Consider the following 71535-nt stretch of genomic DNA (forward strand, 5'->3'; position numbering starts at 1 on the left):
TTTCCAGAAATCGACCAGCCTCAGCGAGGCGGAACGGGCTCTTTTTTAGCAAAGGAAGAGCCTCCCACAGAGCTAACTTCAGACCCGAACAGCTCAAAGTAAAACATGGATAAACACCTGGCAGCCGTATGCATGTCCTTTCTTGAGATGGGAGGAATTTACCGGGCAGGACAGAGGGACAGTTTATTCCTTAAATTAAGAAATAAGCCTTTTGCAGAAGCAATGCGAAGTTCTCTGTTGTGACAGGTGTAAGCAACTACCCTTTCTCCTCAATTAACTCATGTTTCTATTTTTTTCTTATTAGGTGTGAATATCTGTCTCCACCATTCTTCTTCTAAATTCATCCTTCACAGGAGAGAAGCATCTTCTAATTCTTAAAACTAATTCCTCAGCGCAGCGGTCTCTTTTAAGGGGATCATTCATTTAAAGGGCGCAGATCACCAAAGTCATTCACTTTAGAAGCGCAATTAGGAATCCTGTTACAGTTAAGAGAAAGTAAAGAGCAGGTCACATAGACCAGCATTCTCCAACCTGGTGCCCTCCAGACCTGCAGTTCCTAGCATCTCCCAGCCACCACTCCTCCCCTAGACACACCTTTCTTACAAGGCCCCTTCCCTTCCCTTCCCTCCAAATACAGAACCCTACCAACCTAGTGGAGTCTAGAAATGTCTTTCTTTCTCCCTCCCTCCCTCGAGTCGAAACAATCCAGGAAAATGTATTCTTGCACATTTGTGTTGGTAGTGAGAATAAGCCAGGAACAAATATTGGGAAATAAATATTCTTGGAAAGTATTATAAAGCCACGATCCTATGCCAGCTTACCTGGGAGTAGGCCCCACTGAACGCAGCGGGGCTTACCTATGCAATCCTGACATGTCTTTTCAGAACTTCTGAGTAGACACGTACAAGATTGCACTGCACGTGTATTAAATTTCCAGTTGCTACTGAACGGGGGTGGGGTGGGGTGGGGTGGGGTGGGGTCGGGGAGTGATCTTCGAACTCCAGAGTCTCAAATGTCTTTTTGGAGGGACACACTGACCTGAACAAAAACAGCATTTGCAACTTTCATTTTTTAAACACACACACGCTGTATACAAACTCGACGTTAATTCCTTCAGAACAATGTGATTCTGTTAATTGAGCTGTAAGTGCCTGCTTGTTTTATGTATTATCCCTTACAAAATTTCTAAAAGAAAGAAAGAATAATGAACAATGAAGATAATCCTCTCTTACACCTCAATTCTACGTGCACATCTCCCTCCCTCCCCCATCACACCCACACCAGCGAGTAAATCCATAGATTTGAAGTGGAAGCACGTGTGTGCCCCGGATTGCAGCCTAATCCTATTTGGCAGGAAGTCCCATTGAACGCTGAGGAAATGCACTTCGAAAGGGGCGCAGAAGCCGCTTGTGCTTAAAATCCGCGTGTGAGCAAGAGGTAGGAAGAAACCAGGAGAAGCGAAGGGGCGCAGAAGCCGGCGGGAAGTTTTCCTGCCCATGCCCCTCGGCGGGAAGTGCCTCCTTTCACTGGCAGGTCACCCATCCATGCGCTTTGATTTGGACCCCGCCTTTTCACCAAACAAATCGGCGCTCAAGGCGGCTCACAGTAATGGAAGCTGAGATTAAAACAAGCTTGGTGAAGCGAATCATAAAAACAAATAGATTGAAAACACAACGAAAAGCACACCACAATGAAAGAAAGCAAAAAAGCATCTGACCCAACAGAACCGCGCCGCAGCAGCAGACGTGCCCAAGGCCCGTCGGGACGCTGTGGCTTGCTCGGGAGAACTGCTGGCTGCGCCGCGGGGAGCGCGGGATGCGCACTCTCCTCGTCCCCCCCCCCGAGAGGGAGCCGTCACAGCTGTGCGCGGCTGTGCGTGCAGCGCAGTGGGTCCAGCTGATGAAAGCACGGTAACAGAAAGAGCGCAGCAGCGCGCGGCCTCATCGCTGTCTCTTTGTGACCCCCGAACAAGACACCGATTCGACAGAGTGTGATTTTAGGGGTGGGGGTGGGGGTGGGGGTGGTGATAGGCTCTACCGCGCAAGCCCCATCGCAATGAATGCTTGCGCAGGAGAACTTCCCGCCGGATTGTGCCCAACAACTACAGCAACCACATTACAGAATAGATTATTGTCTGGCTGGCGTGCGGGGGGCGGCAGCGGAGAGATGCGAAAAGCAAACATGGCATTCAGGAAGTCCAAGCAATCCCCGCTCTCTTTGCTTGAGTTCAAAAACGAGGGGTGTGGGGCTACAGCCACCCTCCAAGAGAAGAATTAAAAAAAAAACACCAAAAACCTGAGGACCAATCGAACATGCACGACATGGCCAGCCAGCTTTCGAGATCCCCAGGTCTCTTCATCAGGCAAGAGAGACGTTACAAAAGGCAGGCTGGGTGCGGGGAGGCTGGCTGATGCAGAAGTCAGGAAGTCATATTCGGGGTGCAATCCTGCGCATGTTTAGGCAGAAAAAGCCCTGTCCCACTCTTCTCCCGAATGGCCGAGGACGACGACGCGTGACCTGTGACAATGGCGATTGCGTGACCAGAAGGACGGCGCTCCGCCTCCCTGCACGCCCACCCTCGGCTCCCGCCTTCTTCCGCAAAGGCCCCCCCCCCCCCGCGCCGTGTTTCAGAGCGCAGCCTTGGCCTTGGCTGAGAAGCCCTGGGGTGAACGCGAGGGGCTGACCCTCAGCGCTCAGGATGCCACACTTCATCGTTTCATAAAACAACGAGCAAAGCGATGACGCTAGGATATTCTGTTGTTGATGTACGACAGAATGGATGCAGTTTGGGTGGGGAACTGCAGAAATCCCAGAAATTCATGGGCTCCACACAGGTGCTCTGGATGGCTGCTCTGGAATCCACTTTCCCAGACTCACCCGAGCAAAGGCAGGGTTAAAGAGATTTAAAAAACAGATCTTGCATGTGGTCCAGCCTAGGAGTTGGGCTTGTGAAGGGCTGTGGTGCTGCTAGTTAATAGGGACAAAGAAGATGAACCTTTGTCCCTATTAACTAGTTATGACTAAGTCTAAGGCCTCCTCATCTCTTCCTAATAGCCTTTCAGTTTGGCTGCTAGTCTTAAATGTCTGGGACTGAACAGTTAAAAGCTTTCTTCTCCTTCTCCTTCTTGAAGTCCAGTTTTGAAAGAGAGGTGGCAGGGGTGGGGTGGAGTGGGGTAGGGGTAGATTTCTTTATTAGAGGCCTGACCTAGCCAAAGTTAAGCCCCTTTGATTTCTATTGATATGCTTATTTCTCCAGTGGAATCCAGTGGGGCTCAGAAGAGCTTCAGCTTGGATGGATAGTATCCTCGATTTTTGACTGCACCCTCCTCCTTCAGTCCAGAGGTCCAAAGTTCATTCTCTATCTATCTATCTATCTATCTATCATCAACACCACCATCATCATCTATCTATCAAAGCTATCACATGATGAGACTGGACCAAAATCAACAACTAACAACTAGCCTGCTGAAACATAGACTGGCTCCAAGCCAACAGATCAGAGAGAGGATGGGGTGTAGTGCCACCATCCCAGTTTGCAAGCCAGTTAAGCTGGAAGGCTTGGATTTAAAACAGCCTCACTGACGTCAGGGAGTCCAACCTGGCCACATTCCATCCAGGACTCTAGTCTTTTAACTGTTCTCATTAACAGTGTTTTGGGAAGGAGAGAAGTGTTGTTGTTTTGAGAATTTATGAATGTTTGTTTAGGTTTGTTTATTTGATTAAAACATTTCTATACCAGCCTCTATCCTGTTTGGATTTCAGGGTGATGTGCAATCAAAATTTATATCATATTATAAAATAGAAGAATAAAACAGCCAGCATACTATTTAAAAGCAGAGATTAAAATGACCACAATTTAAAATGCCTGGGTAAATAAAAAGGCGTTTGCCTGGCCTGAAAGGATTGCCATACAGACACTAGCTGAGTGTCTTCAGGGAGGGCAAGCAGTGACGGGTCTGGTGGAAAGGCCCCTCTCCCGGGTTTGAATAGTGCACCTCCCACAAAGGAGGGACTGCCAGAAGGGCCTCAGCAGGTCTTAATGCAAGGGGCAGGTTGTGATGCAACTGCACTGGTGGACCACGCAGCAAGCATAGCGACAGAGGCAGCAGCCATACAGGCAGGCTGTGCTTGTCCCAAGACAGCATCAGTCCCAAGGCAAGTAAACACACCTGAAGCATCAAGATGGCTTCTGATGGTCATCCCCCCCCCCCGCCCCCTCTGCCCAACATAGAACTATTTATTTCTCTTTCTCTGACCAAATTCCGTTCAGGCCCCACCCAGGGAGCAGGGCAAGTGTTGCACACTCCAGGAGCTTGGAACAGCCTTTGCCCAGCTGAGCACATTAAGCAGCCCCCCTCCCCCGGGTTCCGCATGAGGAGCAAGAGAGAGGGAGGGCTGGGGCTGGGTGAAAGACATTGTGCTGAACAGAATAGCATGGCTGTCCTGATAGCATGCAATGCTAGTTCAACAAATTGATAGATTGATAATGAGCTACAGGTGTATCAAAACTCATGTTTTTGCTTCTTTTACAACAAGCAATGTTGTAGTCGTGAAACCTAAGACTGGTAACGGATATGCTTCCAAGTCCTCCTAAAACCCTTTAAGGTAGATCTCCAGATGTTTTGGATTTCAAACCCCAGAAGCCCCTGCCAGCATGGTCAACGGTCAGGAAAGGTGAAGTCTAAAACATCTGGAGATCTACTTTCTGCCCACTCCTGCCTTAGGATGCTACAAGACTCTCTGCTGTTGTTTTTTCAATGATCATGTATTAGATGGTTAATTACTGGATACCAGTGCATTCTGTGCATGATAAATATCTGCCCCACCCTTGTTTAAAAGATATGGTGTCTGTAAGTCTTACTTAGCACAGAACCACAAGATACTGATTAGGTGCGGCTTAGTCCGAGTAAATCTAGATTTATTGAAAGGTAAGGACATTTCAAGATCCGATATTGAGTGAGAAGAGAATAGGACAAGTGGTCAAGTCTCCGAAATGTTTCCTTTTATTATACAGGGATCTTATTGTCCCTACATAATCATCAACCTTCAAACAGCTTTTTGCTCTCTCTGTCTCCAGACGACAGGCATGGCAGTTTAGTCTTGATAGTAATACTCCATAGGAAGAATGGTTGTACCTTTGTGGTTTGAGAGAAGTGGAAGACATCGCCCATTCTGTACTCCACTGCTCCTTGTATAGATCCCTTGCTGAGAGAGAATACATACTTTTTTGATTATTGTTCAGGCCAAAATGGCTCAGCCAGCCTGCAAAGTAGAGTGCAATCCTATGCATGTTTAGGCAGAAAAACAGTCCTACAACTCCCAGCATTCCCCAGCCAGCAATGCTGGCTGGGCAGTACTGGGAGCTGTAGGACTTTTTTCTGCCTAAACATGCATAGGATTGTGCCCTTAATCACTTTTCTCAAGAGAGTAATAAGCAGGAGGCCCTTGGGTTGGATCCCAATTTAGACACCTGTAACCAGATGGTGGAAGGGGACATCCCCTTCTCCTCCCCCACTACAGGAGCCCCTCCAGCCCTCTGAAAGTGCTACACAAGAGTTGGGGGACCCTGCTGAATGGGGTGAGCTGGGGTGAGGGTGGGTGGGTGGGTAGGGGGATCCCAGCAAACAGGGTGAAGGCACCTATTGTGAGCAGAGCCCTTCCAGCCACAGAAGGCAGATTGTGGATCCTGCCCCTTGTTTCCCATGGATGTGGCCAAGATTCGTCTGAGCAATACAGTGGAAGGCTACAGAGGTGGGGAAAATATCCAGCATAATAGTTTTAGATGTGCTGTTGATCCATGGTATAAAATTCTTAAGGATTATTATTAATTCCATTTATATCTCACTTTTCCTCCAAGGAGCCTGAGGCAGAACACATTTTATTCTATTCTCCTTTTTACCCTCACAACAACCTGTGTGGTAGGTTAAGCTAGGCCTAGAGAGAGCGACTGGCTCAAGGTCACCCAGGGAGCGTCATGACTCAGTGGGGATTTGAGTCCATGCCTTCCCAGTTTGACATGCTGTCCAACACACCACACTGGTTCCATTGTCCATGGTACACATTGTAAAGCAGCTGTCCCCAACCGGGGTCCCTCCAGATGTTTTGGACTACAACTCCCATCAGCCCCAGCCAGTACAGCCAATGGTCAGGGATGGTGGGAATGGTGGACTAAAACCCATTTGGAGTCACCCAGGTTGGGGAAAGCTCTTGTAAGGTAATATTTTTGCTATGCAATACCGTTTGATTTGATTTAAGTATCCTAAATGCAGAAATTTCAGATTGCTGGGGCATACTGTAAAGTAAGTTAGAAAGGGAGGCCTTCTGCTATTATAACATGAAAAGGTGTCCATTTAGAATGCATAGAAATGTGACATACCTGCTCCTTGATCAGAGGGAGGCCAGAGCTGAGATCAGTTCCTCGTCATCATGCAGAGATGCAACAGGAAGCCTCCTCTTTGGACAGGCAGTTCTGCCCCAGCGGTGCCTGCATCTCAGGTGCTTGAAGGATTCAGTCACACCAGGTACAATGACACGAAGCAGAACCCCTGCCCCGTGTGCACGGGCAGAGCAATCCCTCACGTAGACGAAGAGCAGCCTTCCCCAGCCTGGTGCCCTCCAGATGTGTGGGGCTGCCACTTCCATAATGGCCAACCAGCATGGCCACTGACTAGGAATGATGGGAGTTGCAGTCCAACACATCTGAAGGGCACCAAGTTGGGGAAGGCTGACGTAGAGACTTACAGAAGCCTTGCTCATCTATGGGGTGGGGGTAATAGAACTGGGGATGACAGCAGCTTCTAACTATTGAATGGAGTTATTTCTTGCTGCACACCAGTTGCTCTCTCAAGGCATGCTGGTAGGTACAGTTTGGGCATTTCTGCTGAGACGAAGAGATGGGGAAGAGAGGAAAAGCAGGGAAAACAGGGAGCTAATGACAGAGTTCTTATGCCCATGTTTTTGGCGGATGAAGCAAGATGGCAAGATAAGCCATTGTCCTTCCTGGGAAGCACACAGCCAGGTTTCATGGGAAAAGAGAGGAGTTAAAGAAGGGAGGAGCCTTTTCCCAGCCCCACCCACCAAGCCTACTGCCAGCATGAGCTCTGTTACAAGCAGGGTTCCTCCTCACCCACCAAGCCTACGCAGCTCATCCAAGCTGGAGTAGTCCCTTGCTTACCACCACCACTACTCCAATTCATTGGTAAAATAACAAGTACCTCTTAGGGCCAAAGCTTAATGGTTGCAACTCTCTCCAGAAATCACATAGCTGATGGTAGTTATCTATCGGCTCGTTACTTCATTCAAAGAACAGTCAAAAGCTAATAATTATAACTGTGTCAGAGATCAATACAACTTGATTTCCCAGGTGCAATCTCTACAGTTCTGAATACAGGGCAAGAGGCTTGAATGATTTCTAGCGTAAACCATCCCTGGCAATCAAAGGCAAGTGTTCTAGAAAAAGACCTAGCTATAACCATGCACACAGAGATTTAGTCCAGCCTTGAATTCTTCATTGGTTCCTCCAGGCTACATGGGTCCAGGCCTATGAAATCCAAGAGTCAAAATATCGGTTCAAGAGTAAGTCCAAAGTAAACCCACACACGTGGAAATTTAGATGGCCATAGCTTCTACTTTGGTATCTCCACGCTGCATGGATCAAGGCAAAGGGAAATCCAAGAGTCATGCTCAGTCCAAGCCAGCAGGCACTCTGGGCTATCAAAGACGAAGATACACAGTCCATAGCAAACAAGATTTCGGGGCCTATAAAAAGGATGACTATATATTCCATGGAAGGTTCTTAATGATTCACAGTTCAGACAGATAGGGTTCTAGGGTTCACAGACAATTCAGGTGAAACAGACTTAAGTCCAGGTGGGAAGTGTTTCTAGCAGCTCAGGCAGGGGGAAATCCCAAACATGGTTACAGGCAGTAAACGAGGGACAGCAACCATGGCCAATTAAAGATGGACAGTGAAGATGATGTTCCCAGCAAAGGCTCCCAGCCTGGGCATCTGCTTAAAAGCAAGGGTGGGGCTGCTGTAACACACCTCCTGACGATCTAACCGGCAGGGGATTTTAGCTCATGAATGAACCCTATGCCAAATAGGGCATCTTGATTTGATATATCAACCTGTCTGACACCTCTAACACCCCTGCCCCTTCTGCTAGTTTCTCATGGAGGGGCTGTTAGCTTTCTTAATGATAGGCAGGACATTCAAGGTTGAAAATCCAGCTAGTAGCTGGATGGGAGTGAGTCATCCCCCCCTGCTGTCCTCTGAGGAAATCGACAGAGATAAGCTCACATTTATTCCGACATTCCACAGGCTGATTAGGCCCAAACTGGCCCCCTCCCTCTTGCCATCACATGTAAAATGAGTATTAGCCAAACTCTTAGGCTCTGGACTTCTCACTACTGAACTGGGTTTCAAATCCTTTTGAACCACTTCTGATCAGATTCTGACTGTAAACGTGCTGCGCTGGGGCCCTGACACTGAATCCCTTACCCTCTTCTTCCCACCTCAGTCAGCCCTGCCCTTTCCCAGGGTGTTGTGGCTAGACGTTTCCTTTTCCTTTAAAAAAAAAGGATATTTATTTATTGTTTTCTGAGAAAGGGTCTCTGCCATGAACGCCTCTACAGAGACATTCTTTATAAAACAGCAGTGCTGAACCTTGTTTAGCTTGAAGGCCACATTTAATTTTGGAGAAGCTCTCAGAGGCTGTATTCCAGTGGCGGTGAGGCCAGAATACCAAAAATACCAGCACATTTTAGCTTCAACCTCTTCCTGCAGTAACTCAGCCTTAGGAGAGGCATTTCAACCCTTTAGAATGTGGGGAAAAAGGCCCAAACACTGGGGAGCTACAAAATGTCCAGTGGTCAGGGAATGGGCGGGGCTATCTGGAAAACCCAGGGGACTGGATTTGGCCCCCTGGGCAGAAGGTTCTGCACCCCGGCTGCAGGCAAAGCAACTCCAGTGGAGAGGAGGCCCTGCTGTAGGCACAGCATAAGATGCATCTTTTAAAAGTCTGCAGCTGTGTGATCCTGAGGCCCACAAGCAAAAGCTCCGGGGCATGTGTCTGTCTTCCTCAGCAACAGCCTGGCTAAGTCAGCTGCTGGTTTGCACAGGTGAGATGAGCGGGGGGGATGAGAAGCAGCTTGATGGCTGGTCGATGGCTTCTGCAATTGAGCCAAAGTAGGAACTCCTGATAAATAAAGTTAGGAGGAAAAGAAGACTCCCAAGAATGTCTGCGCACTCATGAGTCCTGGCTGCGATATTATGGCCCTCATTTTTAATCTGCTAATGAATTAGCCTGTTAAGCACAATATTAAGCACAATATTAATTAGTTAACCTGAGGAGTGCCCACCCCAAAGAGGTATGACTGGCACCAACATGACAGTCTTTCTGGCACCGGGTTAAAGCTTTTCTGTTTGCCCTGGCATTTTAAAGGGTTCTGCGGTCTCAGGCTGCTTGCAGTTTTAAAATGTATCATCTTTTGCTGTCTTTTGGTCTATAATTAGTATGAAGGCTATTGTCTTGTTGCATTTTGATTTTGTGTAAAAAAAAAATCTATTGTACATTGCTCTGGAATCCATTGGAGGGAGGGCAGTTTAGAAATATTTTAAACAAATAACGTGATAGATGGTTAGATAGATGATAGATAGACAGACAGACAGATATTGGTAGCCAAATGTATGGACATATTTATACAAATTATATTTCTATCCTGTTTTTCATCTGAGATTACTTCTCAAAATAGCTTACAATTAAAAACCACTAGAAGATACAATATAAAGTGAATGTATGGCGGGGGGGGGGGGAGAGAAAAAGGAGGAGGAGAAGGGTGATGTTTGCATCTCACCATTTCAGCTGTGTGTTTTTCTTCCCTGGATTTTGAGTTGCTCTTGCCACAGCCGACTTGGGCAGCTTGTTCCTTCTGTGCATTTTTAACTAAGGCCAATTGCTAGATCTTCAAAGGAAGCAGAAACCTCTACCCAGTTCTGGCTCCAGGTTTTGGAGGCCCTTGGGAAAGACACCCTCTATGGGAGCTCCTCCCTCCGTGAGTCCACCTTCTCACCACCGCAGCTGCTATTGCTCCTCCGCCTCTTTCTCATCATTTCTACTACTTGCTTGCTTGACAGACAGTGAGCAAGCAGGCTGTGGCATCTCCTCCTCCTCCTCCCCACCCTTGTCTGGGCCAAAGCAAGCAGCAGGAGAACAAGCAGGTTGCAGGGGTGAAGAGGAGGAGCAAGTCCAGGGGGCTCTTGTCAGTGGCCCCTGCTGGGGTGTGGGCCCTTGGCAGGTGCCCGACCATGCTTGCCCTTGACCCCAGCCCTGCCTCCACCAGCGTTCTGATGACTGCCAAGAGATTTAATACTCTGTTATTTTTACCGGATGATGGAAACTTTACCAAATACTGCTGCATCCATCTATTGGGGCCTGATGGAATGCGGGGGAGCTGCTGTCCATTGCTGGAAATGATGGCAACAATAAATGACAATGGAATCGATCAATATGCTCTATACTGAAGCTGAAATGAATATATGCAAAAAAATTCTGCAACATTCCGGCTGTGAAATGTCCCCCCGGAGAATATGAATGCTTTAGATGTGTCGGCATCAGTTGGCTGCTTTGATTTTGCCACTTGTCAATTATGTAATCTCATAAACTTGTAACTATTCAGTATTGTCAAATATAACTTACATTGCCTCTCAGCTTTCAAATACTGTCAAATGAAAATCTCAATTATGGCATGTCAGCTATCAAATAATGCCAGATATCAATGCACAAAATGTCCAACATTAAAATAAAGTAATATTGATTATAAAATAGTGATATCAAACATTTGGTGACTATTCAAAGCACATCTGGCTTTACTGGACATACTCACTATGAAGAGCACCATAAAAGGACTACGCTGAAAATGCACAACAGCATGATAGCAGGCTTTATCACAGACCAGGAACAGCCAACTTCTGTATTTATGGGATGGGGAACTGCATTTCCAGATGCTAACCTGAAGGGAGACAGGGTGGAATGATCCAATCACCTCACAGATGATGAGGCCTTATAATTAAGTTGGCATCACAGAACAGCAGGCTGTTCATGCAGCTATGGGCTCAATATGTTTGGATGTTATGAGATCACCACTTGGTGGGGAGGGTGTCTGAGGAATAACTATGTTTCCACAGGAGATTGGCTAAGGTTCTTTGCCATTCCAGAATGTGCCTGACACAGCTGTCAGATACAAGGGTGGTTGGTTGGTCTGCTTGTGATAAGGAGTAGCCCAGCCCGAGGAGCCAGTCCAGAGACGGGAATACATAGGGCTAGTGAAATTATTTCCCTGGAAAAGATGCTGATGCTAGGGAAAGTGGAAGGCAAAAGGAAGAGGGGCCGACCAAGGGCAAGATGGATGGATGATATTCTGGGGGCGACAGGCTCAACCTTGGGGGAGCTGGGGGTGGCGATGGCTGACAGGAAGCTCTGGCGTGGGCTGGTCCACGAAGTCACAAAGAGTCGGAAGTGACTGAGCGAATAAACAACAGTGAAATTATTTGCCTCATAGCTCACCTGATCCTACTGGGTCTGAAGGCCGCGGTACTCCCTCTGGCCATTTGCAGAGGTGGCACTGCAGAGCAGCAGGAATCAGGCTGGCAATTCCCCAGGCCTACTGCTGCCGTGATGGTGTAGGGAATAAGGTGTGAGAGGTCCCCAGTGTGCTGTAGAGCAATAACCTCCCTATGAAATGCACACGGTTTCTCCTTGCTTCTTTTGCTGGCAGCTGCAGAAGCTCATGTTGCACAACTGCTGCAATCCTATCCATCCTGCTCTTGAATGGCTTTCAGAGACCTAAGGGCACGCATAGTCCTTGGGAGTTCATGAGGCGAGGTCCCCACCACATGCTACAAGGAACCTGATTCAAGCCCCACAGGCCCTGACAGGAGAGACCTGAAGACCACGAAGGCATGCCTCTTTCCCTGACATCAGCCTGCACAATCCAGACTGCAATGCTTCACAAGAAAAGAGGGGGTGCCCCAATGCACCTTGCAATCATGATGCTTAATTTGAAAAGAGAGAGAGAGAGAGAGAGAGAGACTTTTGAGTGCCAACATGATACTGTGTAGAAATCAGATGTTCGCTAGTTCACACTTCTGCAAACACAGATGAAGGATCAGCACCCTGATGCAAGCATCCAAAAGTTCCATCAATCAGACAGTTTCACTGTGGACAGAGTGTCTAGATCTTCATAGGCAAAATGTCTAAATCTTTGCTCCAACACTGTCACACACACGATCTACCAGGATGCACACATATGTAGATATTCCAAATTTCAGTTTGCTGTTGCATAGTGTATGTGTGTGTGTGTTTTGTAGGGATTACTGTGGAACTTGACACCAGGGAAACAGATGTTCTGGTCAGTTTCAGCAGCCACCTGGTCTTCTGTAGAGGCCAGGTGAGCGGCTGGTAAAAGGAGTGGCTCTCCGTCTTCTATGCAGGACAGATGTGATGTGTGGAACTCTTCTGGACAACTGCCCCCCGTCTGTGCCTCATGTAAGCTTTTAAAAAATGACAGCAGCAAGAAAAAAGATGCATGATTTCAGAACCCAGCTCCTTGTTCAAAAAAGTCAGAATTTGTAATGTGAACTGCTGCAGGCAGGTTTCACAGTTGGGAATCAAGATGAAATGTTTTGTCCCGCTGACTTTGCTCTAGTTTGAGCCAGAATTCCAGGATATCTAGAAAATTATGTCAGAAATCAATGATGCATTTCTATCCTTCAGGGCCCAAATACTTCCTTCAGCAATTGTTTCCTCTCCAGATTAAGGAAGGAAGAGGAAAAGAGCATGAAGAGATTGGAGAGGGTTACGCAGGTTCTATATTCAGTCCATGTGGCTGATAAGCTGTGAAGAGATCCATCCACTAATTTTGCATGTTGTATTTATATCCTGCCATTTAGGGTTAAACCCTCACAAGTTGGTTTATCACAACTAATAAATACAGCAAACAATAAAATCTGAAAATCAAAACCAATAAAAGGACAATTAAAACAGCAGCAACAAAATTTTAGGGTTATGGGCATTTCTGAAAGGATTGCTGCTGGAAAGAGTTAACTCGCTCCCCTACAACACTCCAAAACAAAAGACCACCAGTAGCATATCCATTTTATAAATCTATTTATTTATTTATTTTTATTTATTTATTTCTATACCGCCCAATAGCCGAAGCTCTCTGGGCGGTTCACAAAAACTAAAACCAAACAACACACAATAAAACAATTTAAAATATATAGAACATTAAAACCACAATATAACAATACAACCACAATAAAACCTAGCAGCAGTACAGGAGTTTAAAATACAGATTTAAAACAGCAAAGATAAAAATTTAGAAAGCTAAAATGCCTGGGAAAATAAAAAGGTCTTCACCTGGCGCCGAAAGGAGTACAATGTAGGCGCCAGGCGAACCTCACTAGGGAGCTCATTCCAGAGCCGGGGTGCCACAACAGAAAAAGCCCTCCTCCTAGTAGCCACCCGCCTCACTTCCTTTGGCAGGGGCTCACGGAGAAGGGCTGCTGCTGATGATCTTAAGGTCCGGGCAGGCACATATGGGAGGAGGCGATCCTTCAGGTAACCTGGCCCCAAGCCGTTAAGGGCTTTGAATGTTAACACCAGCACTTTGAATCGGGCCCGGAAATGGACCGGCAGCCAGTGCAGCTGGAAAAGTACTGGCGTAATATGAGCTCGCAGGCCAGTCCCTGTTAACAATCTTGCTGCCCTGTTTTGGACCAGCTGAAGTTTCCGGACCGTTTTCAAAGGCAGCCCCACGTATAACGCATTGCAGTAATCCAGACGAGAAGTTATCAGAGCATGGATAACTGTAGCTAGGCTATCTCTGTCCAGATAAGGGCGTAGTTGGTATACCAGCCTAAGCTGATAAAAAGTGCTCCGTGCCACTGAGTTCACCTGTGCCTCAAGTGACAGTTCTGGATCCAAGAGCACCCCCAAACTACGAACCTGATCCTTTAGGGGGAGTGCAACCCCCTCCAGAACAGGTTGATTATCACCTAGCCGGGCTTTAAAACTATAAATTTATCACCAAATTTATAGTTTTAAAAATGTGTGTGTGTGTGTGTGTGTGTGTGTATCAACCAGATTTTAAAATGTGAAACATTTAGGTATAAAACATCAGCTTCAGCCATAAATAAGAGTATGCTACAATACCACTTATAAGCTGAACCAGAACCAGTCAGGAACAAGCCAAACCTCAGTGAGGGAGCATGGATTAACAATTGACTATCAGGGCAAAAAAGGTCCCCCAGCCCTGAACTAAAATATGAAGCCAAATAAAGCCATCAATCAAAAGCTGAGTAGAATAAAACTTCTTAGAAACCCACTTAAGTTACCATAGAGGGGACCATGCTAATCTCCTGGGGGAGGAAATACCAAAGAAGAGGGGGCCACTGCTAAAAGGCCCTGTCCATGGTACCTCTTAATATGATGGTTTTTAGTGGTGGGTTAGTGAGCAGAGAATAGTCAACCAATGCAACTGGTGCAGAATTGGTGCCATGTGGTCCTAATGCCTGCCCCCCAGGACCATCCTGGTGGCTGTGTTCTGTACCAGGCCAAATAGGGCCCCCTACACATGTTACAATTAAAATTTAAAACAATTTTAAAACTTTAAAAGATAGGATAAGGCTGTCAAAGGCTACAGGTCATGATGACTATAGATTACTTCCATTTTCACAGGCAGTATGCCTCTATATACCAGTTGCTGGGGAACACAAGTGGGAGGGTGCTGTTGCACTCATCTCCTACTTGTGGGCTTCCCATAGGGTCATCTGGTTAGACCCTGTGCAAACAGAATGCTGGGCTAGAGAGCGCAGCAATTCTTAGGCCTTGGAAATCATTACTGCCTCTATTAGGGCTGCCATTTTCAGCTCGAGACTGCGCCCAGAAGGTTACAAATTTGGAGGCATTGAAAAAGGAAAGGATGCAATCACTGTACCTCCAGCCTCATTCCTCCACCTGTCCCTTCGCCCACCCATCTCCCCTGCCCACGCTGGAGTAAAACAGGAGTCCTGCTCCCTATAGCTGTAGAGAGTGGGTGGCTGGGGGTAGGGGTAGGGACAGAACTCCCACAGCCCAACACTTTTATTATGTTACCTTTATGGGCTGTAGGCAGCTTTGATGGCCATGTATATTATGGGAAAGAGGCATATTAGTACAGACAGACAGACTGCTCATCAACTGTCTCTTGGTTGGCCTTCTGACCCCATGTCAGCCACTGTTGAAGGACACAGGAGCTGCCTCATGCCGAGTCAGCAGCCCACCCATCCCTCTAGGACAGTTTCTCCTACACCTACACCGACATGCAGGGCTTCATAGACCTACCTCAAGATGCTGGGGGCAGAACCTGGGACCTTTTGCATGCATAGCATGGGCCCCATCGCTGAGCTTGGCCCTTCTTCTTGTGTCTGAAGCATACTAGGCTCATATCCGCAGCGGAGAGGTGAAACACTAACATGCCCTCTTCAAACTTTTCAAGACATCAGAGTGTCTTGGCTACATAGGTACCAAGCCTCGTTTTTCTGTCTGATCTGGAAGTACCTTATAAATTCTGATATATTCTGACCAAGTTGCTGAAACTCGGGTACACATGTGGTGGTATTATCATGAAAGCATTCTGGGTTCAACTGGGTTGATCTTTAAGATCACAGTGGAAAATAGGGAGGAGGCAGGTAATACGCTGGGGTATTAGTGGTGCCCAGAAACTAATGCAAACAATGGAACAGTGGTGGTGTCACACACCCTGTCGCCCTCAAGAGACGGGCCACCCTATTTCGAACTTCCAGGAATATGCTGAATAAAATTACAGTGATTTGGGAGCAGATGGATCCAATGGGCATCCACACTGCAAAACTAGGATGTATTGTGGAAGTTCATGGAATGAGACTATGACGCATCTCCCCCGGGACATGCATACCGCGTGTGCAAGAACGGACCAGTGTTCCAACCTGCATGGCCAGGGCCTCACTTAGAACCACAGGTGGCGTAGTGTAGCCCTGTGAACTGGCTGTTTCTCCCAAAGCAGGAACTGGATGGCAATGGCAAGACTTGAGCCGGACCAGTTTCATCGTGCCAACTCCATTTCGGATCCTTAGCCCCCCATAACATTACTCTGAGGAAAGAGCTGTTCCAAATTCGCAGGTTGTGTTCCTACTCTTTTGCCACCAGGTGTCGCCCACAGCAGTTTTCAAGATGGGGCTGTCTGAATTCCGAAGCAGTGGTTTCCAAAGCAGCAGTGGTTTCCAAACCCTCTTCAGATGGAAGAGCCTGGCTTCGGGATGATGCAGTATGATGTCTGTTAAATGAAGTGGGGGAAGGTTCCCCTGCAATATCGTCGGCCTTTGCACTTCACCCTTCCCTAGAGGTTTGGCAAAGGAACAACCACCCTGTCCCAACCTAGTCTTGCAGGGTAGGATCCTGCACTTCTATTTGGTGGCAGAGAAGTGATATTCTCAATTTTTAAAAAAAGGCTCCTTCCTGCTGAGCTGGGCAGGACAGAAAAGACTAGATGGAGAGAAAGATGCAGAGATGGGTTCTCCTTGAGCACTGACCGGCTATGCAAGGCACTGGAGCTCTCCTTTCCCCAGGTCCACATGATTACTGCCGGAATGCCCTAATTAGCCTGCCTTCAGTTTCCAGTCTTTTATCCAAAACCCCGGGATCTGCTCACTTGCTACATTTTAAAAAGATGAGTCTTAGAGTGTGCCCTGGATGCAAGCACAGTTTGCAAGATTCTAGGCCCCTCACTTGTGGGACACAGCACATACGGATTAAGACCTCTTGAGGAAGCTTTGCTTCAGTTTCTTGTTTATTCTGTGAAATCTGCTATGTTTGGCAGAGAATCAGAGAACTAGTGCAGGCAAAGTCATTTCAACAAGTGTGAGTACCTGCAGAAGTCAAAACTGCAGCACTGGTTTGTTAAAGGTGGCGAGGGGATGTGGTAAAGACGAGTCTGAAGTTATGCTGCTGGTGGTGTTGGTGATGGTGGTGGAGAGGCTGTGGTGATGGCAGCATAGCTGAAGGGTGCTCCTCAAGATGCTGCTGACGGACTGAGTAGAGATGGCTGCGATGGAGTAAGTGGCAGTGGCAGTGGAGATCGTGATGGTTGACGTGACAAAGGTAACAATGGAGATTAAGGCAGCCTTCCCCAATCTGGGACCTGGCTGGGGATTATGGGAGTTGTAGTTCAACAAATCTGGAAGAAACCAGGCTGGGGAAGGCTGGATTAAGGTGTGGGTGGAGAAAGACCCTGTCACTATTAGTGATCACATTTATTAGTGACGACAATGTTGATGGAATGGTTGGTTATGGTGGGCACTGGTGCAGATGGAGTTGAATGTGTACAGATGATGGCACTGCTGGAGGTGATATTATATACAGTTTTGGAGCATAAAGTGTTGATGGAGCATGGGGTGGCCATGGCATTGGATTTGACCCCTGTGACATTGGTTGAGGAGTAAACATATTACTTTACATGAGTGCCTACATTTTAGGCCCTAACAGCTGATTGAAGGGGCGATCCAGTGCATCCTGTGTGTACCCCCCCCTTGATCTGCATGCACAGCTCTGTATGCATGGGAGAGGAGCTATGCTGAGGGAACTCCATGCTCAGCACAGCATGTGTGGGGGCGGGGGAGGGGAGGAAGTGAAGGATTGGGTCATCGCCTTCATTTTTTATCAGCCACTGCCAAATTTCAAATAATGAAATCTGAATGCTCAAAATCCAAACCGGAACCTGAGATTTTGAATGAGATAACATTTTCATGTGGAAAATGGGATTCATGGAAGGGAAAAATGAGGGGTCCTTTGGGGACAGGATCAACTCCATTCCTGGAGTGACAAGCTTGAGCAGATTGTCTGTCCCCCTCATCCTGCCCCGCTGGGCGCATCCCCTGGTTGCTCCAGCTCCCACTGGGGATTTCTTCCCAAGGTTCACAAGACGCTTGTGGTGGTGTGTCCATGTGGGGCCTCTTTGGAGGAAGTTTCAGCCTTTCTGTAGAAGAGGCAGAATCGTCCAGATGGAGGCGATTCTGGGTTCTGCTCATTCAGCTGTGGAAAGATCCAAGTAACCTAGTCAGATATAGAACGGTGGGGATCCAGGGAGGCTGACATTGATTTCTGGTTCCCAGTTCCTTATCTGACACAGCTGCTTGGATAAGGAACTGAGGTCTGCATGAACCAGGAACCAACTTCAGCCTTGTTGAGATCCATGAGGATCAGAGGAGCAAGCAAGCAATACTCTTCCATGGAAAAATCCCTCACATTATCCATTTGCCCATGATCAGTTTATTTTCACTAGTGTGTTGAGAGTGATTGCTTATTCAGTCATTAAAGGCTCCTATGAGGTTAAAGCACCCACCTATAGAGGTGGCTGCTGCATCCCTGTATGAAGCCCTGTTCTGGCCTTGCTGGAATTGGATAATTCTGCCCTCCCTCTTTATTGGATGACACTGGAGCACTCCGAGACAGAGATGCAGTAGGATGAGAATGGCCCAGAGGCTGCTTGTTTGCATCATCATGAGTCACTGCTTTTGGCTCACCTCCAGCCAGAACAGTGACTCACACAGAAGTACAGAGGTAAAAGTAAACCTGCAACCATGTGTAACGATGATGTGCTTCTAACTTTAATTCGGAGAGGGAAAACTGGGACTGGGAAATGTTGGCCTTAGTTGTCCAGTCAACACCTCTTTGGCAATTACATAATTAGGTTTTTCACCAGACAGCTTCTCCACAGGCTTTCGAAGAGAGAAGACCACCCTAGTGGGAGCTATACTTTTGGGAGAGGAGATGGCTGCCTCCTCCGTGTACAGAGGGGCAGGAGCAAGCCTCTCTCACTGCAGCCGTCATGCTGGGACTTGACCCAATACAGCTTCTGCAGAAAATAGCTAAGCAAAGGCTACCTATGTGCAAGGGGCTGCCTTACACTGAGACCAGTATCGTCTCCTCTGACTGTCCATTGTTCTCCATGGTCTCAAGCAGAAGGGGTCTTTCCCAGCCCCACTGCCCTCTGGGGTTCTCCTAACTGAAGCTGTGGGAGTCCTGGGACTGAATCCGGGACCTTTGGCAGGAAAGACATGCACCCTACCCCTGTACTGGGGCCTCTTGCCCTTCCCACCTAGGGCACTTCATGACCTTCATTTTTTCCAGCAATCGTAGTCCCTTTGCGGGTGTCTAGCATGCTGAAACAACACCATGGAACCACCATGTTCTGAGTTCTGCATACCTGGGATAACCTTGACCAGCCCTGGGATGAGCTGCTCTTCCGCTTCCAGACACATTGTGTGGGCTGCTAGCCAATGCTGACATTCTTTTGTCAGACTTCAGTTGTGCTGGCGAACATCCACACTGATCACAGCTAGCAAACATACTAGCGAGACTGGCATGGAGGAGGAACAGCAGCCATCACACACCACCCATTTCAGCTGCACCAATCCTCTCCCTTGCATAAAAGGCACTCCCTGATTCACTTCTGGCTTTGGTGCTCCCATTGAGTCTGCTTTCACAAGAGCTCCTTACATTGTCTTTCAAATGTCCCACAATGCAACTTGTGGCCCTCCAGATGTCTAGCCTACAACTCCCAATATCCCTCACCATTAGCTATGCTGGCTAGGACTAATGGGAACTGGAGGCCAAAACATCTGGAGGGCCACAAGTTGCCCTCCTCTTTGTTGCAGTATGGAGAGATTAATCCAGTCCTAAGGCAGAAGAAATCGCCTACTGAGAGCTTATATCATGCATGCCCAATCCCAACCCCAGGGACTCGGGTGGAGACAGACAATCGTTTAAAGACAGTTGGAACAAAGCGTGCTTGGCGTGTAGAAGACCCAGTTTCCATCCCCAGCATTTCCAAAGACTCCTGCCTGAAACCCTGGGGAGCTGCTGCCAGTCCTAGACAATACTGAGCTGAGCTGATGGGCCAATGGCCTGACCAGCAAAACTCGAGAAGAAAGGGTCTTGAGTGTACACATCAAGAACAGCAACTGCTCTTTCCAGCTGCCTTCAACGCTCTTAAAAATATTGATTGTCTGCTTTCAGCCTTGATGGTTTTCCACCAGGAAAGCTCTCACTTTGTCACATGGTTCTCCAGGAGCAAACCCTACTGCATTGACAAGAATTTCACAACAGCTGGGAGTTTGACCTGGGCTGTGTCTTCTTTATTGTCCACCTCCTCTGATTCTGCCGTCTTGCTTTTCAGCTGCTCCCATCTTTTCTGCTCTTTGTTCATCCTGGAAAATGTAAAGGAGGTCAGTGGGATTGTATCTCTGGGTATGACTATGCTACAAACATATACTAGTTTTATGCCTGCTAGAACATAAGAAGAACCCTGAAGCAGGATCAGACCAAAGGCCTCTCCAGTCCAGCATCCTGTTTCCCACAGTGGCCAACCAGTTGCTCCAATGAGAAGCCCCAAAACAGGACATGAGGACAACAGGGCTGAGAGAGGATCAACACCCCTGCCCTACATGGGCCACTCAGGCTGGCTGCAATGAAGAAAGATTCACAGATTCCTTCCCAATCTGCCGGTTGAATTGCCAATGGGATTACCAGACTGAGTTCCTCATCACACCAAAGGCCAAGCCAAAAAGAACAGCTGCACAAGCCAAGGCAATGAATATTCCAGCCAGGATCTTGAACAAGTGGAGGTCGGACAGTGCTGCAGGCAAACACAGTGGGAGACACAACAATCACTTTTAGGGCCTTCGAAGAACACACTGGGAATAAACCACTAAGAATGCAATCCTGTGCATGTTTAGACAGAAAAATGGCCTGTAACTCCTAGCATTCCCCAGCCAGCACAGCTGGCTGGGGAATGCTGGGAGCTGTAGGCCTTTTTTCTGTCTAAACATGCATAGGGCTGCGTCCTAAACCTTCCTCCACCACGCTGTCAGTGTCGCCCCCATGGGTTCTACTCACTCCCCATGCTGAAGTCGATGACGCTGGCTGTGTTGCCAAACCGGTTGCCCGCCTGGCACATGTACCGCCCAGAATCCTCTGCCTGGATGTCTCGGATCTCCAGCCTCAGGCTATTGTAGGAGGGAAACATGACGAAGCGCTGACCAGCTGCTGAGTGGGAACTGTTGCTGTCTGCCATGAGCTGTCCTCCTTTGTACAAGGTCAGCCTGGAGCGAGGGTGGCTATCAACTTTGCAGGAAATGATGCCCACCTTTCCATTTTGATTGTCCAGGTAGGTGCTTACAGAGAGACTTGTGGGTGCATCTGCATGAAAAGAACATCAGAACTGCCATCCTGCATCAGACTGAGGGGAATAAGCTAGCCTACTGGTGACCGGTCAATAGAGGCACAGGGATTGGAAGGCCATGGAAAGGCCATGGAAGCCCTGCTGAGAAGAGGCATTTTGCCCCCCCTCCTGACTTTCGGGAGCCCATCCAGGCTTCCTCTGGCTTCCAGACCTTTGGTAGAAACCGCTCAAAGGCTCTCAGTTCCTCTCTGCAGTCACGAGGACTCTGAACTTGTTCTTTGAAAAAGAGGTAAAAAGCCAAGATTTGTTTCATCACTCAGATGGAGGAAATAAATTTGCAGACACTTAGCACACTCTGGGCATTAAGAAAATGCTCAATCTAATAGTGCATAAAGATAAGAAATATACTGTTTTTGGTTTTTTTTTAAATGTAGGCAAGAACTCTACCAGAGCAAAGAGATTCTTATAGTGCCAGCCACACTACTGGTAAAAACTCAGGGGCAAATTACATGTTATGCACGTGTGTGTATGATGGAGCCCCCCCCCCCCTTTGAAAAAAAGGCTACACAACTTTGGCTTTTTGAGCAGAGAAGAGACAGTTTTTGGTTTCTTAAAGTCTTTCCCCACTTGCCATTTTTCTGTCCCAAATGCACCCCTCCCCTCCCACTGGTTTCCCCCCTGAGGTGCTTCCTTCCAGACAAGGCTTTTCTTGTGTGATCGCTCTGCCCCGTTCATGGAATTGTTCAGGGGCGAAGGGTTGCCATCTTCAATTTGCATCTCTCCCGTGTTTTCCCGCCACTTCTTCCTTCTTTTTTTCTTACCAGAAAAAAGCCCATTGAGGAAGGAATGACGGATTAGCTGCACAATGCCTTTTGACGGCTAGGGGCACTAGGAGCCCTCCGCCTGGAAGCACCCTTGGAGAGCTGAGCAATGTGAGCTTACTGCACGTTGGCTCCTGGGAGAGGACAATGTGGAGTAGAGAAGCCAAGGATTACGTATCCCCCCCGTCCTGCTTCTCTGCTTGATGCAGGTGAACAGAGTGAAGAGGAGGGACTTGGGCTCCATTCATTTGTACAGAAAGAGGGATGTGGCTGCAACTGGGGAGAAACAGGAGTTGGGGGAGGGCAATTGCCCTGCACCCCAGACAGTGTTGGCCCAAGGATCTGGGGACGGAAGAATTGTCCCTACATTTCAGCATCATCATTGGGCCCGATCCATGGAGGCAGGCGGCTCCTATGTCAGTGGGGTGGTGAATCTGCTCCGGCTTTCATTCAGAACCAGTCAGAACTCTCAAGGAGCTCCCCAAGGTGCCCCACACCTGCCCCACTGACATTGGAGCCACCCGCCTCCACTGGGCCTGCTGGTCCAGAGCTCTGGGAGTCTGCTACCCCAGGCGATTGCTTGGTTTGCCCATCGGGCTGAGCTGCCCCACAGCGGTATAGTGGGGCCTTTCCAAACGATCTCTACGGTCCCAACCACACTCACAGAGCACGTTCACGTTGACCAAGGCAGATGTCACGCTCCCCGTCCTGCCTGCTGCCTGGCAATAGTATGAGCCAGTGTCCACCCTCGTCACACCACCCAGGATGAGCGACTGGTCAGGGCTGGTCCGGAACCATCTGCTGTTCTTGTACCAGGTGTAGTTCCTTCCCCCCGCCGCCCAGCTGGCAACCACACAGGTCAGGTTGGCAGTGGCTCCTTCCTGGATATCTGGAGAGGGGTCAATTGTGACCCTTGCACCTGATGTGGAAAAGGCCAAGAAAGAAATCAACATTATTTCCCTGCCTTTGGGGCCATTTATTTATGTGCTTGCACACTTCTATGCATTTCTATGCAGCTGATGCTCTGTGGGTGGTACTAAATGATGGCCTTCTTGTGGGCATCCCATAGGCATCCGGTTGGCTACTATGTAAGCAGATGCTGGATGAGAGAGGCCAGGGGCATTGGGCATCTTTCAGCCGGAGGGCCAAATTTGATTTTGGAGAAGATCTTGGGGGCTGCATTCCAGTGGCGGGTGGGCCCAAAAGCAAAAGGGGTGGGGCCAAATATACCAGCATATCTTAGCTTCAAGCACTCCCTCATTCATTCATTCATTCATTCATTTCATTTCATTTATATCCCGCCTTTTTCTCTCCTTAAGGAACCCAAGATGGCGTACATAATCCTCCTCCTTTCCATTTTATCCTCACAACAACAACCCTGTGAGGTAGGTTAGGCTGAGAGTCTTGTGACTGGCCCAAAGTCACCCAGTGAGCTTCCATGGCCGAGTGGGGACCAGAACCCGGATCTCCCGACTCCCAGTCCAACACTCTAGCCACTACACCACACTGGCTCTCTGTCGGCAACTCGGCCTCCAAAGGGACATTTCAGCCTTTTAGAATGGGGAAAAAACTGCACCAAAGCTGGGAAACCACCAAATGACTGGTGGTTGGGGGGATGGGGGTGGGGCCACCTGGGGCCAGGGGGTGGGCGGTGGCCATCTGGGGAACCCTGGAAACCCAGATTTGGCCCCCAGGCTCAAGGCCCCCATCCCTAAGTGGAGAGATGGTGAAAATTCGTAAAGACATGTGCGGTGTGGGGAAAACGGATAGAAGAGGTGGTAGGGGAAAGGGGGGAGGCGGCCTGGCCTTCTGGGGGCCTGGAGGGCTGGGTTGGGGCCAGACAGGCCTTTGGTCTGATTCAGAGCATGGCTCTTCTTCTGTTATTCTGCAGTCCTATTCAGGTGAACTGCTTGCATGTTCTATCAAGGCGTAAGTGGGGAGTGAGGCTGTGCTGATGAGCCCCCCGCCCCCCACATCACGCATTCCAGCCAGCCTGGCTTCCTGCTGTCCATGCGTACAGCGCTGCTGTCTGCAGGAAGGGAGCCTTCCCGCGTACAGCTGTGCATGCAAAGGCTCCCTCCCTGTGGATGTCCATGGTGTACATGCAGAGGCCAGGGGCGGGGCTAGTCAGAGTGTACAATGTGGGGGGAGCGGGTGCACTAGTTGATGCAGCCCTGCTCCCCACTCATGCACTGCCAGAATGCATGAATTGTTTGCTCCCCACTCATGCACTGCCAGAATGCATGAATTGTTTGCCTGAGTAGGGCTAAACTTCTGCTTAGTCTAGACAGCTGTCTGCCTTCTTTAATTGCCCCCATTTTCCCTTTCATTTTTCACTATAAAAACAAATGAAAATTAATCAGGGCCCATCAGCCAGGATGGACAAGGGCCTAGTTTCAGACGTGGTTCACTGTGATGGCATATGAGGCTGGGACAATGAAAAGCCTGTGGCTAGGCACGTGCAGAGTGCCTTTCCCTCACACACCAGGGATTAGAAGCCAGGGCCTCCCAGGCCAAGGAAAGCGGCCACAGGTCAGCGGTAGCGCACATGCTTTGTGTGCAGAAGGTCACTGGTTCAATTTTTGGCATCTCTAGCTAAAAAGGCTGAGGACCAAGAAGGGCATTGCCCAGGGAACCTCGAAAGCTGCTGTCAGTTAGAGGAGACGGTGCTGGACATGAAGGGCTGATTCCCTCGCCCAGGTAAGGAAAGGTTCCTCTTGTGCAAGTACCGGGTCATTACGGACCCCTAGAGGGACGCCGCTTGCGCTGGCGTTTTCATGGCAGACTACAGCGGGGTGGTTTGCCATTGCCTTCCCCAGTCGTGACTACCTTTCCCCAAGCATGCTGGGCACTCATTTTACCAACCTCGGAAGGATGGAGGGCCGAGTCGACCTGAGCCGGCTACCCGAGACCCAGCTTCCGCTGGGATCGAACTCAGGTCGTGGGGAGAGTTTCGGTTGCAATACTGCCGCCTACCACTCTGCGCCACACGAGGCCCAGGTAAAGGCAGCCCCAAATCCTCCAGGCAGGTGTGCTCCCTTCCCACTCCCAGCTCACTTTAGAAACTAAGCACTTAGAAACAAAGTGTCCTTTTAAGCAGGGTTCCAATCAGCAACATCAAGGCATTCCTTTAAAGCAGGGATGCGGAACCTCTGGCCTGTGGGTCTCATCTGGCACGTTCAGCCCATGGGGCCTCCTTGGCTTCCTTCAGGTGATGTGGGGGGCTTGGCCTCCACACTCTGACCTGTGGAGGAATCCCCCCTGGAGGAATCCCTGCTGTGATCTCCAAACTGAGATTGGAGATAACAGTGAGGATGGGGCGGGGGGAAGCCACTCTTCCCAGCACCAGCAGAGTCCTATCACATGGTGTACGCCGCCCCCGTGGGGACAAGATGTGCCACGGAAAGTTGGGGACTTGGAAGGTGCTGGGTGGAGCAACTGCACTGTCTGAGTCCCTTTCTCCATGCTTGGAGAACCACAGAACCCTGTGCCTCTCTCAGCACGGAGACAGGCAACATGGGCAGCAGCAGGGTGATGATATCAGTGGCCGTGGTTGCGGCCACGCTCACTGACGTCATTCGGCCCGCAGAAGGCCTAGTGGAGGGCAATTTGGACCTACCCCAGCCTCCAACTGGTTGAGCGTGGTGTAGCACTATCAGGTATTCATGTATTTGTTTATTACACTTCTATACCACCCACTAGCTGAAGCTCCCTGGGTGGTCTGAAGGGAGCACTTCTGCACACATGTGTCTGCTCTTTTGGGAGGATGCGGTTCACTGTGCATCTCATGCTGTATAAGGCGAGGAGAAGAGGAGTGGGACTCAGAAGGAAGCTTCACAACGGGGCAAGATGGGGAGGCGGGGTCCCCTTCTGGAAATTCACCTACAGCTGTTGCCAGCTGCCCCCAACCTGGTGCCCTCCAGATGTGTTGAACTACAACTTGGCTGGCAGGGGGACACTGGGAGTTTTAATCCAACACACCTGGAGAGCCCCTGTTTGGGGAGGCTAGCCTATGTGCGCGTGCATGAATGCGGAAAGAGAGGAGGATGGAGGAGAACCACTCACTCTCCACGCTGAAGTGCACGGAGGCTGCCGAGTTCCCGTAAGTGTTGTTAGCTAAGCAGTGGTACTGCCCTTCATCCTCCAGGAGAACCTCCTGGATTTCCAACTTCAGGGAGTTACGGGCTGAGTGGATGGTGAGCCGCTGGGTGGGCAAATTCCTGGAACCCCTGCTGGAAGCCACAATCACGCTCCCCCTATATAGGGCTAAATCTGAGGGTGGGTGGCTCTCAACGGTGCACTGTACGATGGCCTGGCTGCCGGACTGCGTCTCCAGGAAGGAGGTCAGGAAGGGCTTCTTTGGAGCATCTGTGAGGAAGACACGGTCAGTCACACGTCACTATGGAAGGAGATTTTTCTGCACAAGAGGGGCAGCAGGGGGCAGCTATGGAGGAGGCAAACTAGGATACTACACCCAAGGGATGTAGTGTCTGGCACCTATTGCAAAGCTTAGACTGCTTTGTGGGGCGGGGTGGAGTTTCTAGTCCTCAGGATCTGCCTTGCAGGCTGCATGCAATCATACCTAAGAACAGAAAAAACATGTTTTTTTCACCATGGAGATTGCCTCGGTTCCCTCTACCATCAACTTGGAATCCATAATGGAACAGATCAGCCATTAGAATGCTGATTATTGTCAGTTGTGCCTGTCTCCATACCTAAAGTAGGCTGTTATTCTTTTAAAAAATTACTTAATATTAATCAAAACATTTTCAAGATTTTTACAATAGAAGAATTGTAATTATACCGTTGGTGAGCACTGCATATACAGATATCTATGAAGTTCATTCTTCATGTAGTTGTTATTAAAAACAACAGTCACGTTTTTATAAGTTGAAAAGCTACTCTGGAAGTAGTGGAGGGAGGTAGACTCATGATATCACAAGCACTAGTGCCAACCTTGTCCAAAAAAAAAAAAAAAAAATCTGCTTTCCCCTGAACTGAACCCTGGAAGAAATGGTTTGTTTAAACCAGGGGTGGGCAACTTCCAGGGATCCAGGGGCTGCATCCCCCCGCTCAGAGTCCACTCACCTGCCTCCTTCCCCCGTTGCTGCCGAATTTGCTGCCCAAATTGCTGCCATGGTGGTGGCAAAAAAATGACAATTTTGCTTGAAATAGAGGTGTGCAGGAAGCATACACCTTGTTTGGAAGCAGAATTTTGCTTCCTGGAGGAGGAGGCGTGAGGGGGGAGTGGGGGCCCGAAAAAGGCTATGGGGGCATGTGGCCCTGGGCTGCGTGTTGCCTACCCCCAGTTTAAACAGATTCCAAAGCCAGTGGAGGCTGGTAGCTCTGATTCTGGTGGGGATGTGGCTCAATTCTGGGTTTCAGTCAGAACCAGCCAGAACTCTAAAGGCGCTTCCACTGAGTAGACTGCCGGAGTAGCCCCACCACTCAAGTAACACTTCATCTGCACCACACACCCCCCAGCCAAAGAGGAGATTCTTCCTATAAACCCGAAGGCACTCACAGAGCACATGCAGGTTGACAGGCGGAGATGTCCTGATTCTGCTCTCATGATGAGCTTGGCAGGAGTACGAGCCCCCGTCACTGGTGGCCACAGCCTGGAGCAGAAGGGAGCTGGCGGAGCCCTCTGACAGCCACTGGGAGTTCTTGTACCAAGTATAAGCAGCAGTGTCTGGAGAGCTGGTGTCTTCGCAGATGAGGGAGACACGGTCCCCTTCACGCACCTCCGGGCCCGGCTTGATCACAAGCCTTGTAGCTACAAGAAGGGCAAGAATGACGGAGCTCAAACGGAATGAAGCCAACAGCTCCAGGAAACAATCAGGTCAAGATGACAACCCCCCCCCCTTCCTGCAGATTCAGTAGCCCAAACCTCCCCAACTTGAGCCCTCCCGATGTGGTGGGACTGCAGCTCCCCTGTCTCCAGCTACAAGGATCTCGGACACCTGGATTTGGAGAGACCCCTGTCTGCAACCTTGGAGGGCCACTGATCTCCTTGAGCCAAGGATCTGACTTAGCACAAAACAGGCCCCTATCATGTTCCTGGACAAGCTCAGTCAACCCAATGGCCCTGAGTCTCCTGCCTCCACTCCCCACGCGGTCACAGGCCTCGGGACAAGAAAAAAAGCCACTCCCTTAGCCCTACCACCTTTTGGCCTGGGGGGGGGGGTGGAGGAGAAGGAGGCCCAGAGGGAAGGGCATGCCTCAGCCACTCCTGAGGCCTTTGCTGTCCTTTTGGCTTGGGGAGGAGGAGTCCTGCAAAGCAGAACCTTCTCTGGAGCAAGCGGCGGGGGATGTCTCCCAATGCCGTTCTCCAAGATCTTCACACAGTGCACAAACAAGGGTAAGGGGGGGGGATATAATGCAAAACCTTTCCCTGGCATCCTCCACTCCCTCCTCAGGATAGGATCTCTTGATGCCGAGGTGGAGGAAGGCCTCGGCTCCGTGATGGTGGCAATGGAGTGTTTCTGGGACCCTCTTGCTGATCATGGCCCTTGGCATGCCAGGGATCCACTGGGGAAAGGGGGACATGCTGGCCCCTGCTCATATTGCACATTTTATCTGGCCAGCTAAATTGTTTTTTTCAGTGTACACCTAAAAATGTCATGTGTGAATGAGGTGAACACATGTTTTGAACCATGTATTGTATAGGGAGACCAGCCTTCCCCTACCTAGTGCCCTCCAGATGTGTTGGACTGCAACTTCCATCATTCCCAGCCAGCATGGCCATTGGCCATGCTGGCTGGGAATGATGGAAGTTGCAGTCCAACACATCTGGAGGGCACCAGGTAGGGGAAGGCTGAGGTACATTGATCAGAGTGTGGCAGGATTACTCCTGCATCATGTGCACAATGACCTGTCTTTTCTGCTTGTTGACCAGCCTTCAGTGAGGAAGGGGCTGGCAGGAGCTGCACCCCCAAATCCCCACGGAGATGGATGAGTGGCAACATGGGACACGAATGCCATGCGCTGTGCCCCGTCACTCACTCTCCACTCTGAAGTCTAAGGAGGCGCTCGCCTCGCCAATGCCGTTGTTCGCCACGCACTCGTACACGCCTTCATCGTCCAGGCCAATATCTTTGATCTCGAGTCTCAAGGAGTTTGGAGAGGAAGCAGCACTCGGCTTTGGGTCTGGCCCCCGCCTGATTTGGAAGGCGCTGGCTGCGAGGACTTCACTGGCTCGGCGGAGCAGCAGTGCCGACGGGGGGTTACTGTCGACGGTGCACACGATACTGGCCAGCTGGCCTCTCTGAGTCTCCAAGAATGACTTCACCTGGGCATTCCTGGGTGGATCTTCCAGGGAGGAAAAAGAAGAGGAAAATCAGCACAAGCCTTGAGCTGGAGCTATGCTGCAGAACATGCACAGAACACTTAAGCTTCTTTTCAAATCAAAGCTCCCGCTTCACTTTTTGCTCTCATGCTTTCCCTCGTGAGCTTCGCAGAAGCATCTGGCTGTCCTCTGTTGGAAACTGGAATGCGGGCTAGCTGGGTGTTTTGTCTGATCTGGCACTGCTCTTCTTACGTTCTTACATGCTTATACCTTCACACATGCATGCTTAGCATTCCATGGCAGTGTCAAGCCTGTGTGAATCATGCCTTTTGGAGCAACGCCACAGAGCTTTCCTAGCATCTCCTCCCAACACGACCCTTTCCAATGGAGGGCTCCAAGGCATCGCTGGATGTTTTTCACTTCAGTACATAGTGGTGGAGTGGTGTTTCAGCTAGTAGTCCAGAAAGGTGGCTCATCAGTGGGAACTAATGAGCAGGTGGTGGTTTCTGAACAGGTGGGGGGATTCGCATGTTTAATGTTATAAGTGGGGACAGAAACAAAATGTTGTAGTGCAGAGTGCTCCTGTTCTGTGCTCCAGCCAGCCATCTAGGCCCCTCTCCAGGACACTCCATTTCATTTTCTGCCCCCCTCCCCAAACAGACACTCACATCCTGTGGCCACTGAACATGCTCAGCTTTCATTGAGATGCTTTATATTTGGGCATGCCCCTAAACTCGCTAAGACCTCCTTTGTTGTTCCTCAATAGTCCTGTTTTGGCTGTGAAGCTGTCATAACTCAGTGCCTGGCTTTGCTATTGGCATATATCAGGGCGGGCAACTTCAGGAGGTCCAGGGGAGGCATTTTCCACCCCACCCCCCACCGACTCCCTCCTTGGGTTGTGAGAAACCAGTTTTGGCCATTGTTGTGTTCTGTAATGGTTTGCTGTCGATTTCCAGCAGCAAATTAGCCATTTTTTGCCACTGCAGTACATTTCAGTGCCGGAAGCAGTGGCAGGGGGCTGCGGGGGCCACGTGCTGCTTGAAGGCCAAGCGTTTCCCACCCCTGGTAAATAAGGTACTTATTAACTCCCGCCTTTGGCTGCCTGCTTGCTTCCACTGCTGTTCTGTTTGTACATTTGTAAATACCGCAGATATTACAAAAGAGCCACAACTCTCTCTAGCAGCTCTCTTATCCGAAGGAAATGAAACATAGGGCGCGGCCTGGCCCTGAAATGTCTCATTGCTCGAGGAAGCGGGGAGTGTATAACAACCATTTCCAAATTCAGCCATCCCAGGACCTACAGAAGACGTTTAGAGTGCCCGAGGAAGAATTCCGGATCCTTTCCCAAGTCTTCACTGTGCAGTAGTAGGATCCGGCGTCGGCAACAGTGGCGTGAGGGAGTGCCACGGTCTCGGATGAGCCTTCCGCGTACCACGTGCCGTCCTTATACCAGGTGTAGTGTGGCTCGCCGGCAGCATCGCTGTCCACTGCACAGGTCAGGTTCACGGAGTTTCCTTCGAGGACGTCCGGAGGAGAAATCCAGATCTTTGCAGCTAAATCGATTGAACATGGGAAGCAGACAAACAGAGGTCTTTTATGGGCATATCTCGAAGGGAAGGCTTTTCTGAAGTGCTTCTGGATAGGCCCAGCAAATGCTGTATTCAGCTTAGTGAAGTTTAAGGGCATGATCCGGTGGGAATGTCTCTTGAGGAAACCCCACTAAAATGAATAGGGCTACTTCAAAAAAGCTTGTCGCAGGACGCAAACCACATTTCTATCAACAAGTGTTGTTCTGGTTAGAATCATTCCTGGCTTACGATTTATTTCAACGTTTCCCAGCCTGGTGCCCTCCAGATGTGTGTTGGATGAAAGCTCTTTATTTATTCAGAGTTAACAAGGAACTTTCAAAGGATGAAAACCAGCGCTGCAACTGAAAAGGCCCGATTGCTTTTCACATACATACATACTTACAGGAAAGTGCACTATACATGGGGGAGCACTATAAGAACAAGCAATATGCACCGAAGGACCGAGGGCACCACCGGTCTGTTCCCCGGGGGGCTCCAACGTCTAAATCAGCCACGCCCAACCCGGCACCCTCCAGATATGTGGGACCACAGCGCCCAGCGGCCCCATCATTGGCCATGCTGGCTGGGGGTGATGGGAGTTGTAGTCCAACCCATCTGGAGGGTGCTGGGTTGGGGGATCCTGGTCCAAAGGCATTTTTCACAAGCCTTCCCTGCCACCAGTGGGAAGGGTTCTCACTTCCCTGCCTGCGCCACTAATGCCTTGCCGTGAATTCTAGCAGTGGAGACTTTTCCGGTCCCCTGAGCTCACCAACCTCCCTCACCCAGAAGCTGTAGAAAACCGCAGCCGGTCTCATACTCACTCTCTGCGGTGAACTTCATGGCGGAAGTCATGTTGCCATACATGTTAGTGGCAGAGCACGCATACTCCCCTTCATCCTCCATGACCACATCCCGTATCTCCACCCTCAAGCTGTTGTACGTGGTGGAGATCTTCACCCGCTGATTGTGTGCATTGCTGGAGCTGAGACTGGAAGCCAGGAGCTCACCCCCCTTGCGGATGGTTAGTTGGGACTCTGGCTCACTCTCAACGGTGCAGCGGATGATGGCCACTTGCTTGGCCTGTGTCTGAAGGAAGGAGGTCATCTGAGGTTTCCGAGGTGGGTCTGTGCGGGGAAGAGGGAGATGCCCGCACCAGGGTAACAATCAGGGACTCTCTCTTCCTGTAGTCAGAATTCTGATCACAGAATTCTGGGGATCACAAAGTTCAGTCATTAGTGTCCACGGGCTGACAACAGGAGTGATCTCCCTCTCTGGAGAAGCGGCTACTGTTTTGTGGAACGCCCCTGGGACAAAAAGAACTTCCACGTGAAAGAACGTGATCTTAGCTCCTCTTTTGTCCTGTTTAAGGCTGTCCTGCATTTTGGTGCCACCCAAATTTCTGAATTTCCTCCCATCCTCTCAATATCCAGGCTTTAATGTTCTGGTTCTTATGAGGGTCCATCAGCTTTAAGCTGAGTTAGGAATGCTCCTGCATCATGTGCACAATGACCTGTCTTTTCTGCTCGTTGACCTGCCTTCAGTGAGGAAGGGGCTGGCAGGAGCTTACAAGGTAAGCTTACAAGGTAAGCTTACCTTGCTTACAAGGTAGCAATACACAGGGAATTGTCCAAGGACTCTAATCTCTCCATGGGGGGGGGGTGCAGTTGCCCAAGGTGCGGTGCTGAGGGGGGCGCCAAGCTGAGCTCAGTGAGAAGGGATTTCAAAGCATGTTGTTCTGCATAACACTGAAGAATTTCTAACTTCTACACGTCTCCCAGGGAGGATGCCCACCGCGGGGATTGGCTAGGCAGGCTTATGATTGGGCCGGGCCAAATAGCCCCGAAAACAGGGTGGGGCAAAGCCCCAAAGGCACTCCTGGCCCAGGGTGCTATTTATCCCTTGGTGCAGCTGACTTCCCTTTGCTGTGCCTTTAACCAGAGCATTCCTTTCTGGAGCAGATAAATGAAGCCGTAGCACCACCTGCTGACAGGTAAAAGAACAGCCCCAGCTTGGACTTCAATGAACTTTGATGCTTCTTCATCAACCCAAATTCATTTTGCAACAAGCCTGCATTGTGATGGGTTAATGGCTTTCCTGGGGGTGGGGGGCTGCCCTCCTTTGCATCCGGTCACCTTATTCCATATGCTCTACAAGAGCCAAAGTGATGTAGCAGCTAGAGCATTGAACTCATACCAGAGAGACCTGAGTTCGAACCATCACTTGCCCATAAACTCACTGGTTGACCTTGGGCCAGTTACACATCTTCTCAGGCTACCTCACAGGGTTGATGTGAGTATAAAAAAAGGAATAACCTCATTGATGGAACCCTGAGCTCCTTGGAGGACACTTGGGATATAAATGTAAGAAATAAAGAAGGTCAGGGCCCCAATGAAGACCTGCAAGCCCACTCCTCTTTTATCACACAAGTATGTACTCCCTGCATGCCTCTGCTCTCTGCTATGGGATACTTCCCCTCAAACACAACAGCCCTTCTTCAGGGCTGTTTGTTTTAAGGCTGCAAGCCACTTTCAACATTTCAAAATGGAAAAGCAGGATGCTATGTGGAAATAAAGGAACAGACAAGGCCACAGAAGGGCTCATGTTCTAAAGCAATGAGTTTGAAATTGTAAGGAATTCCCCCCCCCCCCGGCTGGGGAATGCCGGGAGTTGTAGGATGTTGTTCAGCATAAACCCAGTGCCGCTTCGGTCTAATGATGTTTCCCTGCTCACGGTTCTAGGACACCTGCACACCCCAATGCTCTTCTTGCAAGGCCAATGCTGGCATTGTAGCCCAGTCTGCAGATCCTTGCGTGCACCTGCACATGAAAAATCACTGCATGCTCATCTATGGGACAGCTGACTGGTCTGGGGTTGGCTGGGGCGACAAGGCAGCACAAGCTGAGAAGGGGAGCCCAAATTCAAAACATTCGGGAAAGACTCTTCTGAAACAATGCTTCTGTTTCGCCTGCCAAACCCCACACCAGCAGGCCAATTCGCACGTGGGGATTTGTAACATGCACACAGAGCAGGGCTTCCTCACTGCTGCCCATATGCCAGAGCAGCCCTTGGATCCTGTGTGTGCGTGTGTGCGGACATGTGTACATGTCAGGGATTCAGACGAAATTCATCCAATTGACACTGAACCTAATTTCACACTTTCGAACCCCTATACGAAGAAAACTGTGGATGTCCTTCGAAATTCAGACTTTTTCAACTTCTGCAATGGAGTTCGCCAGTTAAAAAAATGCATGCAAAAATGCATATATTAGGGGAAATAACATTAAAAACATATATTAGGAAAAGTGCCTGCGAAAATGCGTATATTAGGCGGCAGTCTATACAAAAATGCATGTCTTGGGAGAAATGCACAAAAATGTTGATGAACTGTCATGCAAACTTAAAAAAAAAATCTCAGTGTTCGGGCAATCTGAACATAAGATTGGAAAAAAATGAGATAAACTGACAGATCCACCCATCCCTTGGCTCTGTGCAGGTGTGTGTGTGTGTATTGCTGTTGTCCCCAACACTAGGTAGTGTCACACAGGGGCCCAACACTGGGTCTGGAGGGCTAACGAACCTTTCCATGTAGGAAGGGTGAATAAGACAATGCAACAAGTGGGATGGGCTAACTGGTGATGATCAAGAAGATATGCAAGAATATCTGATGGTAAAATTTTATCTGTGCAGGCTAAAAACATATATTAAACAATAGAGGAAAGTACAATATTATTGCCCTGTAATGTCCTACGTTACCAGAAGTAACCAGTACAAGTAAAACCAAAACCATTTGGAAGTGGTTACTTCTGCTGTTGTAGGACCTTACAGTGCAATAATATTGTACTTTCCTCTATTGTTTAATATATGTTTTTAGCCTGCACAGATAAAATTATACCATCAGATGTTCTTGCATATCTTCTTGATCATCACCAGTTAGCCCATCCCATGTGTTGCATTGTCATGATGTTTAGGGTTGGAACACATTTCCTGTTTTGTTTGGAAGGGTGAATCAGTGCCAAATGCAAACACAACAGACCTGACCAGAGCACGTCTACTGCATGCGAAACATGGGAAGCTGCCGTGTGCGGACCAATGGCCCTTCATTCCTAGCATGGCCTGCTCTGACTGGCAGCAGTGGCTCTCCAGGGCCTGCTACCTGAATCATCTACCTGGAGGGGCCAGGGAGTAAACCTGGGATGTTCCGCACACAAAGCACGTGCTCCGACTGCTGCTGAGCTGCGGCCCCATCGCAACAAGATAACAGGGAGACTACTTCTGTTCAAAGGGACTGCTGCAAAAAGTACCACTTACAGTAGACAGTGATGCTGACAGACGGGGAGACACTTGTGCTGCTCTCATCCGGAGAGCGGGCCTTGCAGTGGTAGGACCCAGTATCTCTGCTGGTGATGCGTGGGAAAGTGAGGGTGCTGGTGTTGGTCTCTGGAATGGGTTTGCTGTTTTTATACCAGGAGAAGGTGGAGTCATCCACAGCACTCCCCATTACGTCACAGGTGAGGCTGGCCGCATCCCCTTCCAACAGTTCTGGGGATGGTGTGACCAGAATGCGGGCCACTGGAAACCGGAGGAAAGTGACATAAAAAAAAATTAAGGACATGCTTCAATAATGAATGCTCAGAGTGCAGTGGGCTGAGGGATGGCATGCTTGCATTTTAAAAATAGAACCTTGATGGAGAAGAATTGGAAAGTACTTGCCCTGCAAACTGCTATAAATAATATGTTAGTCATTTTCAATTACTAATGATTATTATAGTAATCAGGGCTGTGCGTATGCAAAACAGCTACATAATATAGTATTTTATACATATATTCAGCTCCCTAAGTATCTCAGCTTTCATTTTTGTTCTAAAAGCAACTTCCTAGTCCTCAAGGTTGCAAAAATATGCCTTGAGTGGCTGCTGAAATCTCAGAAGCCAAAATGGGTCACTGAATGAGTCAGGGGGATGGGAGTTGTCAATGGCCTATATAGCCTTTTCCCCTTCCTTCTCGTGACAAGCAGAGCCAGAATAAATTATATTAGATAATCTAGACATGCTGAATAAATCTTCTAAACTAAGAGAAACCCAAGCAAATTGGCTCCGTCCTGACAATAAAAGCCCACCCTTAAATGCAAACCGTTCTCCACTATTTAGAATTGCAGCTCTGCAAGATCCTCCCGGTGAAGGAGCTGTCAGGCACCCTCTTTGACTGCTTTTAGTCAGAGGCTGAACAGCTTTTTATTTGGTCAAGTTTATTTTATAGCTTGGCTGCTGTTCTAGACTCAATTATATTTTACGTGGTGCCTTTTGACTGCCATTGTTTTCCTTTAACTTTTGTTTTGATACCGATATCTGTTGCTGTGCTGTATTGTATATTTTTATGCTCTGGGTGATCTATGAGCAGAAAAATGGGGCATGAATAAATCACAATAACCATCCTGATCTACTGATTATTGGTTAAGTAAACTATTGGTGAGATGTTGTAAGTATCTGCTTCTTAATAAAAATAATAACCATCTGCTAAAACTGATAACCGAACAGGTTAATCTTTCCACACTTATAGATTATTTAGAGTTAGTATTTTTTTCTGGGGAGGGAAAGAACCACACCCGCATAATGTTTCATTCAAACAGGGTGGAGTATCAGATTATTACTTATTTATATAAAATATTTCTGTGCCATCTGTCATGTCAAATATATTCAGGTGGTGTACAGCAGTAGAACCATAATATAAATATGCAAATATACAATATAACTAAAACTTACTGAAACATAACCAGCGGGTATCAGAAAACAGACCAACAAGGGAACAGAAATCAAAATGACAGGCATCACGAATAGTATCCATTTTGTGCAAACAGATCACAAAGAGCAGAGATGGATGCGCATTTAAGATGGGGCTTTCATCTGGGTGGGAAATCTCTGTGAAAGCAGTGGTGTTGTGGAGCCAGGGCTGTCAAGGATGCCGCATCAGCGCCTTTTTATTAACAGGGACGGCCACCTGCCCACCCGCCAAGACTTCCCTGCTCCTTCTGAGCTTAGCTGCAATCCTCACAGAAGTACCTGGGGGGAAATGAATTTCCCCAGCAACAATATATCATGCAAAATATCGGGGGTGGCTTGGTCTTGAATGGCGATTAAGGCCCATTCGCTTTGCTTTGCTTAAGGGGAGTGTAATTGCGAACCTGCGAGCTCACCCCTCACTCAACATGTATTGGTGGCTGCGTGCGCGCACACACTCGCACTCACTTTGCACGTGGAAGTACAGCGACCTGGAGGAGGAGCCGCACGCGTTGGTGGCCGTGAGGTTGTAGCTGCCTTCGTCCTCCGGCACAATGTCTCTCATCTCCACCCGCAGGGCATTGTGGGCCGCTGCAATGCTGACCCTCCGGGGGGCTCTGCTGGGTTCTGAAGCACTGGAGGCCATGAGCTCCTCTCCTTTGTACAGAGCCAGCTTGGCTGGGGGATTGCTGTCCACGGAGCACCGGAAAATGGCCACCCTGCCCCTCTCGCTCTCCACGAAGATTGCCACCTGAGGATCCCCAGGGGGGTCTGAAACCAGAGCACACGCACACCCGTTGCTGTCGCATTGTGTCCTGTTGGTGCGTGCGTAGAACAAAAGGGAGACGTGTGCATCTGCTGCACGTGATAGCATACATACGTCTTTCCTGCGTGGAAGAGCTATCCTTGATTATCATGTCCAAAGTGGCCTTGAGAGCTTTCCCAGGCATTACGCGGGTGTGGCTTGGCCATGGAAAATGCACTCAAGAGGGAGCGACAGCTGATCCTGGCTCCCTCGCAAGGGCACTGATGCAATCCATGCACTCGCAGAAATGGTTTTATCTCCACATGTGGAGAAGAAACTCTGTTAAACACCGAAGTCTGGGAGGATGGGAGAATGCCTGAAATTGTTGCAGCCTGGGCCCAGGTAGATGTGGCCGGACTGGCGCAGCCATGTTGGCGATTCACAGGTGAGGTGTGCACCTCTTGTTTCAACATGAAGAGGTGTGCATGGGCAGAAGGAACTGAACCTTCCCCCAAGTTACTCCTCTGTGCTCCATTGACGCAGTCCCCCCCCCCGTCCCCCCCTCTTCCAGCTCAATTTTGGCATCAGGGCTGACTCTGAGGCAGGGCTGTGGAACCACCTTCAGCACTAGGGCCAAATTCCGTTTCAGAGAAGCTTAAAGCCCTTCCTGCCGAGAGAGGCATTCCAACCATTTTAGAATGGGGGGAAATGGCACAAGAGCCAGGGAACCACCCAACGATGGGGGGAGGGGCAGGGCCATCTGGGGACCTGCTGGGGGCTGGATTTGGCCCGTGAGCCTGAGTTCAGCAGCCTGCTCCAAGGGGAGGGTCCAGGACTCACTGACGGAGCACATCCTGAATGCTGTCAGTGCCTGGGTCCAGTCCTGGCGTCTCCACTTAAAAAGGGTGTGGCGGCAGGTGAAAGTCCCCTAGTCCATGCCTGAGGCTCTGGAGAGCCCCTGCCAGCCACACAAGGTGGCAGATATCAGGCAGCTCTCTGTGTACCAAGAGCAAAAGTTTCTGGGAAAGAGACCCTGCCCCCCATCCACACAAGCCCCCGGGCCACTCCTCCTCCTGGTTGCCCCAGCCCCTCAGCCCTTGCCTGCCAGTGTGCCCCTTTTGGGCCAGCGGCCAAGCCTGGTGGTCTCCCCAGGGATGAATTCACATCCCAAGCACAAGCCAGGGCCCAGCAGGAAGGCCCCTTGCACAGGGGGTGCCACAGTCCTGTCACTCTGGGCACAGCCAGCCCACACGGATGCCCACCGATGCACGTTGTCAGCGGTTGGTTTCAGGGGCTCCGGTTGCCAGTGGTCCCCTTGCTAGTGCATGGGACCCGGTAGATGCCCCATCATGCCAAACCCTGGGAGCTGGGCTGGGGGAAGGGCACCTGTGTCAATGGAGCATGGGGAGGAAAGGCATGGCGGCAGCGGTGGGGAGGAAGGTTCAGTGCCCCTCATTTGCATGGCTCTTTTGGTACAAAAAGGGTAGCCCACCCCCAGTTCCTAAGTGACAGACAGGTGAGCAACCAAACCGGGTGCCTCACCAGGTTCAGTTGGGCTCAGCATGCAGTTCGAGGGCCTTTGGCCTGCAGCATTCCTGGACCGAATTCTTGGCATATATCTAGGGCACACGCCATGAAATGAATGGGATTTGCTCAGGAGAACTTTCCTGCCAATTGTGCCCTGAGTTCTTCCAGTGACAGGGAGGCTACAGCTGCTTTCCCCAGCCTTCTGCCCTCCAGGTGTGTTGGACTGCAACTCCCATCATTCCCAATGGCCATGCTGGCTGGGGGCAATGGGAGTCGCAGTCCTACACAGCTGGAGGGCAATGGGGGGGGGTGGCACTGTCCCACAGAGTGACTGACCCCTCCTGACCCCTCCTGGTCATAGAGGAGCACTGAGTTTTGCCCTGCGGCAGCCACCTGTGCAGATATCTATGGTTTCTACTTGAGATATGTCTAGCAGGTCTATGTCATTTCATTTTATGGTTTCACATTTTGCTCTGTGAACCGCCCAGAGAGCTTCAGGTATCAAGCAGTATAAACATATTATAGACAAATAAGATATATGCCTATCAAATTATAGAAGCAATTTAAAAAACGAAAAACAAAGACTAGCTTCAGAGCACCGTTGTCGAAATGGAAAAGCCAGGGCCTCTTACACAGCACAGACAGGGCCACAGAGCTGGAGCTTCTGCTGGCTCTCTGATTCTCCACTCGGCAGTGATACATCCCGGCATCCCCACGGGCCACTCGCTGGAACTCCAGGGGATTCCCAAAGGCCTCGGAGAGAAGGATGCCATCCTTGTACCAGGTGTAGTTGGCCAGGGTTGAAGAATTGCTGTTCACTGCACAGGACAGACGGAGCGCCTCGCCTTCACGCACCTCTGAAGACGGTGTGATGATTATTTTTGCAGCTAAAGGAAGATCGGCCGAGGGACACACACACACACACACACACACACAAGGAAACACTTGTCAGAGAGGAAGGGGAACGATGGCAGAACAAAGAGCGTTTAACCCAGGGGTGTTGAACCTCTTTGAGTTCGAGGGCCCAATTCCATTTTGGGGGGAAGCTCTCTGGGGCTGCTTTCCAGGGGTGGGTGGGGACAAAGGCAAAAGAGGCGGGGTAAAAACACCCCAAACACCAGCCTATTGTATCTTCCTGCCAGTAACGGCGCCTTAAGGAGAGGCATGCCAACCTTTTAGGGTGGGGAAAAGCTGCGCAAAAGGTAGCGGGAAAGGGGAGGGGCCAGCGGAAGGGGGCAGGACTATGTGGGGAATGCTGGAGAGATGGACTGAGATCCCAGATTTGGCCTGCAGGCCTGAGGTTCAACACCTCTGTGAGGTATGCACCTAGACCTAGAGCTCCAAAAATGTTTTTGTTTTATAAGGCATCTAACAAATAGAAATGTTGGAATAGCAATGGCAGGAGATGTTAGAGTTACAGTAGCAGGGATCACCCAGGGTGCAGAACTCACCAGCTCCCCTGGACACATACAGAGAACCTGGCCTCCTAGCAAGGCTGAGCCAAAGACGTGTTTGCTACTTTGACCAGGGTTTTTTGTACAGAAAAAAATGCCACGTGTTTGTGTGTGCTTTTTGCAGCCAAAAGATCAAGTTCAAGATCTAAGTTTACACCTGGATTCACAGATTATTGTTCCTTCAAGTTTTTATGTTTATATCTTTGTACACTATATCTGCATTTTTGTATCTAATATCCTTATTTATGGCTATGTATTAGTTCAGTATTTCTGTCTTTTGTTTCTTCTGAGGCTCCCTGTAATTATAAGCTCAGGGCTTCTTGTGATTCAGATCATTTTCCAGTTGTGTGCTTTACCAGCACTGTCGTTTTTGGATTTTGTTCAGCTGGTGCCTTATTTTGTTGCGCATGCGCCTAGAGCTCCTCCATGTGAGACACAAGGCCCTTCACATGCCTGCCAAACATGCACATGGTGGGGTGGGGGTGGGGATCGCCTGCAGGGCCCTCCCCAGCTGTTTTTTCAACACATGGGAGGGGGTCAACTGAACCCCCACTGTGGTTGCATCCTGTGCTTCTATTGGATATTATCTAATTTTGTGATCCTTCCATATCCCCGTTGGGACCAATTTTCAGCTCACAATTCTCAGCAACAACATGACTGCAAGTGTGCCCCTCTCAGTGACTTACTTTCAGCTGTGAAGTCCATGGAGGCTGTTGAGTCTCCGTAGCGGTTTTGAGCGGAGCACACGTACTGCCCTTCATCCTCCAGCGTCATGTCCTTGATGTTCACCTTCAGAGCGTTGTACGACGAGGCCACACTCACCCTGGGGTCAGCCCCCGAAGGGGCAGTTGCAGTGGAGCCGATGAGCGTGCCACCCTTGTATAACGCCATCTCAGATGGGGGGTCACTGTCAACTGTACACTGGATGATGCCAAGATGCCCCCCTTGCGTCTGTAGCAAAGAGCTCAGAACAGGCAGCCGAGGAGAATCTGTGGGTGGAAAGCGAGAAATATTGGTGCCTGTGACACAAAAAGGGTGCTTCTAGGCAGAGGGCCCCAGGCTCGGAAGGCCTCATGCAGCTATTCAGCCTTTTTCTCCTTAACCGATTTTCTGTGCTAAGAAAGACAGAAGAAGCGGTGGGAAAACACGAGAGGGTTCCATGTGGAAGACGTTGGCACCTTAGTCCCAGCCCCACCAGCAAAATTCTGTGAAACAGGCAGGGTGACTGCAGGTTAAAACCCTCATCAACTCCCATTTGGGAGCTGGCTTGTCTGATAATACAGACATCATGCAGAATATGAAAACAAAGGGAAGGGTTGTCAATCGAGGCCTTCATGGGGATCAGAAAATGGCATCTGTAACGGGAGAGAACTCCTGCACCTCTGGCGTGGCAAACCTTTCCTGATCTTGTTCAGTTTCACCCTACACCCAGCGATATTTAAAAAATAAGGACAATGGCCATTATCTAGCATCCAAGCTGCAGCTTCCAGCACCAGTGTGGGGAACCTCTTTCAGTTCAAGGGCCGAATCCATTTAGAAAAAGCCCCCGGGGGCTGCACTGCAGTGGCCAAGGGCAAAAGGGGTGGGGCCAAAAACACAGAAACACCAACCAATACCAGCCCATTGTAGCTTAAAGAACTCAATGCCAGCAAGCAAGCTTTAGGAGGGGCATTTCACCTTTTTAGAATGGGGAAAAACCTGTGCAAAACCCGGGAAACCACCAAACCATCATTGGTTGGGGGAAAGGGGGAGTGTACATCTGTGGAACCCTGGGGAGCTGGATGTGGCCCCTGGGCCTGAGTTCCCCACCCCTGTTCTAGCACAAGACATCTTGTTGCCCATCGTATGCCCTGCCCCCACTAATTAGCAGCTTGTAATGGTCCCAGGAGTGTAACCAAGTCACCTGTAGTTTTAGAGGGCCTAGAGATCCATAGTGCTCCCTTTAGGTTCATTATAAGTGCAATTTCCTTGCTAGTGGGCCTCTAAGCATGTGAGATGAGTCAAAGGTCGATAGCGTGGTCTCAGCACATTCCATGCTAACAAAAGCTAGTATCTTATCAGGGCCTAGGATGTGCCTGAGAAGTGAGGCTATGCTTATGCCAAGTTACAGGTGTCTGTGCTGGGAAAGTTCTGATTGTTTTCCTTCTGAACAAGCGCTGTTAGTCTATGCTGGGAAAGTTGCAGATGAACACTAATTAATGCTTGCTGCTGTCATGCTGCCTCACTGCTGACATGTATGGTATAAGACCCATTTTTACCCCTTGGCTCTGGGTTCAGAGAAGCTGTCTGAGCCCACCATTGGGTACGCCTGTGTGCTGTAAGTACTCAATAAAGTCTCCTTGTAAGCAAACCTGAATCTGGCTTATCACTATCTCGGCACCTCCAAACCTTAGCAGCCCACGGCCGGGGCATACACAGCTCTCTTGTGTGAGATACAGTGTAATGACAGGGCTGCCCTAGAAAAGTCTTCGGAAGAGTCTGGTGTGGAATGTGACAGCCAGATGGCTCTCCGGTGTAGGCATTTTAGACCACATTATACTGAACCTGTGTTAACTGCACTGGCTTCCAATTTATTTCTGGGCCCAGTTCAAGGTGCTGGCTCTTACCCCTTAAAGCCCTAAATGGCTTAGGGACCGGATATCTGAAAGACAGTCTCATCCGCTATGAATCTGCTGCATAACTGTGGCAGAATCCCAGTTTTGGAATTCCCTCCTGCCTGATGACTTTTAGGCAAGTTCAGAGTCTTGTTCATCCTATCTGGTTTTTCATCTTATTAAAAAATAGAATTGAAGGCTTTAATTCTGCTCCTTTGGATTTTAAGGTCTTAGTTTTGATTTTTGTTACTTGGTATTGTTTGCTTTGTTTTGGGCCACAAGTAGGGCTGAAAAGCAGTATTAAACTACTTTTATAAAACAGTCATTGAATAGACTTCAGTATTTATAACAGACCTGTGAGAACTTTCTAAACAAGGGGTAGGCAACTTTTTTGGCCCCGTCGGCAAATTTGGCAATTTGAGAAACTGTCCTCGGCACCACCATAAAATGGCTGCCATGGGAGGTGTGGCTCGTCACCGAGGACAAGTAACCTGCTCCAAAAACTAAGTACAGGCAGAGGTGGATCTGAGTCCCAACACACTAAACAACTCCTTTGAACCCACAGTTTTCATGGCCAACAGAAACCTCTTTCATAGAAGGCAAGCTCTTTCTCTCTGCCCACCCCTGCCAGCCAGCTCATTCCCTGCCCTGTCTCTTTTTCTCTCTCCCTCTGTATCCTGTGCCCCATAATTCTCCCTCACACCCTCTGGCTCACCACCAACAGATACACACGTGTGACTTCTGCCTCCTTCCCTCATGCTTCAAGCACATGAAAAGCCATGCTCACTCTTTTTCAGGATCCCTCCAAAATCCCCCCTAAAGCCTTTCTCTCCCCCTCTCTCTTTCTCACACACATGCAGCCCGATCCATTCAGACATACTGTCAAGGTGTAAACTGAGCCCAGAGAGCCCCAGAGCAGTTCGGATTCTGAGGAGGAACAGCTATCCGTGGGAGAGGGGCCAGCTCATCCCTCCCAGGCTCAGCACCTCACAGAGATTCCTCCTGCCAGCATTCCTAAGATAGATAGCAACCCTGGCTGTGAGGGAATGCGGGAGGGGGGCTTCTTAGATGCTCGACGCAGATGCAGAGTGACAAGCGATGGAGGGCATGGAAAGGAGGCGTAGCGCCCGTTTGGCACGCAAGTAACGGCCGCTTCCTTTGGACCTAAGGGAAAGAGGGAGGATCTCTCCCTAGCCCATAAGTTCTGGGTCTTCAAGTGACTCTCCTTCAAACGGGGATCAACTGCCTACCTGAAGCTTAGGCCACTCTGCTGTTCCTTGCTTTAGTCACTGTGATTAGCATCTGAAAGAGTCATTAAGTTGTAAAAGGATTAAAGCTTTGAAAAGAAATCCTTTCGTCTGTGTCTTGAGTTGGCTATTGGAATCTACTGGGAGAAGCCGCCAAAGCGCTCCTGACAGCTTGATCCCCCTTTGAAAGAGAGTCACTTGAAGACCCTGAACTTATGGGCTAGGGAGAGATCCTCCCTCTTTCCCTTGGGTCCATGGGAGGCAGCCGTTGCTTGCAAGTCAAACGGCCACTACGCCTCCTTTCCGCGCCCTCCATTGCTCGTGGCTCTTTGCATCTGCGTCGAGCATCTAAGAAGCCCCCCTCCTGCATTCTCTCACTGCCAGGGTCGCTATCTATCTTAGGAATGCTGGAAGGAGGAACCTCTGCGAGGTGCTGAGCCTGGGAGGGATGAGCTGGCCCCTCTCCCACGGAGAGCTGTTCCTCCTCAGAATCCGAACTGCTCTGGGGCTCTCTGGGCTCAGTTTACACCCTGACACATACAAGCACACAAGGCTCCCCAACCCCACCCCACCTCCCAGTTCCTCCCAGCTGGCTCCCTCAACCCCCACTGGCTTCTGGCTGCTCTCACTCCCCCACTCCCTGCTGGTTTCTTGCTGGCTTCCCTGACCCCCAGCCCCGCCCCAGCTCAGTGCTGCCATTCCTAGCCACCCCCCACCCCAGACAAGAAGTAACAGCAATCCCTTTTTCTTCCCCCGCCCCTTTTCCTTGGTGGCTGGGTGCACTGCAGAGGAAAGCATCTGCCTGCAGCCACCTGCCAGCTTTATATCCTGGGAAGATCTCTGAGCCCCAGATGGGGCCCAGAGGCATTCATGAGAAATGACAATGGCAGCGGCTGGAGGTCCTCACTTCCCTTTGCAGCAATCCCAGCTGCTGGTAAGCAAATGGTTAATTTGCTTTTAGAAGAAAAGTGAGAGGGGTAGAGCAGCTCAGTGGGTTGCCCCAGTGCCCATGGGCGCCGCAGTGCCGCCCGCCCGCTGTAATCCACAATTCCTCAAATGCCTTTTTTCCACAGAGTCTATAGCTGAGGAGGAATTATCATCACTCCCATGTCCCAGACCCACATACAACGCCCTCCCCCTCCGGACCACACTGGCTCCTACGTGGATGGAAAGGCTACTCACACAAGACACGCAGAGTGACGGCCGGGGACGTGCTGCTGCCTTGCTTATTCCGGGCTGCACAGTGGAACGTTCCAGCATCCCCACTGGCCACCACTGGGAAGACCAGGGAGTTTTCCTTTCCCTCTTGTAGCCACTTGGCGTTCTTATACCATGTGTAAGTGGTTTCTTCCCCTGGCCCCACGGTGGCCAGACAGGCCAGGGTGACTTGCTCGCCTTCGGGTAATTCGTTGGAAGGGCTGACCATCACTCTGGCAGCTGGGAGAAGGGTGGGAAAGTACAAAAAAGTGGAGGACATGGATTAGTTACCTGACGAACGAATGGGGTTAGCCCAGAAGTGGGGAACTTGTGGCTCTCCAAATGTTTTGGCCTACAACCCCCAACATCCCTCGCCATTTTGTGTGTGCGTGTGTGTGTACTGTCTGTTTACATGTTTGTATGTCTACAGTTTTATATGATGCGCAATATTCTTTTAAGGTTTTTAGGGTGCAGTCCGATGCGTGTTTAGACAGAAAAATGTCCTATGACTCCCAGTATTCCCCAGCCAGCACTACTAGCTGGGGAACGCTGGGAGTCATGGGACTTTTTTCTGTCTGAACCCGCATAGGATTGTGCCCTTAATCTTTGTAAACTACCCAGGGAGCTCTGGCCATTGGGTGGTATAGAAATGTAATAAATGAAACAAAATGAATGGATTCGCCAAATAAGGCTAGAATCGCAGGTGAACGTTGGTTCATGAAATGATTGCCTAACAGGGAGTCAGGTCATTGGTCCATCCAGCCCAGCACTAGCTACTCAGACTGGCAAAGTTCTCTCTTGGCCATGCGGCTGAGAACCTTTTAACTGGAACTGCCAGCAGGGCCTGAACCTGGGACCTTCCGGATGCAAAGCGGCTGCTCTACCGCTGAGCCAAGGGCTGTGTAGAACGATGGCCTCTGACAACAAGTGGAAAGGGTGGGGCTCTTGGAAGCCAGGCAGAGGCATCGGTCAGATGCCCCAGTCCCATCCCCCATTTTCCACACTCGATGACAACTGTCTTTGGGCCCTCGCCACACATTAGAAGGCAGCAAACAGAGTTTGCCGCGGAGTATACACTGAACGCAAGAGCGGTTGCCATTCCCAGTTCCCCAGTGAGACGAGTACCTTCATTTTACGTCTGTTTGAAAATGCACCATTGTTGCATTCACATTTTGCATTTTAGGTGTACAGGTGAAGCACCTGATTTTGACCAGCTACAAGTAGAAGTCCAGTATATGAACCAACAATGAAGAGGAGGTTTTTCCTCCTGCTCTGTCTCTAAAGGAAGCTGAGGGATTCCATGGCCCTTTTTCTTCAGGACTCCCGAAAAGGCATATTTGCTGAGTTAGGAACACAAGAAGCTGTCTTATATTGCCCACTGGTCCATCTAGCCCAGTATTGTCAACACTGATCGACAACGACTGGGAGCCAAGGCTCCCCAGGGGTTCAGGCAGGTTTTTTTCCAGCCCTAACTGGAGATGCCAGGGATCGAACCTGGGACGTTTATTTATGTGTTTAAAAATTAATCTATTTACATTTAATCCATTCAATTAATCCTTTAAAAACCAGGCAGTTGTAAAAGTCTTCGTATTACATTTCTTATACATGTAACCACTTATACTTTATAATCAATTCTCTATGTTATGATTATACACCATAAAATCAAATAATCCAAATCATAGAATCATAGAATAGTAGGGTTGGAAGGGGCCTGCAAGGCCATCAAGTCCAACCCCCTGCTCAATGCAGGAATCCAAGTCAGAGCATCCCTGACAGATGGCTGTCCAGCCTCATCTTGAACGCCTCCAGTGTGGGAGAGCCCACCGCCTCCCTAGGTAAATAGTTCATAAAGGCAAGCAATAAGCAGGTACTGTGCAACATTCCTTTACTTTCATATATAATCATATCAGGCTTAATTCATTGTTAGGATAATGCGTCCTGGTCTATATTGACTCCAACTTCGACTGTTTTCTTTGGGAAATTGCTGTTGAATTGCTTCTCCCTTCACACACATTTTTATAACGGGTAATTTTGTTCATGAGCATTATTTTCCACACCCTCCCACCCTTCCAAAAGCAGGCACAGTAGCTGTTCTTTTTCCTTCCCCAGTCCTTTGCACAATCCTTCATGTTAAGGTTAACACATAGCTTACTACTACTTGATGTTCTCCCCTAACCTGGTCCTCCAAATAGCCCCAAAAGTGCTGTGAATGGGGATAGCTGGATCTCATATCCCTTGACACCTTTTATCGCTTGAAGAATATTCTGCCAATCTTATTTAACAGCATTGCTTTGTCACCAAATGTGAGCAAAACTGCCTCTTCCCCTATCTAATTGCGCTGCCAGCAAGTTTCCAATACATCAGGAAACGTTTTTTGCAGTTTTGACTGAGGTAAATACCGGAGATATAGCATCTTGGAAAAATTCTGTCTTGAGGGAATGTCTGCATCAGCTCTCCAGGTTTTCAGACCAGAGTCCTTCTCAGCCCTACCTGGAGAGATGCTAGGCACTGAACGTGGGACCGTTTATGTGCAAAGCAGGGCTCCCAGTGGAGACTGGTGGCTCCAGTGTCAGTGGGCGGGGAATCCGCTCCAGGTTTCAGTCAGAACTCTAAAGGAGCTCTCTGAGGTGCTTTGCATTGCACCTTGGAGAGCTCCTTTAGAGTTCTGACTGAAACCTGGAGCGGATTCCCCGCCCACTGACACTGGAGCCACCAGCCTCCACCGGGTGTCCCACCACTACACTACAGCCCGTTCTGTCCTGCTTCCATCTAGTGCAGCAAGCTACTTTTCTCCCTTATGGCCCCTTATGCCTGGAACTCCCTCCCAGAACACCTGCATGACCCCGCCTCTCTCTTCCTTCCGATCCCTCCTCAAAACCCGTCTTTTCCATGAACTCTTGGCATGCGCACCACCCCAACAGTTCCCATCCACTACCATGACTAAGCCTTAGTAGATGGAACCAAACGGATCACATATTATCGTGGATTGTCGTGTGGGTTGTTTGATTTGAGATTGCTTGTTTGAAGTTGTTTTAGATATGTGTTCTCTTGTGTATATTGTCTGTTCATGTGTTGTTGTTGTTTTTATGTAAATGGCTTTGAATCTCTGTATACTGTATTTTTAATGTTTTTAATCTTTGTAAACTGCCCAGACAGCTTTGGCTAATGTAATAAATACATATTCTACCCCTGCCTCCCCTACCCGGTGAGCCTTCCCCTTTGTTGAAGTTTAGACTGTATGCCCTTTGGGGCAGAGACTGTCTCATTGTTGTTACTCCATAAACCAGCTTCGCCCAACCTGGCACCTTCCAGATATGTTGGACTGCAACTCCCATCATTGCCAGCCTGGAGGGTGCCAGGTCAGAGAAGGCTCCTAGAAACCTACGTTTGAATAACAACAACCATGTTCTGTTTCCAGCTGTGGCCAGCCAGATGCAAGTGGGAGAGTGTGTCCTCTCCTGCACTGCCTGGACTGGAGCCTGGCAACTTTTTTCAGTAGGAGAATCCCTTTCTCTTGTAAACAGAGGCCACGACAGAGCTGAAGCACTGGAGACAAATCATCATCAAAGCTTTGTGAGCCAACATTAAATCGGATTTTCAAGTCACTTCTATAAACCCCCTTGCTCAGTAGCCTCTTCACCCCTCTAGTCTTGCCCCTGATTTTAAGGCATCCCTAGAGCCTTGCCAGTCTAAAGGAGCACTGTGCATTTGCAAAACATCCAACTTACTTTGGGCACCAAAGAAATGTGCTGTGGTGGCGTTCCCATACTCGTTAGTTGCCGTGCATTCGTAGTCACCCTCGTCTGCTGGGATTACCTTCTTGATCTCCAGCTTCAAAGAGTTATGGGCGGTGGAGATGCTGATCCGCTGGTCGGACACCGAGTGTGAGCTGGTGGTTGCAATGAGCTGCTTGTCCTGGTACAGGTTCAGGGTGGACGGGGGGTTGCTGTCAACAGTGCAGTGGACAATGGCCAATTCTCCCTCCTGGGTCTCCTGGAACAAGGCGAGGGAGGGCGTCCTGGGAGGATCTGGGGAAGACAAAGACCATCATGGCGTGCATTCTTTAGGGCAGCCTCCCCCAGCCTGGGGCCCTTCAGATGTGTGGGACTACAACTCCCATCACCCCAGCCAGTGAAACTGGCCATTGGCCATGCTGGCTGAGAATGATGGAAGCTGTTGTCCAACACAGCTGGAGGGGCCCAAGTGGGGGGAGGCTGGATGATGATATGGTACCACCTCTGTACACTGCGGCTTTGAGGTGAAGCCCTGTGGTGTTCTTGTGATATCTGCTTATGTACAGGGGCAGAACTCCAGTCTGTTGGCGCAGGAGGCACCCAGACAGGCAGCAGTTCCTCTCACACTAACCCTTTTCTCAGGCATTGCCATCCTGAGTTTTTATGGAGCATCTGGATGATGGTTTGCCAAATTATTGCAGCCCAATTTTTTTCTATGTTGTCCTCCCTTGTTCTTTCCAGCCATTATTTTTGGTAATGAAATGCAGTTGCAACACGAGCAGCTCCAAGCTATTTGGGGAATGTTCAGGGCTCCTAATCAAACATTTACTGTTTGCAGATCCTGTCCACCTTATTAGCTCTGTTAACTACGAACCCCCCAAACTAGTATCTCCTCCAAACATACGCGAGTTACTAGTTTGGGTGGGCTTGTTGTTTACAGAGCCTGTTTTATTGCTTCCCTGTTGAGCATGAATGGGAGGTGGGTTTAGGGATGAATAGCTTCTCAGTTGCCCCTCATTTGCTTCAGTGTCTGATTCTGTTCTCTCACCAGGGGAGGAAGTACCTTTTTGCTATGCAAAACAGACAGTGCAAGGAAACCAGGGATTAAAGCCTCCCCCCACCCCCTGGGAACAGAAACTAGCACTGGGGCAAATAACAGGGGTTATTCGAGGGCAAATTAAGGTGGTTTTCAGCAATGCCCCAGGCATGATCAACAGAAAGCACCTCCTCCTGGGACTATTAATCTAAGTGTGCATCTATAAACCAGCCTTCCTCAACCTGGTGCCCTCCAGCCATGTTAGGGATGACGGAAACTGTAGTCAAACATACTGGTTGGCACCGGGTTGGGGAAGTCTGCTAGAAACACACAGACAAAACCACATAAACAAATAAGCAAGGACAACTATAAGGGAACCAGAAGGACGAAGGGAATGTGGTAACATTAACTTTGCACTGAAGTATAAAACAACGATAGACAATGTTGAATCTAAGCCATGTTCAAGTGTATGTGTAAGTATGTTTATAGAGTCAGTATTGCTTGCCATCTTTTTTTTTTTTTACTTCAATACAAAGTCCATAAATCCCCTGTCTCATTCATCCTTGAAGTTCTCTGGTTAATGTAATTTAAAACAGACCCCCATTCATTAAACATATTAGTCTGGCGCCAACTGTGTTTTATTGTGCTGTATACAGAGTGGGCTTTGCCATTTTAATGGGTTCTGAAACTTTTGACAGACACACTTTCTTGGGTTGAACTGGAGATGGGTAACATGCAACCCCCATTGAATTTGTCACTGGCTCAGAAAAATAACTTCTGCCCCCCTGAGAAAAAAAAAAGTATGTTGGGAAATAGCTCAATTTATTTTGAGCCTCCAGTCCCTTCCCCCATGAACCTCCAAACCTCCTCCTTCTTTTACATACTTCAGTAGCCCTGGGAAAACTGCATTTCCCAGAGCTATTGCTGTCTGGGTCACTGCCACAGTAGCACTTCATCTGTCTAGGACATAATGATCAGTCAATCAATCAATTATGATTTCCATTTGGAAATACGCAAGCCTCTTTCTCTTTTGGAGCTGTGGCAATGATCTTCGAGGAACTTTACAAAAAGTCACTTGATTGGCAGAGAAGTCTCATTTTAATTAGGGCTGCCACGACGACATTTAATCGGTTACAAGATTTTTTAAAGATTGATACAAATACTTGTAAAAGGTGCGGATGGCAAGAGGAACCATCTTAAAAGAGGTGTTTTCTCTCCCAGAGGATGGAAGTGCCCCTTGTAAGACCATGTCTGTTATGAGACATGCATCCAGCTCATTGTGAACTTCCCTATGAATGTTCATATTGAAAGGTGGCCTATCAATTTATTAAAGTTAATTAATTAAATACTAAATAAGAAGGAAGTACACCTTGCTTCAGAACTATTGTTTTACTCATAACAATTTAATTGCTTGATTGATTCATCAATCAATCAGCTAAATCTTATACAATTAACCAACTGAGTTTTCATCATTCATTGTGACAGCCTAGTTGCAGTTGGATTTTAGTTCTAGGCCAGAAGACCCCCCATGGAATGCAGGGATGTCATTATGGGCTGCAGCACAACACTCTCGTACCCCACTGGAATTATTCATGTAAAGTTTGCCCTGAGCATAAAGCATGAAAAGGAACATCTGAAAACTCACAGAAGACACTCAGTCCAATGACTTGGGACACCTCGCTCCCTTTGTCATTCTGCACTTTGCAAGAGTAATAGCCAGTGTCTCCGACAGCAACCTCAAGAAAAACCAGGCTCCGAGCTGTGCCTTCCTTGATCCAGACGTTGTTCTTGTACCAGCTGTAGTGCATCTCTTGCTTGTCTTCCCCAGGAACGTCACAGGTCAATGTGACTGTCTCACCTTCCCTTATACTAGAAGAAGGGCTGACTGACAACTCTGCAGCTGGGATGATAAGGAAGAAAGAGAAGTAGTGGGACAAGGCCATGTTCAATTATGTCACTCATAAAATAACAGTGAACTGAACAGCTCTGGAAACTCTTCTGCCTTCTCTCTGTGACAGCCTTCCCCAACCAGGGCCCCTCCTAATGTGCTGGATTACAATTCCCATAATCTCCAGTCATCTTGTTAGTTATACACTGTTTTCTATTTACACAGGTGCCACACGTAACTCCTGAGATTGTTTCGAGGTAAACTAGCACTTATGGGGAGAGCACAAACAAGAGCTGGAAAACCGAATGTGGAACCCATCATGGAGGCCACTCGCACTTTGCCACGCACAACATCTGCTTAATTTCCATGTTTCAGAGTTGACCCTGTCCTTGGTACTCACAGAAAACATAGAGTGTTACTGCTGCAGCTATCCCAGTGCCAACAGAATTTTTGGCCGCACAGTGGTACAGGCCATAATCATCACGAGTGATTCTCCGGAAGGATTTAACCAGCCCATTTCCACTGGCAACGCCATTTTTGAACCACTGGTAGGTGGTGACTTCTGGGTAGCTGCTGTTAACGTTGCATGTCAGAGACGCTGCATCGCCCACTCGGATTATCTTAGTTGCTGGTTTTAGGGACACTTTCACGCCTTTGGGGGCATCTAGGAGTAAACGAAAGAGTGGCAGAAAGAGAGGCTGAGAATGGTTGCTGGTTGGAAACAGAATTCCTTTCCCCAACAGAGCAAAAACCAAGTCGTATCCATCATGGGGGTGGCGGGAGGATGATTGCCTTCTTCTTGGGGCCAGGCTGAGCCCCTTGGCCAAAGGGAACAATACAGATATATGACATGGGCCATTTTCACTTGCTTACATTCTATACTACCCAACAGCCGAAGCTCTCTGGGCGGTTCACAAAACTGTATACTGCAGTATTCCATAGTGCAGACTTCTCCAACCTGATGCCCTCCAGAGGAGTTGGACTACAACTCCCATCATACCCACCCAGCATGACCAATGACTGGGGACTGATGGGAGCTGTAGTCCAACACGTCTGGAAGGTGCTGGACTTTCCCATCAGGTTGGGAAAGGCTGCTGTAGTGCGATAGTTCAGGATAATCCGGTGGCTGGGGTGCTTCCAGATGACGCTTTTGTCATGCCATCGCCTTGCTGCATTCACAGAATTTTAAGGGATGTCCAGACACTGTTGTCCTCCACTCATAACTCTCCCATATTTTCCCACCGCTTTTTCCGTCTTTTTTATCCCCATAAAAAATGGCTTAAGGAAGAAAAGACAGAATCACTGTAGAAGGCCCTCTGTGTCTTAGTGTTCCAGACCTCCACCTGGAAGCACCCAGGTAGTGAAGACAATTTTACTGCAGCAGGCCTTTTAAGAGCCCTTTAAGAATCTGAATTTAACTGCTGCCACTATTGTTTTAGTCTGTTGATTAGTCTCGTATAGCATGACTTGTGTCAAGTTTTGGTGTCATTTCTTTTGGTTTGCTCATTCATTATTGTGATTTTGTTTTACTATTATATCACATTGAATACTCCTATGTAGAAAGGAAGATAATAACATTAAATATTATTGTTGTTGTTATTATTATTATTAATAATAATAATAATGCCATAGCTCCTGCTCCATCATGCCAGTCTAGAGCCACCCACGTTTCACTCTGAGTGTGATTTCCCCTGCCACCGTCTGTGCCCCCACAAACAGATTGCAGCTGATCTTCTGGTTGTGATCCTTCCAGGAAAGTGAGGTGTGGAGGGTTTCATTTCTGAGTGCTCTCGTGGTATCCAGCTGGACCATCTCAGACACCAGCGAGGCCTCGGTGTTGTAGCCCATCCATTGCAGGGAGCTGTTTTCATAGGGACAGACGTATGGACTGGAGCAGCTGAACGTCACGGGCACCCCTTCGTTCAGATCTCCCGGAGCGGCAACGCTGGGTGGGTTAGGCCTGTCTAAGGAAGCAAGGGCAAAGGAACGGGCTGAGAACTAGCACCTCAGTCTTCTGAGTTAGAAAGGAACAGCTCTTTGCCCTTCCACGTCACAAGATTGACTAACTGATTGAAAACAGTCTTCCTCAATCTGGTGCCCTCCAGTTGTTTTGGACTTCAACTCCCATCATTCCCAGATAGCATGGCTATTTGCACACACACTATTCTGCTTGCAAACAAGGCATGCACTCCCCACCTGAATATTCAAAATGGCTGCCAGCATGAACCACAACCCACCGAGGCTTCTATAAATAAGCCACGGTGGGTGGTGGCGATCGTGTGAACCAGCCCTAAATCTTCAAGTCAACAAACCACTTCTAGCAGTTTTCATCTCCACCAGGAGCAGGTCTGCTGTAAATCTAATGGGTCTTAATGGCCCATTCCAGACCAGGCCACCCCAAAAGACTTTGCATTGCAACAGGGAACAATATATTGTTGCCGGAGAAAATTCATTTCCACCCAGCTACTGTGTGGATTGCAGTTAAGCCCAGAGGGAAGAGGGAAGTCCGAGGGGGTGGCAGAGGACATCAGTGTCCCTGCTAATAAAAAAAATCTTTGCTCTTTGACCCTGTGAGCCTTGGCCCCACTGCACCACTGATGCTGTCTACTCCTCAGCCCCTTTTAGATCGCCTTGCTCTGGACTTCTCTGCTCCCACTCACTATTCTGCAACTCCCCGTGCTCCAGCCATCTCCCTGCTACATTTGTCTGCAGCTTTCTCAATCTATGGCTTCATCCTTTTCCAGGGCCCTGCCTGTCCAACCCCCTCCTTTCCTTGGCTGTTCTGCCTGCATTGCCTCTCTCTCTACGTTTGGAGGAGCTCAGCCAACGGCTGCTAGAGACTTTCCTGCCTGCCCCACCTTTCTGTGACATTAGGACAGCTCAGCCAATCACTGCCAGAAGTCTCCCCCCATCCCATGACCACAACATCCCTTCCACATTACAATAAAGTCTCCGTCAGCAGCCAAAAAATTATCCAGTTCTTTCAAAGCATTACACGACTTCCTGTCTCTGCCACACCTGGACACAGGGAGCTCTCCTCTCCGACAGTTCAGTCCCCTCTCCCTGCTTTCTTTCTCCTCTGCTCCTCTGAATTCCCATCCAGCCAGACTGGGCACTGGCTGTCCTCCAAAGGAAGGGCTATAATAGCTTCCTGTTCAGGCTGGGATTTTGCCTGGGCAAAAATAGGCATCCTGGCTCCTGGCTTGCTCTGTTTCTGACTCTAGGCCTATTCCTTGGTGTGACTTCCCAGTTCTGACCATGGTTCCTGGTTCCTTCTAGATGCCTTTGGCTCAGCTCTGGCATTCCATGAATCACCACCAGAGATTCTTTGGTCAAAGGCAGAGCTTTCTACCTGCCCTGGGTCCCTGTGACTTAAAGACAGCTTTGCTAATCACAGCCAGTAGCTTTTTTCACCCCATTACAAACTCTTTAAAAGGGGGTTGGCCAAATTCCTGGAGGAAAAGGCTATCGATGGCTACTAGTCCTGATGGCTCTGTGCGACCTCCAGTACCAGAGGCAGGGAGCCTATCTATGTACACCAGTTCCTGGGGAACGAGGGCGGGAGGGTGCTCTTGCACTCATGTCCTGCTTGTGGGTTCCTGGTTGACAGCTGGCTGGCCACTGTGTGAACAGATTGCTGGGCTAGATGGACCCTTGGTCTGACCCACCATGGCTCTTCTGATGTTCTTATGTTCCCCACTGCATTGCAGTAACCAGTGGCTTGGTTAAGTAGCAGGAGGGATTTTTCAGTTTGATACAGCGATGTGCAGCCTTGTATATTTTAGTAGGATTCCTTTGATTATGTTCTTACAGCCCTGAGGATGGGAAGGTTTAGAAGGAAATGTTGAGAGCCCTGAGTCTAGTATATAGCACACTTTCATGGGACTGCTCACCAGTGACAGTCAGCTGAACCCCGTTCTGTGCGGTCCAGCGATTCACGTTGCTGATTTCAAACCGGAAGATGTAGTTGCCACCATCTTCGCTTGTCATGCTTCTCAGGAGGAGGGTGCAGTTGCGTTTGAGAGGATCGCCCAGCAGTTCTGTGCGGTCTCGAAATCGGGCATCAGCACTAGCAGGAGTCGTTGAATGGTAAATTGTGATTCGTTGGCCTGAATGATCTTTGTACCAGATGGCTGTGATGCCGGCAGTGACAGCTACATCGCTGGGAAAGCTGAATGTGCAGGGAATCATGGCACAGGAACCTTTGATGCTCTGCAGCTTTCCTGGATACGTGACTCCCCACGAAGCAAAGGCTGCAAAACAACAACACAGAAAATGGAGGGAGGCAGGAGAAAGGAAGGCGGCTGTGCTGAGATGCCATGGCCTCCCTCTCTCTCTCTCTCTCTCTCAAAGTCTCCCCATCTACACACACTCCATTGCTGTGGTGGCGGTGTCACTTCTGTTAAAACAATCAAAGCGTCTTCCAATGTAAAAAATATGAAATGGAATAAAAAATAAACATTAAAACCAATTTTAAAAATAAAAACAGCAGAAATGGCAGCAGCTAAAAGCCTCAGACAAGATAGCAAGACATAAATCTACAACTTCCTTCCATCCTATAAAAATCAAATATGACAAAACAGGAGATCATGTACATTAAAAGCCAGCTGAATTTTTAAGGAAGTATTTACTGACTCTCTAAAGACAGAAGGGGAAATTCACATCAATGCTCGCCCAAGAAAAGGGGTGCATGTGAGGGATTGTGGTCAGGCCTGGGTGTGCAAATTTATTGTCTTCTGTGACAGGGATAAATTATGCATGCAGATCAGCCATTGAAGGCTTGAGACAGGCTACAAATGCACTTAGTTAAAAAAAATAAGGTATTCAAAGTTGAACAAATGAAGCGGTGCAGAAGACTCGCCTCGCCTGGGAAGCCATTTGGTCTCGGCCCAGCGCAGTCAACAGTGGCTGGCTCAGCTAGATGCCTCTGGGCACTCGCAAGCAGACAGGGCCAGCCCTGCCATTAGGTCGGGTCAGTGAGGCAGCAGCCTCAGCTGGCAGATGCTGGAGGGTGTCAAGCAAGGGCAAGACAATGGAGGACAGAGGTGCCAATGCGCGCGAGCGCCGTGTGGCTTGCCCTGTGCCCCTCATCTAGCCTGCTGCCCTCAGGTGTGGTGGAAGCCGTGGCCACGTCACTGGTTTTGAAATAAGATTCAGCTGCCAACCTGGTCACCTTCTCCACATGGAACGGGAATGGGCACCCTCTTGTCCTTTGCTTCAGGCGGCAAAATGTCTTGAGCTGGCTGTGCAAGCAGGTCATGATGGCGGCTGCTCTCGCCCCTCTTGCTTGTCCCCAGCACCTAGTGCTCAGAAATAGTGGAGATCCTGTTCCTCTGCTCAGAGCACTATATGTGGGGCTCTAGAGACCTCCCATCGAGCCACTCATCAGGCTGACCCCCAATTAGTTAACTATGGGATGCCATATTTTGTAAATATACCTTGGTTGACATAATGAGCAAACCCCAGGAGGAGGAGGAACGTCCACATAGCAATTCCCACTGGCTAATCTGATGGTAAATTCCTAGGGTGGGGGGGAACAAAATGAAACACATGGTTAGATGCAAGACCAACATGAGGACGGCCATGTATTTGATTTCATTGGCTAGGAACATAGGAAGCTGTGTTAGGGCTGGGTAAGCCAATTGGTGCCTTTACTGGCAGGAATTTCCCATTGTCTGCCAACTGAGATCCTTTTAGCTGGAGATGCCTGCAGTCGATCCTGAGACCTTCTGTGCTCAAGGGTTGGCAGAATGGGGCACTTGCGGAGAGCCCACAGCCCAGCAGGGGCCCACTGACAACAGCCTCTGCAGCCTGATTCTTCACCTGCCTCTCGCTCTGGCCCAGACAGTGCTGGTGGCACGAGGGAGGAGCAGTAGATGCCATTGCTTGCTTATGCATTGCCTCTCTGCCTAGCAAGCAAGCAGGTGGTAGCACTGATGGGAAAGAGGAGCAGCAGCCAATGACGACCATGCTGGTTAGCAGGGAGGCTCACTGAGGGACAGGGGCCCATGGGAGGTGTGCTGCCTCCAAAACCTGGAGCTGGTTTTGGAGCCATGGCCACTCCCATTGTGCTATGTTAATACCCATGTTAATATTAATCTCATAATCATCCCCATCCTTTTCCTTCCAAGTCATAGCCATGAGATTGTAAGCCCACATGCAGGGACTACCTTCTTGTTAATCTTTGTACAACTTCTACATGTATTTATTTATTAAAATTATCTCCCACCTTTCTGCCTAAAATGGTGCTCAGGGCACTAAGGTGATGACAATGATGCATTGCCATGTGGCCCCAGTTGGGTCATAAAGTGGTGTATACGTTTAATGAATAACTGTTGAAATGGGTCTGATCTATGACTGGCCAGAAATATCCATCTCCTCCTGTTATAGCAGCCTTTCCCAACCTGGTGGTTTGCAGATATGTTGGACTCCAACTCCCATAAGCTGCCAGCTGCCAAGCTCCTTATGGGAAGCATTCCTTGGAAAAGGACACATTTTTAGCAAAGCTATGATGCTCCAGCCTTTTGCTAAAATGCTGCAATGTGTCATGTGGGAGACAGAGGCCAAAAATAGTGACAAGGCCCTGATGTCCCCCAAAGGAGAGAAGGAAAGGAGCATCAATCACTTTCCATCTGTTTTCTGGAGCCAGCCTTTCACTCCACTGTCCAACTAAGTTTCATTTCTCCTCCATCTACATTGGTCCCCAAAGCTCAAGTTTCAGTTTAGCTTCCTCTGCTTGTGTCCATGGCACAAAATGCATCTCCAGTGACAGACTGAGAGGGACAAGACTGCCAGTTTCAGTTTCTCTGCATTTCTCATGTTTCCAATCTTAAATTTGGTTCCTCTCAAACTTTGAGAATTTCTTCAGTCTTATGTTTGGTTTGTCCAGAATTTTGAGGGTTTTTGTTTTAATGTTTCCATGAAAATTCACAAACATTTTTGTGCATAGTTCTCCTAATGCATATAATGTTGTGTGGATTTTTGCCTAATATACACATTTTTTTGATAGCAATTCTAATATAATGCATATAAATGTTCCCATATTTCAATGGCTTTGTATACGTGGGGCTTTTCAAATATAGGACGTTATTCATTATGTCTTTTTCTGCAAACTGTATGCCAGGCCCAGGAAAAGATTTCTTGCACCTTTGTTGGGAGGAACGTCTGATAGATAATTTTGGCTGAGCAGATGTCTAAACTACTTGTAGATGTGAATCGTTATGTAACTAATCAAGTGGCCTCATTCTCAGTGGCTGCTACAAAGATTACAGCAAAGATCTGTAATTGTTGCTGTAGATTGTGCACGTGATGAACTGATTTGAGTGGCTTGTTCAACCTTTTTCTTTCTGCGACAGTCTTTCTCTTTCTTTCTCTCTTTTGGCAAAATTGTAAGAACCTGTGGTTAAATGCAATAAAATCAGCTGACTGGCTGACTGAATATAATGCACTATCTCCCCTAATATAAACATCTTTGTATGCATTTTTGATCAGCAAACTCCATTGCAAAATTTGAAGAAGCCCGAATTTCAAAGGATGAATGAGTTTCAATTCTCATAGTGGTTCAAAAGTGTGAAATTGGGTATGTTTGCATTAAAACGCAAACTAAACAAATTTCTTCCCAATCTATAGTGATGAAGGGCATCACAGCTTTTTGTCAGGCTCTGAAAACCTGGATTAATTTGACTTTAACACTTTCAGCTTTCGCCTTGCTAAAGCCTGTTTGCTATCCTGAAAAGAGTTGGCCATGAAAGCCAGTTTTTATATGGACATATATGATGCTACCTATACACTAAGTCAGGTTGTTGGTCATCTAGTTCAGTACTGTCTACATCGGCCATTCCCAACCTGATGTCCTCCGCAGGTCTTGTACTACAATGCCAAGTGTTCTGGACCACTGGCCATGCTGGCTGGAGCTGATGGAAGTTGTAGTCCAAAACATCTGGAGAGCACCATGTTGAGGAAGGCGGATCTACACTGCCAGGCAGTTGCTCCCAGGGCTCCAGCCCTACCTGGGTTATTTCCAGATGAGGCTTTTATCCCGCCATCACCTTGCCTCATTTACAGAACGTTACTGGAGGCTGAGGTGACTATGCCTTCCACTTGTGTTTTCCCATCTGTATTTTTCCATTGCTCCTTCCATCTTTTTTCTTACCAGGGAAAATCCATAAAGGAATAAAAGACAGAAGAGCGGCACACGATGCCTTTGGATTGTTAGTGCTAAGGCCCTGTGTCTGTAAGCAGCCCCAGAGATGCGAGGGATTGAACCTGGAACCTTCTGCATGCAAAGCAGGGGCACTGGCCCTGAGCTATTTTTTGTGGCCCTACATTTGGAATTCAGAGATCACACATTTGGGGGGGGGGGATTCCAAAATGAAAAGAGCCCTTTTTAAAAAATGACAAACATCCCCTGCTTAAACAAAGTAGATTTTTAGTAGAAATTTTAGCAGATTACATTGGTTTTTAGTCAATTAATCGATGACAGCAATTGATTAAGGGCTGCGGTGGCTTAGTGGTTAAGTTGCTGAACTGCAGACCGGAAGGTCGGCAGGACAGCAGTTCGAGACCCGAGTGCCGCGTGACGGAGTGAGCGCCCATCTTCAGTCCCAGCTCCTGCCAACCTAGCAGTTGGAAAGCAAGAAATTGCAAGTAGATAAATAGGCACTGCTTCGGCGGGAAAGGTAACAGCGTTCCGTGCACCTCGGCCACATGACCACGGAAGCGTCTTCGGACAGCGCTGGCTCTTCGGCTTAGAAATGGAGATGAGCACCACACCCTAAAGTCGGACACGACTGGCTGGGGACACCTTTACATTTTACCTTTAGCAATTGATTATATCAGCATACATTTGTAGATAACAAAGAAACTATGGTTCCACGGGGGGGGGGGGGAACATATTCATTTTGTTTTTAGATGAAGTATATGAGTATCACTGCAAGCCTTAGAAGAAACATTCTTCATTCTCATACATCCCTGGCAAAGCCTCTTTTAGGATGGTGCATCTTGCCATCTGCAGTTTTTACAAACTGATTAATCAACTCAAGCTCGCAATCCTAATTTTTAGAAGCGCAGAACACTTTTGAACACAAAACAGAGAAAATATAAAGATCCCTTGGCACCAGCAGCAAACAATGAGGCACCTAGATTTATTGTTAATTGCTCACTTAATTATTAAAATTATCATTGTCTTATTGTCATTTATTATCATCTCCTCTATCTTCCTTTTTAATTTTTTCTGGTCTGCACCATCTTGGTTCCAGGAGAGTTTAAAATATATTTAAAAGAGTAGGCACTGACCCCCGTTCATCCGCTATAGCTTCCCATAGAGAATCGTGGGAACTGAAGTCTGGTGAGGGTGTGGGGAATTGTCTGTTAGAGATCCTTCTCCCACCTGCACTTTACAGAACTGTAGTTCCCAGGGAGAGGAAATGACGGTCACACCAGTTAAACATATAGTAGCCTTCCCCGATTCCCCAATTGGCCATGCTGGCGGAGTATGATGGATTCAGTGACTGGCCCAAAGTCACCCAGTGAGCTTCATGGCTGAGTGGGGACTAGAACCCAAATCTCCCAAGTCCCAGTCCAACACCCTAACCATCAATGGAGGCGGGAGGCTCCGATTTCAGTGGGGCTGTGGATCCATTCTGGGTTTCAGTCAAAACCAGCCAGAATTCTAAAGGAGCTATCCAAGGCACTGGACCTATTTTGGGGATAGGGTACAACACATTGGATAGTTCGTTTAGCATTCTGGCTGGTTCTGACTGAAGTCCACAATGTATTCACAGCCCCACCAACATCGGAGCCAGCAGCCTCCACTGCACTACACCCCACGGGCTCCCAGCGCGGTGCCTCCCTCTCCTCAGCCTCCATCTTCTTCTACAACTCCCAAGCAGCCTGGGAATGATGAAAGTCGCCATCCTACACATCTGGAGGGCGCCGGGTCGAGGAAGGCTAATCTCTAGTGTAGATATCCTACGAGCTGCTTGGCAATTGAACAGTTTGTCTGGGGAGTTGTGTGATCTTTCTTCTTTGGAGGTATTCAAGAGAAAAGTGGACTGGTGCCCAGCTGAGGGATTTTTTATAGAGTTGGAAGGCACCTTGGAGATCATCCAGTCCACCCCCTGCTCAAGCCAGACTTTGCACTGCAGCATCCCTGACACAGGGCCATCCAGACTCCGCTGAAATACTCCCAGCAATGGAAAACCCACCACTTCCCGTCTCAGTCTGTTCCACTGCTAAACACCTCTCACTGTTAGGAAATTTCTCCTCACATTAAGCTGAAATCTGCTTCCCTGCAATTTCCACCCATTGGCTCTAGTCCTGCCCTCAGAACAATAGGGAACAAGTCTGCCCCACCTGTTTGCATGAGAGCCTTTAGATATCTGAAGCCCGCTATCATTAATCTTCTCTTCTCCAGGCTAAATATACCCAGCTCTTTCAACTGTTCCTCTTCTTCTTAGGAAAGGTGACTAGTCTAGATAACATCTCTTCCAGTTGCCCTAATCCAGGGTGCTGAAAATGGCATTGTGTGCAGATGCTGTTCTGGATTTCTTCTCATACATGGAAAAGAATGTCACAGAGCAGAGCAGACTGGACCAGCCAGTCTAAGGTGGCCCAATCAGTCTCCCTGAGCTTAACCTCCCTCCCAGTGCTGAAGCCAGGCTAAAATGTTGTTCTGTAAATGCGTGGGGAAAACACAGGCAAGAGCGATGAAGTGTCACATCAGGATTGTCTATCCATGCCCTTCATTCAAGCTTAAAAATGTTCTTCCGCTTCTCCCTGGGAATTTTATGAGTAGAAAGAGCACATCAACATTTGAATGAACAGTCTAGATTGACAACAGTGTGGAGACAGCAAGTCTGGCCCACCAAAAATGCGTGTGGTTTGTGTGTTTTGCTGCCATGGCCCCTGGAGTTGGCTGAGAAGGGTGCTTCCTTCACTCCCATTCTTTCCAGCTGTTCTCTCTACCCTTTCCCCCCTGCCTACCCCAAACAGGAGACAATCCAAATAAATGTAGGACCTGCAGCAGTGTCTGCCCTTGGAGCCAGTGCCCTGGATCTGAGCCAAGGAAGACCCACCAGAACTCCTCTGCTGGACCTGAGCATGTCCAGCCAGGAGCAAGGGCAGCTGCAGGAACCTCTGTCCCTGTAGCAAGGCTGCAGATTGGACACACCTCTGTAGGAACATCTGACCATAGATGCACTCTGCACTGCACTGCTGTCAATGGCATGAGCACTCAAGTGGAAGCCCATTCCCATCCGCATCAGGATGCACATTTGAATGAGCAGGATGCACAGACAGAAATATGCACCCATTTCCAGGCACAATTCAAAGTGCTGGTTATGACCTATAAAGCCCAATATGACTTGGGACTGGGCTGTTTGAAGGACCATATTCTCCCATATGGACCTGCCTGTGTTTTAAGATCCTTGGCAGGAGCTCTTCTCTCTTTCCTGCCACCATCAGAAGCATGTTTGGTGGGGATGCAAGAGAGGGCCTTCTTGGTGGCTGCTCCCTGGCTCTGGAACTCCCTGCCAAATGAGGCCAGGCTGCCTCTATTTTCCATGGCCTTCCATCAGCAGATAAGATGTTTTTTATTCAGACAGGCTTTGGGCCTCTAAGCTGTTCTGTCAGTTTGTTGAAATCAGTTTTACTGGGTGGGTGCTGTTTATTTCTTAATTTTATTGATGTGTCTTTACATTTCGATGATGCTTTGATGGCAATTTTGTATTTTATTTTGTATGTTATTGTTGTTAACCGCCTTGAGCGCCACTGTTGGTGAACAGGTGGCACATCAATTTACTAATGAAACCATCAGCATCACCACACTGGAACATAGGAAGCTGCCTTACACTGTGTCAGAACACTGGTCCATCCAGCCCAGTACTGTTGACATTGACTGGCAGCAATGGCTCTCCAGGCTTCCAAGGAGGAGTTCTTCCGGCCTGTCCTGGAGATGCCGAGGATCGAACCTGGGTCTTTCTGCATGCAAAGCAGGGGCCCTATCCCAGAGCCACAGCCCCTCACCACCACCACCACTATTATCAGGCACCCATTCCATTGAAAGTGACGTAGTGCAGATAAATAGCATGGACACTTGAATGTGCCTCCGCAAGTCCATAAGGTGAGGAAGCCTAGCTGAATGATGCTTGTATAACTATTGGTAGATACCAGAACACTTGTGCAAACTAAGAGAAGAAAAATACATGTACGGAGATAAATACATGAAGTGGTTCACACACAGGCATGCTCTTCACTTGATAACAGCAACATCCAGTCATGGCTTGTGTGTAGTGAATGGTCCATCACAGACCGAACTCCGCAGAGAGATGTCTCAAAGGCAACACTTTCCAAAGGAGCCCGCTCACGCAGCCACCAGAAATGCGTGTGTGAAAAACTGGCTTCACTGCAAAGCACCATGTTTGGGGTGATGGAAGGACATGTGAAAAGTCTATCTGCCTTTACTTGCTCACACATGCAAGGTATCACTTGCTGTTGCAGTCGCATGGACATCATGCATGTGCGAACCAGCTCTGTGATGGGAGACAAACTTCTGGGCTAGCAAAGACCACCAGGATTCCCTCTGGACAAAACTAGAACAATCCCAGTACAACTGGGATTCCCTCTGGACAAAACTAGAACAATCCCAGTACAACTGGCTGGACGAAGGCTTCCCTTCAGAAACGTCCCCTGGACTGACTTGCAAGTGATTCCCCTCTATAGGCCATCCCTTCCATGGTTTATCATTCCCACTGCTCAAAACATTGAGCCAAATCACATCCAACTGCATTCTCAACATTCTAGCCGTACGTCATAAACAAGTCACTAGACCCCATTGTGTCCCAATGCCAGGCTCAACTCAGTTCAATTTTAGCTTGTTTTCAGATGTTTCCCAAAGCGCTTAGGACCCATCTCTTGGCCACTCTCACAGCACACTAGCTAGGTAGGTGGACCATCTTCCCATTTTGCAGACAGAAAACTGAGAATGGAAGAGAACAACTCACCCAAGGCCATGAAGGCAGTCAGTAGCTGGAGCAAGGTTCGAACATGGGACTGGATAATGGAAGAAAATAATTTCTTTGTTTGTCTTTGTTATTTTACTGGCATTTGTAACCAGCCCTTCTGTCATGATACTCAAGGTTGGTAACAATAATGCACAACAAAAGCAACAGTCCAAAGTAACATAATTAAACGAATCTGCCTTACCTTCTCACGGATAATTGCTCTTTGTGGTCCTTTCGAACTCTCTGTCCCAGACTGGAGCTACTTGTAGACTGCAAAATGGGATGCTAGATCTTAAAGACAGAGTGGTCCAGAGAACTAAATTACTTCCTATTTCAGGCAGTTTTATTGCCTTCAGTTTTGGGAAGTCCCAGTTGTGTTGTCAGCTGTTCTCAGTCCAAGTCCAATTGCTTCAAATACTCATCAGCACTGTTGAGGCTCCTTGGGAGGAGGGGAAGGGGGAGGAGGAGGACTGGGTTCAATTCTGGGCACTTCAGTTCAAGATGTTGGTGTTGGCGACAGATTGGAAGGGGTTTAGAGAGAAGCAAAAATGATGAACAACCTCTCAAGGCAGCTCCTATGAGGAACAGCAGAAGGCCTAGGGGGAAAAGGAACCAGAGCTCTCTGTATTACACAATACCACACAAGCATAGAAACATCCCCCCACCTCCACTGCTCTCGAATTTGGTGATGGGTTTCTTTACATGGAACTTTTATCCTGCTGTTGAGATTGGTTACTCATGGAAGCTTGTGGATCCTTTAGATGACATCGTTAACCTCCAGGGCATCTCCCGCACCACATGACCTTTATTCCATTTTTAAACAGAATGGAGACAATGAGCTATCAAATTACAGTGTTTGAGTTCTGCTTGAGTTCCATGTGAAAAAGGAAAAACCACAATAAGAGGAGCTAAACCACAGCACCATCTAGTGCTGTATAATGAAACATATGGAAGACTCAGATAAGGGGGAAAAGGAGGGGGAAAGCGAGGGAGGAAGCACGTGTAAAGGGAGTCCATCGTGATCCTGCATTTAAAATGGAAGCAGAAAGCCCCGTTTTAAATGCGGGATTTTAGGATGGTGTAGAGATGCTCATAAAGTTGGTAATATACTTTGTTCTGAGTTAAATATAATATAATCCTCTTATATAAATTAAATATATATAAGTTATATAAATATAATCCTCTTTATGCTTGTGGGTTAGACAGATAAGACAAGATGAGCCTGCAGGATCGGACCAAAGGCTTATCTAGGCCAGCTTCCTGTTTCCCAGAGTGGCCCACCTGATGTCTCTGGGACTCCCACACAAGCAGGATATGGGGGCAATAGCACTCTCCCACTGTTGCTCCCCAGCAACTGGGATTCAGAGAGGCACTGTCTTTGATACTGGAGGTAGTAGTCTATACCCTAATCATAAAGAATTGTAGCCATTGATAGCCTCATCCTCTGTAGATTTGTCTAATCCCCTTTTAAAGCCATCTAACTTGGCGGCCATCACTACATCTTGTGGAAGGGAATTCTGAACGCTAACTATGTCTTGTGCATTTTCTCTTGTCTACCCCGAATCTACTTCCAATCAACTGCATTGCCAATCAAGTACTAATATTATGAGAGACAGAGAAGAAATGATCTCTATTTTCTCCACACAGCTCATGGCTTTATACATTTCCACCATCTCTCCACTTACGTCAGGGATGGAGGCTGTGACGGTTTGAGACCTACAGAAGCAAAGGGGGGAAAGGTCAGGCTTAGAGGCCTGGAGTTTTCTGTTGGGAGGAAGTAACCCTGAGAGGCGTAGTTTCATTTCTCCAGTTAAGTGTCAGTTTCATTTCTCCACTTAAGTTCCATTTCTTCAGGTTTGAAGCAGTATTTTCGGTTTTGAGGGGGGAGGGTATATAACAAGAACTAAAAGCAGAGACAGCCAGAGCCTGAAGTGAGAACAGAGTCAGAAGACCAGAGGAGGAAGACCAGCCTACAAAAGTCTAAGAACAGTTAGGGTAAAGGAACTTGTGTTTGCAGCTTTTATTTTCTTTTAAGGTCTTTTGTATCGCTCAGCTCTATTGTGTAAATACCTTTAGTTGTGATTTGCTAGCTTTAAGTTTACTAGTAAACTGTAGTGCTTAAACCCTATGTCTAGAGTGTCAGTCACCCCACATCTACAGCCTAAAACCCACGTTCCTGGGAAGTGGGAGTTGAAAAGAAGGAAGGTGGGACTCTTAAGGAGGCAAGAGACCCTTAAGGAGTTGCTCAGGGGGTCCAGGTCATAAGGGGAACCTCGACAGAGGCCTTGGACCTGGGGGCCCAATGTGGCCTTCCAGGGTTCCCAAAACAGCCATGCCCCCTACCTCCACCACCTTTCTCCCAACCACCCATCGTGTGCTGATTCACCAGATATTGTGCACTTTTCCCCCCATTCTAAAAGGTTGAAATGGCTCTGCCAAGACGTCGTTATTGGCAGTAACAGCTTGGAGCTACAATATGCTGATATTTTTGGTCCCACCCCACTTTGCTTTTGGCCCCGCACACCACGGGAATGTGGTCCTTGACTGCTTCTCCCAAACTGAATTCAGCCCTTCGGCTGAAAGAGGGTTCACACCACTCACCCAGACTACTTTTTTTTCTAAACTCAAAAGCTCCACACACTTTTCCTCACAAAGAAGATGCTCCAACTGCTTGATAATTTCTGATAACCCCTTTCTGCACCTTCCCCATCTCTATGGTATCTTTTTCCAAAGGAGGTGAGCAGAACCATATAGTATTCCAAATGCAGTTGTCTAAAGGCATTACAACATATACAGAAAGAGAGAGAGAGAGGTTGGTGCAAAGCGGCACAACAGCAAAGCAACAAGGAGGCTCTGGGTCCACTGTGGATGCAGCCAGTCTGAAGTGAAAATTTAGAAGAAAGTTAGGAAGTCTAACAACAAAGTATTCAAAAATATTTATTTATTTTATTTTAAGCTATAAAACATATTTTGAATACTCTGTTGTTAAGTCTTTCTAGCTTTCCTGTCTGTCTGTCTGTCTATCTATCTATCATCGCAATATACCCCTCAAGTTCTTTTCTGTTTGGCTTATTGCAAATGTTTTTTGACAACACAGCATGCATCGCCTCCATTTCTGAAGGGCCAGGTTGTATGGAGCTACTGTTTGCTGGCATTTCCAGACACAAGCACATTGTTCCTGATCATGATGTGCGTTGTTTATGATAGATTGTTCTGCTTTCCTGGATCACCTTGTACCCTCAATCTTGTTCTCAGCTCTCATGATTTCTACTAAGAATGTCTCCAACTCTGTTGTTAAATGGTTTTCAGCCTTGGATTAGTGCAATAGCTGTGTTACCAGAATTCCACACAGCACCTCTCTGCAAATCAGGCAAACAGGAGCTTGGATTTCCTCTCCCAGGAATGATAGCTTCTTGCTATGGATCTCCTGAAACCATATAATCGATGATGTCATTGGACTTTTTGCCTTTGGTCCTCCCCACCACTGGAATGCAGCCCCTGAGAACTTCTCTGAAATTGAATGCAGAATCATGCCCAGGGGCGTCTTTATAGAAGGCCTACCTGGGCATGGGCCCCGGATCTTTTTGAGCTGTCCTCATTTTTTGTGTGTGTTTTTTTACATTTTCCCATTGACTGGCATTGGAAACAAAAACAGCCATAACTTTTTAGTTTGTATGATAAATACATGAAATTTGGAGGCTCAGTAACCCCCATGGAGCTGATTGAATATGCCAAATTTCAGGCAGTTAGGTCCAGTGGCTTTTGTGCTAGTGACAGGTAAACTTTGCTATTTTAAGAAAATGTGTCAAAGCAAAAAGCTATATTTTCTTGTGCTTCCACATACATGCATGGAATTTGGGGACCTGGCAGCCCTCATAGAGCTGACTGAGCCTGCCAAATTTCAGTTAGGCATAGGGGCTTTTGTGCTTGTTGTTGTTGTTGTTCAGTCGTTCAGTCATGTCCGACTCTTCATGACCCCATGGACCATAGCACGCCAGGCCTTCCTGTCCTGCGCTCTCTCCCGGAGTGTGCTCAAGTCCATATTCATTGCATCGGTGATGCTATCTAGCCATCTCATCCTCTGCCATCCCCTTCTCCTTTTGCCTTCAATCTTTCCCAGCATCAGGGTCTTTTCCAGTGACTTTTCTCTTCGCATTAGGTCGCCAGAATATTTGAGCTTCAGCTTCAGTATCTGTCCTTCCAATGAGCACTCAGGGTTGATTTCCTTTAGGATGGACTGATTTGACCTCCTTGCAGTCCAGGGGACTTGTAAGAGTCTTCTCCAGCACCACAGTTCGAAGGCATCGATTCTTCGGCGCACAGCCTTCCTTATAGTCCAGCTCTCACAGCCATACGTTGCTACTGGGAAAACCATAGCTTTGATTATATGAACCGTTGTCGGCAAGGTGATGTCTCTGCTTCTTACTATGCTGTCTAGGTTGGCCATAGCTTTCCTCCCAAGGAGCAAGCGTCTTTTAATTTCATGGCTACAGTCACCGTCTGCAGTGATTTGGAGCCCAAGAAAATAAAATCTGTCACTGCTTCCATTTCTTCCCTTTCTATATGCCAGGAAGTGATGGGGCCAGATGCCATGATTTTAGGTTTTTTTTAATGTTGAGTTTCAAACCAGCTTTTGCACTCTCCACTTTCACCCTCAACAAGAGGCTCTTGAGATCCTCTTCGCTTTCTGCTATTAGGGTGGTATCGTCTGCATATCTGAGGTTGTTGATAATTCTTCCAGCAATCTTAATTCCGACCTGTGATTCACCCAACCCGGCATTTCTCATGATGTACTCTGCATATACATTAAATAAGCAGGGTGACAATATACAGCCTTGTCATACGCCTTTCCCAATTTTGAACCAATCAGTTGTTCTATGTCCGGTTCTTACTGTTGCTTCTTGACCCTTGTACAGGTTTCTCAGGAGACAGGTAAGGTGGTCTGGCACCCCCAACTCTTTCAGAATTTGCTACAGTTTGTTGTGATCCACACAATCGAAGGCTTTAGCGTAGTCACTGAAGCAGAAATAAACGTTTTTCTGGAATTCTCTTGCTTTCTCCATGATGCAGCGAATGTTGGCGATTTGATCTCTAGTTCCTCTGCCTCTTCGAAACCCAGCTTGTACTTCCGGTACTTCTCGGTTCACATACTGCTGAAGCCTAGCTTGTAGCTGGCATGTGAAATGCTTTGCTGGCATGTGAAATGAGTGCAATTGTACGGTAGTTTGAACACTCTTTCGCATTGCCCTTCTTTGGAACTGGAATGTAAACTGACCTTTTCCAGTCTTGTGACCACTGTTGAGTGTTCCAAATTTGTTGGCATATTGAGTGCAGCACTTTAACAGCATCATCTTTTAGGATCTTAAATAGCTCAGCTGGAATACTGTCATCTCCGCTAGCTTTGTTGCTAGTAATGCTTCCTAAGGCCCACTTGACTTCACTCTCTAGGATGTCCAGCTCAAGTTCAATGACCATACTATCATGGCTATCAGGGACATTCAGATCTTTCCTGTATAGTTCTTCTGTGTATTCTTTCCACCTCGTCTTAATCTCATCTGCTTCTGTTAGGTCCCTGCCTTCTTTGTCCTTTATCATGCCCATCTTTGCACAAAACATTCCCTTGAGATCTCCGATTTTCTTGAAGAGATCTCTAGTCTTTCCCATTCTGTTGTTTTCCTCGATTTCTTTGCATTATTCATTTAAGAAGGCCTTCTTGTCTCTCCTTGCTATTCCCTGGAACTCTGCGTTCAGTTGGGTATATCTTCCCCTTTCTCCCTTGCTTTTCACTTCCCTTCTTTCCTCAGCTACTTGTAAAGCCTCATCAGACAGCCACTTTGCTTTCTTGCATTTCTTTTTCTTTGGGATGGATTTAATTGCTGCCTCCTGAACAATATTACGGACCTCCGTCCATAGTTCCTCAGGCACTCTGTCTATCAGGTCTAATCCCTGAAATCTATTCCTCACCTCCACTGTATATTCATAAGGGATATGATTTAGGTCATACCTGAATGGTTTAGTGATTTTCCCTATGTTCTTCAATTTAAGCCGAAATTTTGCAACAAGAAGCTCATGATCTGAGCCACAGTCAGCTCCAGGTCTTGTTTTGACTGAGTGTATAGAGCTTCTCCATCTTTGGCTGCAAAGTACATAATCAATCTGATTTCGATATTGACCATCTGGTGATGTCCATGTGTAGAGTCGCCTCTTGTGCTGTTGGAAAAGAGTGTTTGCTATGATCAGTGTGTTCTCTTGGCAAAACTCTATTAGCCTTTGTCCTGCTTCATTTTGTACACCAAGGCCATGCCTGCCTGTTATCCCGGTGATTTCTTGACTTCCTACTTTAGCATTCCAATCCCCTATGATGAAGAGGACATCTTTTTTTGGTGTTAGTTCTAGAAGGTGT

At 48.4% G+C, this 71535-nt stretch overlaps 1 protein-coding gene across 1 annotated transcript; it reads right to left on the minus strand.

Moving 5' to 3' along the window:
• Window positions 1–16843: 16843 nt before the first annotated feature.
• On the minus strand, window positions 16844–57643 carry SIGLEC1 (sialic acid binding Ig like lectin 1). The gene is made up of 21 exons (XM_084860169.1): window positions 57570–57643; window positions 56025–56384; window positions 53799–54095; window positions 52532–52795; window positions 51889–52143; window positions 49202–49501; window positions 45459–45713; window positions 41122–41424; window positions 39614–39868; window positions 37178–37480; window positions 35244–35504; window positions 31757–32059; window positions 30669–30920; window positions 29085–29390; window positions 27604–27855; window positions 26145–26447; window positions 22744–22998; window positions 20973–21275; window positions 20604–20712; window positions 20197–20284; window positions 16844–18107 (listed from the first exon to the last, which is right to left on the minus strand). Exons 1-21 carry the CDS (start codon window positions 57616–57618, stop codon window positions 17991–17993), a joined length of 5190 nt encoding a protein of 1729 aa, XP_084716295.1. The 5' UTR covers window positions 57619–57643; the 3' UTR covers window positions 16844–17990.
• Window positions 57644–71535: the final 13892 nt, after the last annotated feature.

The sequence above is a fragment of the Heloderma suspectum genome, chromosome 5 (genome assembly GCF_057233095.1).
Source record: "Heloderma suspectum isolate Gila_16-S chromosome 5, 16-S_ref, whole genome shotgun sequence".
Lineage (NCBI taxonomy): Eukaryota > Metazoa > Chordata > Lepidosauria > Squamata > Helodermatidae > Heloderma > Heloderma suspectum.

Excerpts from the sequence above, each read along its gene's own strand:
- SIGLEC1 (XM_084860169.1), bottom strand. The coding sequence starts at position 57,618 with ATGTGGACGTTCCTCCTCCTCCTGGGGTTTGCTCATTATGTCAACCAA. Across the intron at positions 29,391-30,668 it reads GGGCACTCTAAACGTCTTCT|ATCCACCCAGGAATGCCCAG; the intron begins GTAGGTCCTGGG and ends CCTCCCTGGAAG. Across the intron at positions 26,448-27,603 it reads TGTCAACCTGCATGTGCTCT|ATGCTCCAAAGAAGCCCTTC; the intron begins GTGAGTGCCTTC and ends TCTTCCTCACAG.